Source organism: Phascolarctos cinereus, unplaced genomic scaffold (assembly GCF_003287225.1).
Source record: "Phascolarctos cinereus isolate Bilbo 61053 unplaced genomic scaffold, phaCin_HiC Scaffold_4;HRSCAF=312, whole genome shotgun sequence".
NCBI lineage: Eukaryota > Metazoa > Chordata > Mammalia > Diprotodontia > Phascolarctidae > Phascolarctos > Phascolarctos cinereus.
In genome coordinates, this window is record NW_027555847.1 from 665,192,632 (window position 1) to 665,250,183 (window position 57,552).

General features: G+C 46.0%; 2 protein-coding genes across 4 annotated transcripts; one reads left to right on the top strand and one right to left on the bottom strand.

Annotated features, from left to right (window-relative positions):
* The first annotated feature begins 2,326 nt into the window (after nucleotides 1-2,326).
* On the top strand, nucleotides 2,327-16,355 carry PLIN4 (perilipin 4). The gene is given in 12 exon segments (XM_020971311.2): nucleotides 2,327-2,507; nucleotides 3,165-3,243; nucleotides 3,800-3,917; nucleotides 6,295-6,359; nucleotides 7,217-9,225; nucleotides 9,227-9,267; nucleotides 9,270-9,296; nucleotides 9,299-9,388; nucleotides 9,391-11,427; nucleotides 12,035-12,222; nucleotides 13,467-13,580; nucleotides 13,675-16,355. Coding segments are annotated over 11 exon segments (5,073 nt in total). The 5' UTR covers nucleotides 2,327-2,507; nucleotides 3,165-3,180; the 3' UTR covers nucleotides 13,996-16,355.
* Nucleotides 16,356-17,087: 732 nt separating this feature from the next.
* HDGFL2 (HDGF like 2) lies at nucleotides 17,088-42,397 on the bottom strand. Of its 3 annotated transcripts, none has more exons than XM_020971314.2 (16): nucleotides 42,187-42,397; nucleotides 39,215-39,291; nucleotides 38,966-39,104; nucleotides 34,349-34,525; nucleotides 27,886-28,002; nucleotides 27,288-27,359; nucleotides 25,398-25,548; nucleotides 25,113-25,188; nucleotides 24,562-24,859; nucleotides 24,280-24,383; nucleotides 23,672-23,742; nucleotides 22,761-22,831; nucleotides 21,559-21,660; nucleotides 19,225-19,438; nucleotides 18,466-18,595; nucleotides 17,088-17,748 (listed from the first exon to the last, which is right to left on the bottom strand). In XM_020971314.2, the coding sequence occupies exons 1-16, from the start codon at nucleotides 42,256-42,258 to the stop codon at nucleotides 17,649-17,651; spliced, it is 1,971 nt and encodes a 656-aa protein (XP_020826973.1). In that variant the 5' UTR covers nucleotides 42,259-42,397; the 3' UTR covers nucleotides 17,088-17,648. The 3 variants fall into 3 exon arrangements, with proteins under 3 accessions (XP_020826973.1, XP_020826974.1, XP_020826972.1); XM_020971315.2 differs by having other exon boundaries at nucleotides 17,088-17,356; nucleotides 27,285-27,359; XM_020971313.2 differs by having other exon boundaries at nucleotides 27,285-27,359.
* Nucleotides 42,398-57,552: the final 15,155 nt, after the last annotated feature.

Sequence of the window (57,552 nt, forward strand, 5' to 3'; positions counted from 1 at the left end):
GCTCTTAGACTCCAATTTCTTTGTTTTACAGACAGGGAAAGTGAGGCCCAGAGAGGGGGAGTGACTTGCCCAGCCAGGGCTCTTTCTAATATACTAGGTTGTTCTCTAATCCTGAAAGGGAAAGAACCCCATTTGGGGGAGGGAAGGCAGATGGGTGCTCTGTAATTGAAGAGGCAGCTGTGGCAGCGAGGCAAGGTAATGTATGCTGTGGGAAGAGTACTGGGTTGGGAGTCAGAGGGCCTGGATTCAAATCCTGGCTCTGATACTATGGGTATGACATTGAGCAAGTCATTTCAATTCTCTGGGCCTCAGTTTCTTTACCTGCAAAATGAGGGGGTGGACTAGATGATCTCTAAGGTCCCTTCTAACTCAGAATCTGTGACTCATGACCTTCCCCCCATAAGAAATCGCCTTTCTGGGGCAGCTGGGTGGCGCAGTGGATAGCGCTCCAGCCTTGGAGTCAGGAGGGCCTGAGTTCAAATCTGGTCTCAGACACTTGACACTAGATGTGTGGACCCTGGGCAAGTCACTTAACCCCGATTGTCTCACAAAAAAAAAAATCGCCTTTCTGAGTCCTTGCTTTCCACAGACTTAGTGTCCATACCCACAAATCCAGGGAGGAGGTGATGCCTGAGTGGATCAAGCTGGACACCCCCTTCCCGTCACCCTTGGCAAGCCTTGGCCTTGCTGGGATGAGAGGAGAGGTTTGGCCTGGAATGGAGGGCAGGAGGGAAGGGGTGTGGAGAGATGGGGAATAATGACACTGAGCCTTAGACTGTTTAGCAAACAAGCTTGGAGGCAAGGAAACCAGGGCCTTTGAGGGTAGCTGCCCTCACCCCCAAGTCTGGGCACAATAGTGGACAGCCCCATCCCACCTCCCCACCCCCTGCCACCCAGACTCAGTATAAATCAGGCTCTGGAAACCACATGCCGTCTCACCCCAAAGATGGGACACTTGACATCTACCAGGGAGTCCCAGGGTGATTCACCCTCATTGTCCAGATGGAGGAGCCAAGACTGAAAACAAGTTGCCTGAAGTCACACCAGAAGTCAGTGGGTGAAGGTTCCCCTTTGGCCTCTCACATGCCCCAATTCTGTCCGTCCTATACCTCCCTGAAATGCCCCTCCCTGCCTCCTTCATGTCATACCTCTCCTTCAATGCGCAGGAAGTTCCTGACACTCCTCTGGTCCCAACTCTTTGTCTCTTCAGGGTAGCCTGGGATCATGAACTCTCTCTGCTTACCTGTGCAGCCTGGCTCCCTGGCTACACATGGGGAACTCGACTTAGTCTTCTGTTTCCAGCCACAGGGCAGCCAAGTGTAGGGCTGGACCCCCAAATATGTGAACTCTGTAATATTTGTTGACTGGCGCCTCTTTAATTGGTCACCAGGGCAACTCCCTCAGGCCAAAGCCTGCTGCTTCCTCAGTCTGGCACTCCCCCCACATACACATACATGTATATACACACCAGGGCCTCAGTAAGCCATAAGCCATTTTTGCAGGGGAGGGAACAGGAGGGTCTGGGCAGCCTCCGCTGGACTTCTCCTTTTCCCCACTTTTCCTTTGTGTTCTCCTCCACCAATATTCTCCATCCGATATTCTAAGATCTCTCCCAGCTCTGAAAGGCTGGGTCCTCTGTTCCAAGAGCCTCTCCAGCTGTTATTCCATATTTCAAAGTCCCTTGGGGCTCTGACATTTTTGTTCCATGTCCTAAGGGCCTATCCACCAAGCCAGGGGACCAGCTCCTTGGGGTCAGAGGGAGCAGCTGGAGAGAGTTCCAGGTCTCATTACTTGGACTAAGGGTCTCCTATATGTGACCCCCATAAAGTATCCCTATTAGCCAGCCCCACATTACACTATCCAGGAGCTTGCTAATTGCCTCCTCCACTCCAACTTGTTCTACCTTGGGTATGAATCTCACCTTGCCTGGTCCAGTTTATGGACCAGAAAAGGAAGGGACAGAATGAAGCCATCCAGGGCTTCTGGAGCAGATGGGGACCCCAAATCCCTGAGTTGTCCCACTGGGCTCCCCCTTGCCCTGGACACTGTTTCCCCTACCAATATGGTGAGTCACCTAGTGTTCTCACACAGTGTTCTCTCTGTCCCAGATGGCAAGGGAGGGATTGTGGAGGGTGGGAGTTGATAGTACCCTTCCCCCCATTCCTCCCTTCCTCCAAGGCCTCTGGGAATGGAACAAAGTGTCATCAGCTGGCCCTCCAGCTTGGGCGGGGCACAGAGCCCAGGATGGATGGGGGTGGGGAGGGGAAGAGGCAACATGTGACTGTCCCACTAGGCTTTGGGTACCTCCCCAGCCCAGATTTGCTCCTCCCTCCCACCTCAGCCTGTCAGGTGGCCTGCCTGCCCTCCCCCTTGCTATAAGGGTCAGGGTAGCTGCTAGAGGGTAGGTACACAGAGACTTTGGTCCAAGCTGGGAGACCACAGCTCCCACCCAGCAGATACCCTCTCTTTTGGGAGCAAAGAACCAACAACTTCCCAACTCAGTCCAGGTCAGTGAGCAGGGGCTCTGATTCCCTAAAGGCAGCATAGATATCTGTAACAGAAGGACTAGTATTGTGGGAACCTGCCCTATTAGCCTTTTCCACAGAAGAAGGGCTCAACAAGCCTGGGGCCTGACCGCCTGGCTGCTGGAATTATTCTGACTTCTTTGGTCTTACTCCCAGACATGGCAAAGGAAGATAAGGAAGGCTGGGAGGGAGGGGGTGGCAAGAAATGGTAGTGGTAAAGGAAGGAAGTCTTGGGGAGATAGGGCAGCCAGTTGGGGGGCACTGAGAGAGATGGGGCAGCAAGCTGTGGGAGGGCAGGTCTGAGGCAGATAACTGTGGGAGGGCAGGTCTGAAGGAGATGGGGCTGTGGGAAGGAAGAGAGGGCTCTGAAGGCTCACAGGCTTAATGTTGGAAGGAACTTTTGAGATCAACCAGTTCAAGCCCCTCATTTTAGGCTTGGGTTAGTAAGATGCCCCCAGAATACAGCCAGTGACAGACAAAGTAATAATTAAGATAAGATCCTGACCACAGAGTCTGATGCCCTTTCCATGGCACCACGGCCATTCTCTGTAAGGTGTTGAGGGGAAGTGGCAAAAGGATGTGTGTGACGGTGGGAGGCTCTCACTGCCCGGGTTCTGATCACTTTGTCTCCTCCCTCAGCTTCCCCAATATTACTATGTCGACTAGAGAGGAAGGAGCAGCAGCAGCCCCAAACCGGGGCCAAGAGACCAAGTCCAAGGTAGGCTGGGGAAGGAGGGTGTCCCTACCCCTCAGTGGCTGTTCCTCTACCCCACTGCATTCTGCTTATGGCATGATCTACACTAGCCCAAGGGAAGCCAGGGAATAAACTGGGATGGGGGAGGTGGGGAGAGGAACCAAGGGCCTACTTTGGGACTACTAGGGATGAGGATGAGATACCTAGAGGGAAAAGAGGGGGGAGGTGCTGGCTGATGATGTTAATATGTCATATCTGTTCAAAGCATGGCTTTTCTGGGGTTTTTTTTCACCCAATCCTAACAGCCCTGAGAGTCTGGAAGATCACCAGGGCAGGGGTTATTATCCCTGTATGATATACAAGGAAACTGAGGCCCAGGAAGAAACAATAACCCGCCCCACGGACACACACAGCAAGTTAGTGGTGCAGCCCAGAAGCAGACTAGAAGCCTGATCTCTTCCCTCTACCCAAGCTTTGTAGTCAGCCACCCAGTGGCCACAAAAAGGAGTGGGGCCAAGGGTAGTCCCAACCACCTTTCCCTGACTCGCCCCTTCTCTAAACCTATCTCCTCTCTTTGCAGACTCTGGGCAGTTTTCTAGGAAGCTTGCCCCTCTTTGGCTCGGCCCGAAACCTGTTTTCTTCTAGTTCATCAAAAGAGGCTCGTGGGGACATCAAGTCAGGGCCTAATGCCCAACACAGTGAGTGTGTGTTGGAAGGAAGGGGACCTATGGGACAGGGTAGGGCCTGGTAGCCCTCTGCTATAACAACAGCAACAATAATAATAATAGGCATATATAGCACTTCAAGATTTTCAAAATACTACACACATATTATTACATCATAAAAATTCTAGGAGGTAGGTGCTATTATTATTCCATTTTACAGATGAGGAAACTGAGGCAAAGAGGTCAAGTGATTTGTCACACAGCAAATAAGTGTCTAGGGCAGAATTTGAACTCAAGTCTGTCTGACTCCAAGGCCAACATTCTATTCACTGCCCCACCTAGCTACCTAGCATCCCATTGAGACTGAGGGCTTGATGCCAATCAAGCTTGTCTTAGGGAGTGATTCTCCCAATTTCCATCTCTAGAAGAGATTCATAGAATTACAGGAATTAGAGCTCATAGGAGTCTTAGGGGTTATCCAATCCAACTCTTGAATTTTACTGATGGGAAAACCGAAGCTCAGAGAGGCTGCTACTCTCCCAAAGCCACATGGGTAAGAAATAGCAGAGCAGACTAGAATCTTCTCCAAACCCTAAGGCTGCCCCTGGAAGCTGGTTTACTGCCAGCTTCCTCCCTCACCACACCAGCCCCTGAGGTCAACCTTTAGTATTCTATACAGATGTCATGTGGAATATGTGTGTGAGAGAAAGAGAGAGACAAAGATCAGAAGAGGCTGGTAGAGAGCCTCGTTTTATCACTTAAGGAAGAAGGGGAAACTGAGGAATCTCTATCTGGACTGGGCCCCACTACTGAGTCCACCTTCCCCACCCCCCAGTCCTGGGGTTTTCCCTAGGTCAGCCTGAACTTCCTATGGTGCTTCTGGGAATGGTATCCTCATGTAAGAGAAGAGGGTGTTGGGGGGTGTGAGTAATTGGGTCAGATAGTGGGAGTTGAGGAAGATGTCAAAGGGGAGGAACCATAGTGGGAAGCTTCAGGAGGGTAGATTTGTGCTTAACATAAAGGCGGGGAGCTTCCTAACAGTTAGTGCTGTCCAAAATTGGAATGGGCTGCCCCAGGATAGTGAGCCCTCCATCATGGAGATCTTCAAGCAGAGGCTGGGTGACAATCCAAGTGGATATAGGAATTACTGATCAGGCACAGATTGAACGAAATTATTTCTAAGGTCACTTGTAACTCTAAGATTCTGTGAAATAATCCTAGTGCCAGGCCAGAGACATCCCCTCCCCCCCTTTGTTCCCCTACCACCCCCCCACCACAACCATCTGAGGACTGGCCCCTGAGCCTCGGCTATCTGACTCCTGTTCCACATACCTCAGCTAGGGATGTCGCAGCTGCCAATTCAGAGCACAGGGTGAGCTGGCAGCAGGGAGAGGAGCCGCCCACTGGCTCCCTGCCCCTGGAGGTTCAGTACCAAAGGGGGATTCGAGGGGGGCTCTGGGATGCCACCTACTACTCTGAACCTTTGAGCTTCCACCCTGACACAGCTAGAAAGCTGTGACCAGTAAATGGCCGCAAATGTTCAGACAGAACCAGGCCCTCTGAGGGTCAAGGAAACCCCGTAATGGGTCACTAAGGGGAGACGGATGTCGTGCCCTGAGAGGGTAGCCACAATACCACTTCCTGTAAACCCCCTCCCAGGGGCCCCATCAGAGCCCAAAGCCAGGGAGAGTGGAGGGAGAAGGGAACACTCTGATGGGTTAAGTTTCTGTGTCCTTACTTCAAGGACAGCATGTTACACAAAATGAAAAACCTCCTCCACCCCTAAGCCTCATTTTCCAGGCATACTTCACCGTCAGTGCCACTCCAACTCTTCCCACCTAATCCCTCAGCCCCCACCCATTCTTGTGGTCTCCTGTCCTTTTAGGATTTATTGGAAGTTGGTGAGGGGGCAAAAAGGGTAAGAGGGAAGGACTGGACTTTCAGAGAGGTTCCTGGCATAGCCAAAGCCCTTGGTGATTGTTGGGGACTCCTTATCCCCAACTCAGGTGAAGTGGGGACATGTGGGGTTGGGGTGGGATGCTCCATGGGCCTGGGCAGACACTACCCCTCTGGTCATGGAGACTCAGCCCTAGTTTAACCAGATGTGGGCTGGCAGGTTGGATATGGTCAGAGGAAACAAACAGCATAACATCTTCATTGGGGTCTGGTCTATACCTGTTTGGACTGGAATGGCCACTCAGGTCTCTGATGGCTGAGCACACCTGACTGTGTGCACTGGTCTCTGATCTCCGGAGCTGGATAGTATCCAAGCACTGCCTACTGGATTCACAAGTGGGTGTGCCATGGTGCTTTGTCTGTCCTGCACTCTAGCCCCAATTCCCACGTCTCCTAATTCATCTTCACCTTCTAGATACCCTTCCTCTGGTCTCTAAGCATCTTGTCTCCCCAGGTTCCACTGTAGATGAGCACACCTCTGAAAGCCTGGCCAGGTTGGAGGAGAAACCACCAGGAAAGGTGAGAAGGGTGAAAGACCCAAAGACGTAATACAGTGATCCCTGGATGTGTGCACGGGGAATAAGCTAGTCCCTGGGGACTTTGTGAATGGTAGTGAATAACAGCATACTTGCCACCAGATTAATCTTCCATGAATATTGTTTTCCTCATGTGATTCCCCATTCAAACTCTCCATGGCTCCTCATTCCCTCCAGGTTCATTACCTGAGCTTGGCATAATCTGGACCCTTTCTCCTTGAATGTTCTATAGACATTACTAGTTGGGCCACTTATTGGACCTAGGCAGACGTGGTCTTGAATGATTAGCCATCTTTACCTACACATAAACTTCATGGGCCTAATTTGATATGGAGCTCTCCAAGGTTAGAACCCAGGTCTTCTCCTTCTCTAGTCTTTCCCATAGCGTAGCCAGTCACAGAGCCCAACTTTTAATCAGTACTTGCTAAATACTTACAGGTAGAATAATTGATTGAATGGACATCCTTACCACTTTTCCCTAGGGGGAACTCAAAATAAACATGAAAGTAACAATGTCCCTTACATGGTTAAGCAGTCTCCCAAATCCCCTGACCAGGTGAAGAGATAGGGCTAAAAGTAGGGTGGACTGCATCAGGAAAAAGTGAAATCCCCTTCTCTGGAAGTTTTCAAGTGAAGGCTGGATGACCATTGGTCAGGGTAGTTGGAAAGGGAATTCTTATTCAGGTATGGGTGAGATGATTCGAGGACCACTGATGTCCATTCCAACTCTGAGATGTTATTATTATTCCATAAAAAATAACATAGTAATTGAGGGTAAAGGAAGAAATGAAATGAGACTTTCCAAGCCCTTCCCTGACCTCCAATCTCTCTGTCCACCAGGAAATGTCTGAGGCAAAGGAGGTATGCTCAAAGGTGACTGGGAAAAAGGACACAGTCACTCCTGGGATGGCCAATATGGTGGATATGGCCAAAGGCATGGTTCAAGGGGGTCTGGATTCGACCAAATCAATTGTGAGCAGCACCAAGAACACCATCTGCAAGGGAGTCACTGGTGCTATGGAAACAGCAAAAGGGGCCACCCAGGCTATTGCAACAGGAGCCATTGAGGGAGGTGTGAACACTGCAAAAACAGCTGTGTCTGGAACTAAAGACTTTGTGTGCAGTGGAGTAACAAGTGCAGTGAATGTGGCCAAAGGAACTGTTCAGAGTGGCACAGATACTACAAAAAACATAGCAACTGGCACAAAGGATACTGTTTGTGCTGGAGTCACTACAGCAGTCAATGTGGCCAAAGGAGTTGTTCAGGGAGGTCTAGACAACACAAAGTCAGTTGTGACTGGAACCAAGGACACTGTCGTCAGTGGAGTCACTGGTGCAGTGAATGTGGCCAAAGGAGCAGTTCAGGGAGGTCTAGACATCTCAAAATCAGTGTTAGGTGGAACCAAGGACACTGTCCTAACTGGTGTCACCAGTGCCACAAACATAACCAAGGGAGCCCTCCAAACAGGCTTGGACACCACACAAAAAATAGCAACAAGCACTAAGGATACTGTCTGCACAGGAGTCACAGGTGCAGTGAATGTGGCCAAAGGAGCTGTTCAGGGAGGTCTAGACACTACAAAGTCAGTTGTGACTGGAACTAAGGACAGTGTTCTTGGTGGCATGACTGGTGCCATGAATGTGGCCAAAGGAGCTGTCCAGAGTGGCTTAAATACTACACAAAACATAGCAACTGGCACTAAGGACACTGTTTGCACTGGAGTCACTGGTGCAGTGAATGTGGCCAAAGGAGTTGTCCAAGGAGGTTTGGACACCTCAAAATCAGTGTTAGGTGGAACCAAGGACACTGTCTTGACTGGTGTCACTGGAGCCACAAAAGTAGCCAAGGGAGCCCTCCAGACTGGCTTGGACACCACACAAAAAATTGCAACAGGCACTAAGGACACTGTTTGCACTGGAGTCACTGGTGCCATGAATGTGGCCAAAGGAGCTGTTCAGGGAGGTCTAGACACCACAAAGTCAGTTGTGACTGGAACCAAGGAGACTGTTTGCAGTGGTTTGACTGGAGCCATGAATGTGGCCAAAGGAGCTGTCCAGAGTGGCTTGGATGCTACAAAAAACATAGCAACTGGTACTAAAGACACTGTCTGCAGTGGTATGACTGGCACAGTGAATGTGGCCAAAGGAGCTATCCAGGGAGGTCTGAACACCTCAAAATCAGTCTTAGATGGAACCAAGGACACTGTCTTAACTGGTGTGACTGGTGCCACAAATGTAGCTAAGGGAGCCCTCCAAACAGGCTTGGACACCACACAAAAAATTGCAACAGGCACTAAAGACACTGTTTGCACTGGAGTTACTGGTGCCATGAATGTGGCCAAAGGAGCTGTTCAGGGAGGTTTGGACACCACAAAGTCAGTTCTGACTGGAACCAAGGACACTGTCGTCAGTGGAGTCACTGGTGCAGTGAATGTGGCCAAAGGAGCAGTTCAGGGAGGTCTAGACATCTCAAAATCAGTGTTAGGTGGAACCAAGGACACTGTCCTAACTGGTGTCACCAGTGCCACAAACATAACCAAGGGAGCCCTCCAAACAGGCTTGGACACCACACAAAAAGTAGCAACAAGCACTAAGGATACTGTCTGCACAGGAGTCACAGGTGCAGTGAATGTGGCCAAAGGAGCTGTTCAGGGAGGTCTAGACACTACAAAGTCAGTTGTGACTGGAACTAAGGACAGTGTTCTTGGTGCATGACTGGTGCCAGTGCAATGTGGCCAAGGAGCTGTCCAGAGTGGCTTAAATACTACACAAAACATAGCAACTGGCACTAAGGACACTGTTTGCACTGGAGTCACTGGTGCAGTGAATGTGGCCAAAGGAGTTCAGGAGGTTGGACACCTCAAAATCAGTGTTAGGTGGAACCAAGGACACTGCCTGACTGGTGTCACTGGAGCCACAAAATAGCCAAGGGAGCCCTCCAGACTGGCTTGGACACCACACAAAAAATTGCAACAAGCACTAAGGACACTGTTTGCACTGGAGTCACTGGTGCATGAATGTGGCCAAAGGAGCTGTTCAGGGAGGTCTAGACACCACAAAGTCAGTTGTGACTGGAACCAAGGAGACTGTTTGCAGTGGTTTGACTGGAGCCATGAATGTGGCCAAAGGAGCTGTCCAGAGTGGCTTGGATGCTACAAAAAACATAGCAACTGGTACTAAAGACACTGTCTGCAGTGGTATGACTGGCACAGTGAATGTGGCCAAAGGAGCTATCCAGGGAGGTCTGAACACCTCAAAATCAGTTTTAGGTGGAACCAAGGACACTGTCTTGACTGGTGTGACTGGTGCCACAAATGTAGCCAAGGGAGCCCTCCAGACTGGCTTGGACACCACACAAAAAATTGCAACAGGCACTAAAGACACTGTTTGCACTGGGGTCACTGGTGCCATGAATGTGGCCAAAGGAGCTGTCCAGGGAGGTCTAGACACCACAAAGTCAGTTGTGACTGGAACCAAGGACACTGTTCTCAGCAGCATGACTGGTGCAGCAAAAATGGCCAAAGGAGCTATCCAGAGTGGCTTAGATACTACACAAAACATAGCAACTGGTACTAAAGACACTGTCTGCAGTGGTATGACTGGCACAGTGAATGTAGCCAAAGGAGTTATCCAGGGAGGTCTAGACACCTCAAAATCAGTCTTAGGTGGAACCAAGGACACTGTTTTCACTGGAGTCACTGGTGCCATGAATGTGGCCAAAGGAGCTGTCCAGAGTGGCTTGGATGCTACACAAAACATAGCAGCTGGCACTAAGAACACTGTTTACACTGGAGTCACTGGTGCCATGAATGTGGCCAAAGGAGCTGTCCAAGGAGGTCTGGACACCACAAAGTCAGTTCTGACTGGAACTAAGGACAATGCTCTCAGTGGCATGATTGGTGCAGCAAAAATGGCCAAAGGAGCTGTCCAGAGTGGCTTGGATGCCACACAAAACATAGCAGCTGGCACTAAGGACACTGTTTGCACTGGAGTCACTGGTGCCATGAATGTGGCCAAAGGAGCTGTCCAGGGAGGTCTACACACCTCAAGATCAGTTTTAGGTGGAACCAAGGACACTGTCTTGACTGGTGTGACTGGTGCCACAAATGTAGCCAAGGGAGCCCTCCAGACTGGCTTGGATACCACACAAAAAATAGCAACAGGCACTAAGGCCACTGTTTGCACTGGAGTCACTGGTGCAGTGAATGTGGCCAAAGGAGCTGTTCAGGGAGGTCTAGACACCACAAAGTCAGTTGTGACTGGAACCAAGGAGACTGTTTGCAGTGGTTTGACTGGAGCCATGAATGTGGCCAAAGGAGCTGCCCAGACTGGCTTGGATGCTACACAAAATACAGCAACTGGCACTAAGGACACTGTCTACGGTGGCATGACTGGCACAGTGAATGTAGCCAAAGGAGTTATCTGGGGAGGTCTAGACACCTCAAAATCAGTCTTAGGTGGAACCAAGGACACTGTTTACAGTGGTTTGACTAGTGCCATGAATGTGGCCAAAGGAGCTGTCCAGAGTGGCTTGGATGCTACACAAAATATAGCAACTGGCACTAAGGATGCTTTGCACACTGGAGTCACTGGTGCAGTGAATGTGACTGAAAGAGTTATCCAGGGAGGTCTAGACACCACAAAATCCATTGTGACTGGAACCAAGGACTCCCTCTGCAGTGGGGTGACTGGTGCAGTGCACATGGCCAAAGGGACCATTCAGACTGGTTTGGACAACACTCAATCAGTCACCTCTGTCAACAAAGATGCTCTGTCCAGAGAAGTCTCCAGTGCAGCATACCTGGCAAAAAAAGCTGTCCATGAAAGTCTGGAAAACACCACAGTAGCCAAAACAGGCACTAAGGGCCTGGCGTCCAGCGTGATGGATTTTGCTAAAGGGATCATTCAGGGAGAAGCAAATGCACCTGACAGCCCCAGCCTAGGTGACGAGACTGGTGTCACCCATGTGGTGGTGGGCAACATGGAAACCCCAGTGCACAAAACAAGGGAACAGTTGGCTGGCTTCCTCCCCATGAATGAAGAAGAACAAGGTAAGTCAATGTCTTGAAGAAGACAGACAAGTTAGAGAACAAACAGGGAGATGAGGTAGGTTTCAGTCTTCACCCTCCATTCCACTTGCCCTACTCCAATCTTGGGTTACTCCCCCAGCACTGAATCTAGCTGCCCATCACCTTTCAGTGTTTGACTCCTGATTCCTAGAGAACCTCAGTCCCCTGCTTTGAAGGGTTGCTTCTGGGGCTCTTACCTGATCTCTCAAGATCAACCCTAACCTCTTCCTTCACTCAGCACCTTCAACTTCATTCTAGCTAATAGAAGGAACTTCCATATTTCAATAAAAAAGCATCTCGGAAGGACTCAAGGTGAAAACATGTTTAAAACATAATTCCCAGTTTGTGATGACTTCAGTGTAGAAAGTCTGTTAACAAAAGGCTATTTTGTCATTACTGTTATTTTGGTTACTAATTGTTGCATATTATCCTACAGATACACTGTAAGCTCCCTGAGGGCAGGAATTTTCCTTCCATGCCTAGCACACAGGAAATGCTTACTAAATAATAAAACAAGAAAAGGAAAGGGGGCTTAGAAGACCCAAGGACCTCCCCAGATTTATTCCTCCCCCCATTTTCTTTCCTCCAGCTCAGCTAGCTGCCTCTGATCTTGGGCCAAAGGTGATGTTCACAGACCAGAAGAACTACTTTGTGCAACTGGGAAACCTGTCCACCAGCCTGCGCCAGAGGGCCTACGAGCACACCCTAAATAAACTGCAGCAGAGCAAGGAGCAGGCCTGGGGGACTTTGGCCCAGTTGCAGGAGACCCTCACACTGGTAGGAAAACCCTTCTCCAGCTCCCAAACCTTCTTGTCCCTCCTTCAGCTGCACTTACATCGCTAGATCAGCTCACCCTAAGGTCAAGCTACTTTAGCCAGGATTAGTAGACCTTTACCTTCACCACATCACCTTTTTCCTCTACAGATCTCAAAGAGCTTCACATATAAGCCTATGTATCACCTCCACTCACCCCCTCCATCCACAGGCAAAGATGGTAGAACCGAGGACACTGTCTTAACTGATGTGACTGGTGCCACAAATGTAGCCAAGGGAGCCCTCCAGACTGGCTTGGATACCACACAAAAAATAACAACAGGCACTAAGGCCACTGTTTGCACTGGAGTCACTGGTGCCATGAATGTGGCCAAAAGAGTTGTCCAAGGAGGTTTGGACACCTCAAAACCAGTCTTAGGTGGAATCAAGGGATGAAATGCCTTTGCTGTCCTTCCATCTCCCTTTCTGTGCTCCTCTCAACCTGTCGCCCCCTCTCCAACCTCTACCTATCCAAAGAGCCCTCCAGCCTCACTCCAACCTCAATGCCATACCTCTTCCAGCCCCCATCAAGTGCCCTGAGCTCCAAAACTTTTCTTCATCCTTTCCCTAACTTCTCATTTCCTCGGTCCTGGGATTTCAACTAGGTAGTAGAATAACAATCTAATCCACATTACTCTGGGGGATGAATGACATCCCTTCAAATGGTACTTGTATTTTTTTTAAGGCTATTGAATCTGAGTGGGATTTTGGACATCCCTGGAAGAAAGGGGACATCCCTGAGTTCTTCAAGTTACACTACATACAGTTCTGGTCCAAAATCTGGCCTATATAAAATCTAGAGTGTGCCTTATTATAACTGTTATTTTTCAAGATATAACTATATTATTGGGTGGTTTTGTTTTGTTTTTTTCTTTCAAATATCTTCAGAGTATGGGAAGCGAACATTTACACTAATACCGTTAGAAACCCCATACCACAAGAGTGACCCTATGGGGTAGCCATTGCTGTGTACACAAATGGAGGATGACCTTTGATGAAGTCAAAAAGTCAGGTCTCCAGACCAGCTCCTCTGCCTAATATAATGAACTCTAGATTTGGACCCAGACTCACAACCCCTGTCTGGCCCTCGGTTTCCTCACCTATAAAATTATTCCAACTGAGCTTTAAAATCCTGTGCCCCTAAGGGTTCTATGAGCTCCTAGCTACCCTGGCTTGAGAAGGACCCCCATTTCATTTTGCTCTTTCAGATTGAAGAGGTCAAACGGGACACAGAGGAGAGCCATGCTTGCGAAGAGGGAAGAATGTTCCAGCAGCAAGGGCTGGGCTGGAGGCAGTGCCAGGAGGAATCTGAACAAACAGAGGTACGGTGGCAGCCACCTCCTGCCCAGGGCGGGTGGAAGGGAGGACTTGAGCGTTAATCTGTCTCCCCTGCTCACTTTTCTCCTCCTTCTGCAGCTACCAGAGTCCAGGCTTCTCCCCAGGGCTCGAAGCCTCGTCCAAGAGCTCCATGCCAGCTACGGGGCCCTGGCCACCAGCCTCCAGGGCCTCCCCACTGAGTTTCAGCAGGGGGTTCGGCGGGCACGCCACAGCGTCGGAGAGCTTCATGGCCTCCTTGCCGTTGCTCGCTCCTTCGGGGACTTGTCTGCCACTGAGCTCGCCCAGAGTCGTGAGAGCCTGAACCAGACATGGCAGGGGCTAGAGGGGCTGATGGTGGGCCTGGAGCATGAGCCCCCACTCACCTGGCTGATGGGGCCCTTCACCCTGAGTATGGAGTAGAATGCCAGGAAGAGCCCCCAAGCGCTGAGCTTGGGAGTAACCCCATGCTGTGCTTGAAGGACTGCCTGACCTTCCCTGAATCTCATTCCTTCCAGAATCCTCCCCACCCCCTCACCCTCAAAGGCCTTCCTTCTTCCTTGGCTAGCTGCCCAGGGCCTGGCTCTGCCCCACTACAGGATGAAGCTGAGGTCTGGGCTCAAGTCAGGGCAACGCTGGCACAAGGGAGCAGCTGCTGGAGAGAATGCCCTCCCAAGCTAAACTTAGCCTGAGCTAAGCTCCCAGCACATGGGCTTGCCTCCATGCTCCTTCCCATCCTTCTCCTCACAAATATCTCACAGGCTCCTTTTAGGCACCAGGGCACTCCCCTGCAGCCCTGGCCTTTTCCATGCAGCCCCTTCCCTAGGAGCTGGGGGTGAAAAGAACAAGTCAGAAAATTCTGGTCTGATGTCTCAGAAACACACACTTTGAGGGGGCTTCATCTAGCTCAGCCTCTACCCTTTCACACTGCCCCTGACAAGGAGTCCTTCTGCCTCTATTGACGCCCCCAAGGACAGGAAGTCCTACGTCCCTAGGCAACCCATTCCACTTCTGGATGTCTCCTATTGCTAGGAACTTTGCATGAGATCTCCTAACAAGAAGCCTTTGGGATCAAGAAGTCAGCTGGGTGCAAGGTGAGGGAGAGAGGGCCCCTTAGGCTCTGGTATCTATGCAGAGATGAAGCCACCTCCCAGGTTCCAGTTAGCTTGGGCTTCCAGGTGATGAAAAATAGTGATAGTGCACATTTGTACAGCATCTTCCACTTTACAAAGCACTTTACATACATTATCTCCTTATGACAACCCTGTGAGGCAGACTATAATTACCACCCCCATTTTAAAGAAACTAGGGGTCACAGAAGGTATCATACCCAAGATTAGACAAGGAGTTATATAGCAGGGCTGAGATTAGAAGCCAGGTTCTGACTCTAAATCCAGTGCTTTCCTCTATGCCATGTTCTCTCTCACGTGTCCCTCCACTTCCCATGGCTAGGCCCAGGTAAGAACTCAGGCTCCAAACTGCAGCTCCAAGGGCAGGGTGAGAATCACAGAACTGTGCAGTTGGAAGGGAACTTGGTGTCCATCTAGTCCAACTCATGCCTGAGAAACAATCCTCATTAGGGGTCGCTCAACCTCTGCTTAAAGACCTCCAGTGTAGGTCTCTTCCAAAACATTCAAAATAATCCCTGAACTTCAACCACTTACAAGAGCATGGCTTTGACGACACCCTTCCTGAGGGGCTGGAGAATCATCACAGAGGGTCCCTAACCTCCTTGGTCCTGGCTGGCATGAATTCCACTCTTCCCATCTCCTCCAGGCTGCCTAGTCAGATTTCTCAGTCTCTGTCCTGTGAACTTGTGCCCTAGGGCTACAAAATGAGTGGTGAGGCCATCCACATTCACAGTCACTTAAACAGATTTTGCCTACCAGGTAAGGGATGTGCTTTAGGTACTAGGTTAGAAAAGAACCTGTTCCCTTCCATACCCCTCACCCTATTTATTCTGCTTACTGCTTAGCATCTCAAGCTCACACCCCCCACCATCCCTAACCTGGTATGTAACCCTGGAGGTGAAATCCTGCCCAGGAAGCTCCCTCTTCTGATTGGCCCCATTCTTCTACATATCAATGGCATAAACCAGACCTCTGCAACAGGGACTCCAAGAGCTGAATGAACTGAATCCCAGAGTGGGATCCAGAACCGACAAGCGACAGATATGTTTAACCTTCCCTTAGGGGAAGGGTCCTCCTGGAGAAAGAAGAGCCATCCCAGCTTTGTGCTAATAACTTGCATTTTCCCAATTCCAACATCCCCTCTGGGGGACCCTACTGGACTAGCTGCAATGTCTATAGACAGAGAAGCTCCATCGACTTTCTCTGCTAAATCTTCAAACATTGCTCAGGCCACAGGCAGCTACCAGAGTAGAATGCTGCTGCCCTGGGCCCCATTAAGTTGTCCCATTAACAAGAACAGAAGCACCTTTTAACAAATCAGTTCTGTTGAGCCTAACCTCAGTGTCCCCTTCAGGGAGATGGATTTTAGGCAACTCGTCTTCCTGCTTCCAGGGCTACTGAGGAGATAAAAAGGATCTGGTTAAATCCTCTGAGCTCCTGAGAGATGGACAGGAGAATCTGCCATCTAAAGCCATGTTTACCTACTAGGTATCTGGAGCCAGATGGGATGTAAGAAAATTGGCACAACACAGTTAGGGAAATTTGCACCTTGCACAAATGAAGTTACATCAACCAGCAGGTGGTGCTGCTTGGGTAGGGTTGATTCTTCATCTGTGCCCTTCAAATAAAAGGCAGTGGATAGCCTCACACACATCTTCTATGTGGCAGGGCTTAATATTTTTCTTTTTCTGCCCCAACATACCCACTCTCCAACTTCAAGCCTGGCAAAATGGCCCTAAGTTAGGGCCTGTCATTAGCAGACCCCTCTGCCCCCATAGATCCCATGGCAATCAAACCTCCAACCCAGCTAAATCCTCATTATGGATCTGGCTCCCAGAAAATGACTTCCTGCAGTAGTATGGAATTCCTTCACTGAGCCCCAGGCCCCCTCACCCACCACGGGCAGGAGGAAGAACAGCTGAAAGGAACTACCTGCCACAAGCCTTCCGGGCCTAGGTTACAAACCCAAGCTGGCGTCCAGGGCTGCGAAGAGGAGCCCCTGGCTCGGGCCGTGCGTCCTGCCAAGTGTCGTGACCCCAGATCTCTGCAGTACAGGCACCTCCACCTCCACCTGGTGGACAGGAAACAGCTCCAGTCTTTACATCGAGGGGCCCAATGTCCCCTCAGCATCTGGCTCCAAGAGCCTCAGGGCTCACAACAGCAGCCCTCCCAGGCCTAATCTCCCCCTTTAATACTAAAGCACGATGGCCTGGGACTCCACCTGTCCAGCCAACCTCCACCTGAAAAGCAAGGCTGAGTCCAAGATCAATGGTTCGTGCTCTGCATGTCCCATGCAGCCTGGTCCCTGAGATCTCCCCAAAGGCTGACATTGGCTGGCCCGGCCACAGGGCTGTTCAGTGGGAGAAGATTCAAACCACAGCCTCATTTGAGCCATAAAGTTTAGATTTTTATTTTCTTTCTTCTTTTGTGTAAAGATGAACTTCTCCAGCTGTGAGCAGGGCCAGGGAATCCAAGCCCAATAGTCTCAGGCCACCAGATCACAGGCTCTTGTCCCCATTCTTCCTTCAGTCATCTCTGCCTGGTTCTAGGCCGGAAGCACTGCTGGTTCAAAGCTGCCGTTCACTGCGAATGGGGGGCTGTGCCGCTTCTCCTGTCCTGCACCAAACTGGCCATGCTCTCAGCTTCAGTCTCCACTGCAGCCAACAACATTAGAAAACCAAGCCAATAAAAATGAATTTTTTTTCATTAAAAAAACCCTTTATATTCATTTCATGTTGTTTTGAAATCACAGAAATTAGGTGAGGGAAAAAAAACCCAAGGGAACAAACACAACTGAAGAGCACAGCGTCCCCCAAAAGTTCTCGGCTTTCACAGGAGTCTGGGGACGGGAGGGGAACAAGACCTATACATCATCTACTGTGTAACTTAGTGAAGGGGCTCAAACCCAGGGCCAGGCAGAGGCCGGGAGCAGCACACCCCAGGCCCTCAGCTCTCCTCATCAAGGGACTCCGAGTCCATCCGAACCCTCTCTCTTTCCTGCCGGTCGTTCCCTGGCCTGTCCAGCTCTGGATCCTCTTGAATGTTGCTGGGGGGGAGCAAGATGGGAGAAGAGGGGTCAGATGTCAGTGGCCAAATCTAGACTCCAAAGACAATGCTGGAAGAGTAACTGCAGGTGATCAATGGGGCAGTGGTGGTAGGGAACATCCCTCCTTGTGCAGGGTCATTTACTCCTAGAAAGCAGATAAGCTACAGCAATAGTCAACAGCAGTCAGAAAGGCTACAGGCGAGCCAACTAAGTTTAAGTGACCTTCCCAAATAAATGAGGAGATGTCCAACCTTGAGTAACAGCAAAAAACTAGATCAACGGTTGTCCTGGGATCCACTCTTAACAAAGGCCCACCTAAGCAGCTTCTCTCTCCCCAGCAGGATCTTTTGACTCCCATCCCAGAGAAACAAATATGCTGAAAGCCTACCTAGAAGCTCACATTAAAGGAACTGGGTTCTAATTCTGGCTCTCTCTACTACTTGTGTGACCTTGGGCAAGTCATTTCCGTTCTCCAGATCTCAGGATCCCCCTCCTCATCTGTAAAGTGAGGGGATCCCTGAGGTCCCTCCTCTTAGAAGAAAACAATGACTTCACAATTCTTTTAAGCCATCTGACCGGGAGCAAGTTCACAGCAGTCCTAGACTCCAGGGCCCAAGATGGGGCCCAGTGAGAGCCTGGGTATACCACCACCTCCTTCCTTCTCTCCAGAGAAATCCATTTCCCTCTCTGACACCAGCAACCAATGACAATGCTCACTCGTTGTGCAGGTCTTCAGATGAGCCGCATCTTTGCCCCTCTCCCATATTCTGTCCTTCCTCTCGCTCTTTGTCCTCACCACTCTCCCCCTTCTGGGTTGTGGACTCACCATTCACCGGAGCGGCGAGATCTGAGCCGGAAGAGAGAGCCAAGAGAAACTTACTCCACACTGGACTGTTGGCGTGGTGCCTGCCCGCTCACCACAAAAACCAACGTCCGTCTGGTCACGCAAATGAGAACAAATCCCTTCATGGGTCTTTCTTGTACCTACCACAGAGAACTTGACAAATACATTTCAAACAGCTGGAAAACTAAACCATGGGGAAAAAAAACCGCTAAGGAACATGAATAGATCATTGACTAGCAAGAGAACTCGAATCATTCCACGCCACTGGACAGAAATTGCGAGTTTGTCCTGTTTGCAAGGTCCCCTTTACACTTTCTGTGCCCTGACCCAGTCCTACTGACTGACTTCTCTGCTCCTCAGGGTGAACACCATCTTCATCAGGCCACACTAAGAGCTTACTCAGTTTGGTGTAGGACAACAGAAGTGACACTGCCCCTACAAGTCTCCTTAGGAACATTCCTCAGATGCCCAGAGACCCCTAGACAGGAGCTTTCTCTGGTCTGTTTGGAGAAGTCACATTTCAAGTCATATTTTTTTCCTAAGAACATCAATGGTATAAAAGGATTTAGGAGTTCTAACTTCCCACATGCCTTAAAGGGAATGGGGGTCAAATCAGGCCATTGTCCCCTTACCAGCATTAGGCTCCTCCTCTATCTTCTCCTTGGGGGCCTCCCCTCCTGCCAACTGATCTTCACTCTTCTCCACCTCTGCTTGGACCTTCTCCAAGGCAGGTTTGTTAGTTTTCTGGTTTGCTTCAACCTTTGGTCCCAAGACCCTTGATTTGAGCCGAGTGTAGACTTCTGCTGCTTTCTCCATCACTTCCTGGTTGGCTTTATAACGGCGAATCTGGGTGCAAAATATCTCTCCTCAGGATGAGAAAAAAAACTCCAGTTCACCACACTCCCTTCCCTCAATCTGATTAATGCCTGCCATAGCCATTTCCACACTAAAATACAGTCACCTGGCTATGTGAAGGGACCTCATAATTTTGATTACATAAATTAAAAAGTTTTTGCATAAACAAAACCAATGTAGCCAAAATTAAAAGAAAAACAGGAAAATGGGAGGTAGGGTGGGATTTTACATTAAGTTTCTTTGATAAAGGCCTTATTTCTCAAATATATGGAGAACTAAGGCAAATTTCTAAGAATAAGAGCTATTCTCCAATTGATAAATGGTCAAAGGATATGAACAGACAGTTTTCAGAGGAAGAAATCAAAGCTACCAAACCATATGGAAAAAATGCCCTAACTCACTAATAATTAGAGAAATGCAAATTAAAACAACCCTGAGGTACTACCTCATATCCATCAGATTGGCTAAGATAACTGAAAAAGAAAATGACAAATGCTGAAAGGGATGTGGGAAAACAGGTACACTAATGCACTGCTGGTGAACTGGTCCAACCATTCTAGAGAACAATTTGGAACTATGCCCAAAGAGCTATAAAACTGAGCATACTCTTTGACCCAGAAATACTACTACTAGGTACGTACCCCAAAAGAAATCAAAGAAAAAGGAAAAGCAGCTCTTTTTGTGGTAGCAAAGAATTGAAAACTGAGGGGATACCTATCAACTGGGTAATGACTAAACAAATTATGGTATATGAATGTGATGGAATACCATTGTGCTATAAGAAATCATAAAGAGGATGATTTCAGAAAGATCTGGGAAAATTTATATGAACTGATGCAAAGGGAAGTCAGCACATCCAGAAGAACAATTTACACACTAACAGCAATACTGTAAAGATAATCAACTGTGAAAGACTTAATAACTCTGATCAGTACAATGACTCGCCACAATTCCAAACGATAAAAAATGCTATCTACCTCCAGATAGAGAACTAATGGACTCACAGAACAGATTAAAGCATATTTTTCTTTTCTTTTTCTTGTTTTTTTTAAACATGGTTAATGCATAAATATATTTTGCATGACTTCACATGGATAATGGGTATTGTATTTCTTGCCTTCTCAATGGGTGGGGAAGGCTTGCATAAAGAGGGAAAGAATTTGGAACTAAAAGTAAAATATAATTGAATTTTTAAAAAAAAGGACCTCAAAAGTCAGTCGTTCCCCCCCCCACTACAACAGACCCAAGTGGTCATCCAGCCTCCAAATAAGGACTTCCAAGCAGCTCACTATTGCCTGAGACAGCCCATGCTACTTCTGGACAACTCTGTTCAGAAGTTTTTCCTCCATGTTCAGTTGACATTTGCTTCCCCATCATTTCTCCCCTCACTGCTTTTAGTTCTGCCCTCTGAATCAATCAGAACAAATATACTCTTTCACATGACAATCCTCCAGATATTTAACAATAATGATCACATCCCTCCCTAAGTTTTCTCCTCTACAGATTAAATACCTACAGTTCCTGCACCTGACCCTCAAATGGCACAAGTCCTCTGATTTGGGCAGAGGAAGGCACTAACCCTAAAGCCCTCTTCCTAAACACTCCATCTCTATGAGTGCCACCTGAAAAAAGGTAGCATTTTCAGCTGCTGCATAACATTGCTGATTTGTATCAAGCTTGCAGTCAATCCATGAAATTCCCCCAGGTATTTTCCACATTACTTGTTGCTACCCTAGCCATGTCTCTCCCACATACAACCGGTGCCACCCCACCCCTCTATTCTATACTTGACTTTTTAAACACAAGTGAAAGCCTTCAGTTTCTTTGTAGTTCCCTTCTACTAGAGCAATCACCCCCATAAAGTTGTGCTTCAGTCTTCACAGTAACTAAATCTGTCCTCGATCAGCCTCCTCTACTAAACTTCAAAGCCCCCAACAACTGTCCCAGCCCACCATCCTCAAATATCTTGCCAGAAGATACTGACATTATGGACCTACTGCCCCGTCCTCAGACCAGGTCAGACCAGACCTATTTTGCCGCATGTCCTGCCTTCATCCCATCCCCACTCCCCCTTACCCTCCCCACCCCCACCTCAGCAGCACCTATTGTACCTTTTTTAATGTGGCTACCACATCTGTGTTCTTCTGGAGAATCTGAGAGGTCACCTGCAGGCTCCCCAGCTCCTCCAGGGCATTGAGGCATCTTTTTACATCCTATAGGTTGGAAAAGAAAAAGCTTTGTGATCATCAAAGTACAAAGCCTAGGACCTACTACTGTAGAAGTCATAGTAAGGGGACTGCAAGAGGGTTGGACATTACAGGACCCAACAATTTAAATGTGGGGTGCCTGGTAGAGCACTGGCAGACTTTAAACAGCCCAGCCCTACCACCACTTTGTACACATAGAGGGTCGTTTTAATAAACATGTGTTGACTGATTGAGTAAGAAGACCAAGACAGCCATAAACAAAGAACTGGTAGGATGGTGGAGAAAGACTTCCATGGGTTGGAGAGAACCTTGGGAAAATGCCCTAAACTTGCTGTTTGGGCGCCACCATGTGGTGAGACTTGGCACTACTATTTCAAGACTTGACTGCCTCTGTAACACTATTTGACCTACCAAACGGGCCCTGATACTAACAATCTTCTCAGTAGTATGCCCCAAGTTTGTACAAGATATGGCATATGGATGGCAGCCAAGCACAAAAGAAATCAGGAAAAAAAAAGGGAAATATGCAGCAGGCAGAGGCCTGGGCTCCATCCTGAATGGTACAGTAGAAAACTCTAAAATCCAAACCAGCTCTGGCCTGATTCATTCTCTGACCTAAGACAAGATCGTGGACCTCTCTTTGCCACTATCTGCTCATTAAATAGCCCTAGCTGCCACACAGGTTTGTTGCAAAAACAAGAGAAAAGCACTGAATTTAATAATTTAAAAGATCTGTTATTTCACTGATCCAGGCTCTCTGCCTACAACTATGCAGACTGTAACCTCTCTTCAACACACCCTAAGATGATCTTATGTGTTGTCAAAAAAAGTGATTCTCTGGTGGCCGACTTGTAAGTGAAGAACCTCTCCACATGTGGCTAGACTGGTCCTTGGAAAACAGGCCAGCCAGAGCATAGGCTTCACTGGCATATAGCCCTCAAGAACTCAAGGCCACCTCCATACCCCCAGGAGGCATCTGAGGAATTCTAGAGATGGGATCTCATGGGGAAAAGAACATCACCATGAGCTCTCGAGTGGAAAAGGCAGGAGTGGAGAGTGTCTCTGGAGCAGAGGTGAACAGCGAGGACCTAGGACACAGCTCTTACCGGATTGTCAACCTTCAGCGCAAACTTGATCTCGCTGTGCAACTTCTGCAGCCTCTCCTCCACGGACGGCTCTGTTAAGCAGGAGGAAACATTCCCACCCCAAAGTAAGACAAAGACTCCAGCCAATGAGAGCAGGCAAAGTCTTCTAAACTATCTTGTACATAACCTAATGAATGACTGCTGAATGAATAACAAGCTGATGCTCACATAGTATTTTGCATAACTTTGCATAGTTTGCAAAGTAGTTTACATGTATTGTCTTATCTGATCCTCACAATAATCCAGAGAGGTGAGTCAAAGATACTGTCATACCTATTTTTCAGATGAGGAAACTAAGGGTCAGGAAAGTTAAGGTGATTTGCCTAGCATAGTATAGCTAACAAGCATCAGAGAAAGAATTTCCCTCTTTTGAACTGAATACTACCCCAAAAGGCTCTTATGCACAATTATCCTCTGCATCCAGATTCTGAGCACTCTCCCCTTCCCCAAAGAAGCAATTATACATGTAGAGAACTTTATAAACCTTAGATATAAAGGTTATACTATGATTACTATTATTATTTTCATTATCATCATGCTATAGTTACTCTGTAACTGTATCTCATCCATCTCATCAGGACTAAAGGAAACTGGACTCTATGTTCCTCCACAACAAAAGCCCACCTAAAATAAAGGGCATCCAGAAAAAAAGTCACAGAGGGTATAGCCTGGAAGGGTGAGGGACAATTTCACCTCCTTTATCTTGGTGATGATGAAAGAGGCAAAGACATCTGTCATGGAGCATCATCATTATGTGCTCACGGGGTTTTTCAGAATCAGGAGGCATCACCATCGCCTTCTCCCCCACCCAACCACAAGCACTGAGGGCCCCACAATTTGCTGTCCCCTAGTTGAGAAGCCCTACTTCTCACCTTTCTTCTTTTCAACCCTCCTCTCTGGAAGCACCTCCGACTTCTTCCTGGCTCGCTCCACTTTCACAGGCCTGGAGGGAGTTGGGCACCATTACCCTCACAACTAGGGCCCTTGCTGGGCTAGTGCCCTATATAGCTACTGCAATCCTCTAAATATTCATGTTGTCACAGTAACTGGGGGGAGGGAGACTTCATCCAGGACTACACCAGAATGTCATATCTTCAAAATGGAAACTACCCAATGGCCCTAGCAGACAAGTTTATGAAAAAAAGCACCAGGATCTCCAAACCCATAGGATGCAACAGAATCCATCTACCTCTGAAAGGTAACTCCCCCCACCCCAGGATCTGGGGGAACAGATTTCTTAGCTGTTCCCCTTGGATAGCAGCTCTCACACACCCTGATGGGCACCCAGGAAAAGGGAAACTCAATTCAACCAGGGTCCAGGACAGAGTTCAAGAGCTGTTATGAAGAGACACCCAGGAGGGACAAGAGGTCTAAACCCAGAAACCACGATGGGGCACCAAAGAGCTCATTCTCCAGAGGGAAGGGACACAGAGAGAGGAAGAGATTTGGGGCAAAAGAAGGACTATGGATTGGTGCTGACTTGGCTCGAGACTTCTCCTCTGGGCGGCTTCTTTTCTCCTTCTGGTTTGGTTTCTTCGATGGCTCTAACGACTGAGATTGTGACTTCTTCACTGGCTTCTTCACCTAGGACAAGCACACAGGAACGGCAGTCAGAAAGACAGGAAGCCACAGATCTCCAGGTCTGCTTAGGACTGGGGAGAGAGAGCTCTGCCCCTCTTTACCATACGCTCCTTGGAAACCACGCACAATGCCTGACACCCAGCAGACAAGAACCATGTCTAGGGAGTCCTAGGCCATTCACCTCCTTCTCTAGCTCTGGCTCTGAATCAGAGGATGAAGGGGCTCGGCCTCGCCCTTTCTTGCCCCTCTTCTTGATGGGCTCATCGTCTTTGACCTCAGCCTCGCTGCTGTCACTGTTGGGGTGTGTCTCCTCCCTCTCAGACTTTTCTTTCTTCTTCTCCTTTTCCTCCTTCTCTTGTTCCCGCAGTCGGCGCAGCTCCTCCTCCTGCTCTCGCTTCCGTTTCTCCTCCAGCTCCCGACGCCGCTCCTCGTCCCTCCGCTTCCACTCACTGATGCGGTCCACTTCGCTGTCACTGTCACTATGGAGTGAGAGGACCAACAGGAAAAAAAAAATCATCGAGACAGCAAAAGAGCAAAAGGAACATGCACCAGTTGTCTGCTCCCACCCCAGGTGTGTCTGTTGCTCAAGAATTCCTCCTCCTCAACAGAAGGGCACAAAGAGAACTGGTGAGGGAGCGTTCACATTTCCTCCCTCCCTGGCTGGTATAAAAGGGACCAGAGTTAGCCCGACAGTGTCTGGGAGTCTGGCATCAGGCCCTGTCCCACACTCACCTGTCACTGCTGGAGCTGCTGGGAACGCGCTCTACCTTTGGTTTTCTTCCCCGAGCTTTGGGGGGTGGCTTCTCAGCTAGAGGACAGAGACGACGGAGTGTCCACCTGCTGCCTCTCCCAGCCCTCCGGAGATGCTCCAAAGGACAGAGGGAGCCTCCGGAGAAGAGGCAGGACCCTCCTGCCTCAGGAAACAGGCTCCTGGCAGAGCAGGGTGAGTGACCAACAGTAGTTTCAGCAGGGATAACAGTGGAACAAGGGGGGCTGGTCCTCCCACTGCTGCCCTACCTGGTTTTCTGCCCCGAGGAGGCTTCTTGACAGAGATGTCTGAGTCCGAGTCCGAGTCCGAATCTGAGTCTGATTTTGTCACGACCATCGATTTGTTCTGAGCTTCCTCTGAATCAGCCTTCGAGTCTGAATCAGAACCAGAATCCACCTTCTAGGGATATAACAGAAGAAGCAGCATTATGGAAGGCATGTGAAGAGTACAGATACAGAAAACCAAAAGGCCAAGAGGCCTCTCAAAATGACCAACCTTTCACTCTTCCCTCTACTGCACCCCCAGTCCAAATCGCCCCCCTCAGCTAAACATCTCTGATCGTGGCCTCCTCCCACCTCTCAGCTTACCCAAACCCCATTTATCCTTCAAGGTCCTGGAAAAGAACCATTCTCCTCCACCGAGCCTCCTCCAACCATTTCAGTAATACTAACTTATCCCCTTCAGGAATTCTGTGCAATTCAACTGGCATTTAATCACATTAATAAAGCAGGCAATTAAGAAATGCATGTTGCTTTTGTTATATAGTACCCTGTGTGTTTTTTCATTCATCTACTTCTGTCTTCTTTCCCCATCTACAGAGAATAAGCTCCTTCAAGGACTGAACTCCAACAATTTCATGATTATTGAGCACTCATTCTGTGCTGAGCACAGCCAGCAACATAAAGATAGACATACTCTGTATGTCAGGGAGCTGACAATCTACCAGATGACTTAAGATGTGAACACAAATGACTATTACACAAAATAGGATTAGGTAAGCGTATAAGAGAGCAAAAGTGCTAGGGGAGCTCAGAGGAGTGTGAGAATACCTGTGGTACTGGGGAGAAGGGGGAGAGGAATCAGGGAGAGCTTTACACAGCAGCCGGGCCTTCTGGTTTTAATATACAGAGATAGAGGCCCAGGTAATTAAAAAAGTAGGAAGGATGCTGCAGGCCTAAGGAACGGTGTGGACAAAAGCAGAGAGGCAGGAAAGCCCAGGACCTGGTCACAGTTCAGCTGGACAACAGAAAGCATGCTGGGGGGCAATCAACCAAGGACATATTAAGTGACTACTATATAAGCCAGGGACTTCATAAAGCACTGAGGTCACAGAGGAAATAATGGAACAGTCCCTGTCTTCAGAAGTTCATATTCTATTGGGGGCTGGGGGGAGGGGAGGGGGAGTGTGCAACAGTGCACGCACGCGCGCGCGCACACACACACACACACACACACACACGAAAATAAATAAATAAGCACAAGGTAATGGAGAATGTTATTAACTGGGGGATCCAAAAAGGCCTTACATAGTGAGCTGGAGAGCTAGAAATACAGGCTGGAGAGAGGTCAGAAAGGCCTTCAATGCCAGGCTGAGAAACACGAACTTTATGCAGGGGGATGGTAGAACTCTGCTTCAGGACGTTTAACCTGGCAGCAGTATGTAGGAGATGGCCAGGGGAAAACTGCTGCCTCTCTGGCACTCCTAGTCAGTCTCCCCTGGCTCATTATCCACATCCCCCACCCAACCCTGTGCCGAGGCTCTGTCCTGGGCACTCTTCTCTTTGCTTTCCTCACTCTCCTTCAGCAAGCCCCATAGGTTCGGTTACCATTTGTATGGAAGATCACCCCCAGATCTCTAAGGCTGGCCTAAGTCTCTCTCCTGGGCTCTCACTGTGCATCTCCACCTGCCTAGTACGTGGCCTAGCTACTACAGCAATCCAAACAAAAGGTAATGAGACTGAACTGCCATTCTCTACCAAATGCCAGTGCCCAGGGATATCAGTTGTGTAAATGAAACACCCTGGAAGGGACCCTGAAGTTCTGTTCTTCATCCCAATCCATGTCATAAGGCTAGAGTCAGTGACCAAGAAGCCCCTAAAGTTTCTCCAGGAGAAAAAATAGGTAGGAGGGCTCACCACCTTTTTCTTCCTTCCTCCAACTGGGCCTCTCCGCGCGGTCCGGGCAACAGTTTTCTTCTCTGGAGTGAAATCCTGAGTGGAACAGGAGAAAGTTGGCAATCATTGAGTATCATGCCAGGCCAGGCACCCCACCCATTCTGCCCTCAGTCACCTCACAAAATCCCTTTGTCTCAGATTTAATGGAACCTGTAGGGAATCCAAGGGAATCCAAAACCTCTGAAGTGCAGAAGCCAACAACATTATCAGCAAAGCACCCAGACCCAGTGTTCAGTTACAGACCAACGGGCAGGCAGGAGACAGTGAGTGAAGAGATTGGGCTTTAAGTCCCAGGTCCACCACCCACTTGTTATAGGACCCTGGGAAATTCCATTTTCCTCTGGGATTTACTAATCTCCTGTCAGAAGAGGCTATACCGGAAGATCTCTAAGCTCCCTTCCAACTATGCTTTGTGATATCCCGAATCCAGGGAAAATTGAACAAGATGGAATTGGAAGAGATTCTGCTCTCTCCAGAAGACATCTCGTGTCTTTTCCTAACCAACTTCCCCTAACCTGATTAATTTCTCTCCTCCCCTGCAAAGACCCAAACCCACACTCACCTGATCACTGTTTTTTTCTGATTCTGAGGAGCTTTCTGAGTTTTCATCTTCAGATGGGGAAGCACTGGCCAGGTCTAGGTCACTGGAGGCTTTCCGTGCCCGTTTAGACACTGGCATCTGGAAAAAGAGAAGGTACATGTATGCATACCAGTGAATGAAAAGGATACTGCTCCCTTCGTGATTCTCCCACTACTCTTCACCACCCCTCCCAGGAGGCTCTGCCTACTACCTCCTCAGGGTAGAGGAGGGCCCCGAGTACACGCTAAACCTAACTAAGAGGTATCAAGTGTGGGGAGCTAGGGCAAGGGTCCTTGGCGTCGAACAGCACAGAATGAAATGGAAGAGGTTAAAAAAAAAAGCATCAAGAAAAACTTTTACTGGTTCCCAGCTTTCATTCTCTAAGTCCACATAAAGCAAAAGCTGTTTTGGGTAGGAAAGAGGTCCTGTAATGACCTAAGACGAAAAGCATTAGCTATTTTGGATTGTAGGCCCAGGGATCCTCAATATCAAGCAGCAGCACCCCAAATTCACTTCCCTGCTTTGGAAAGGCTACTATCACGTAGCAGAAAGAAGACTTAAGGAATAGCAAAAAGAAAGAATTTGAAGAAATAGAAAGTCACATAAAGTGATGCAGAGTGAGGAAAGCAAGGCCAAAAGGACAACAGACCAATTCACACAATCACTACAATGAAAATTCTAAAGACAGTAACAAAAAGGCCAAAATATTCAGCTTGGATCCAGGAGACACTGGTGGTATCATAGTATTAACATTAAAGCACATATTTTTTGCTCTACAAAGTTTCCATGGATCTCTTAATTGCCAAATTCAATGGCCATTCCTTATCCTGCATTCTTCCTGGGAACTGATTCCGATGGGAGACATTTGCTTACTTTCTGATTGCCTGTGGAGAGGTGAATCTCTGTGTGGTGGTTCTGTCAAGGTTCAGTTCAAACACTTCTCCATGAGGCCTTTTCTGATCCCCACTCCAACTGACAGTGCCTCCCCCTCCCAAATTCACCTTATCTCTATTTGTATCCACTTATATATGTATGTCTCCTCCAAGAGAATGCAAGCTCTTTGAGTACAGGGACTGTTTCACTATTGTCTTTGCATCCCCATTTGTACTGGCACATGATAATCAATCAGTCATTCAACAAGCATTTTCTTAAGTGCCTACTGTGTGTCAGACACTGTACTAGGTGCTGGGGATATGAGTAGAAAGAAAGAAACCATCTCTATTTGTAAGGAGCTTAATTATAATGAGGGAGACAACAAATATTACATAAATAATTATATTCACCATAAATATAAAACTAATAAATACAAATACATACAAAATCATTAAATACAAGATGCTTCGGGAGTGAAAGCACTAGCAATGGGGGGATCCAGAAACATTTTATGCAAAAGATGGTGCCTGAGCTGTATCTTGAAGAGGCAGTAGGGAAGGAGTCCATTCCTGGCTTGAGGGACAGATGGTCAGTACAAAAGCACAGGGATAAGAGATGGAAGGTGATGGGGAAGGAACTGAGAGAAAGCCAGTTTGCTTGAATCACAGACTGTAAGAAGGGGAAATACAGTTCAATGAGGCTGGAAAGACAGATTGAGCTAGTTATGAAAAGCTTTAAAAGCTAACAGAATTGATATTTTATCCTAGAGGCAAGAGGAAGCCTCTGGAGATGATTAAATATAGGAATCAGATGGTCAGATCTACACTTCAGGAAAATTAGATAGCAACATGTAGGAAGGAACGGAATGATGAGAGACTTAAAATCATCCAGACAACAAGTGATGAGGGGCTGAATTAAGGTGGCAGCTATGTGAATGAAAAGAAAGGGTTGGATGTGAGAGATATTGTGCACGTAAAACTGATATCTGTGCTTGGTACATAGGATGAGTAGAGTGAGGAGTCAAAGATGATACCAAGGTTATGAAGCTGGGAGAATGGAGAGATGGTGAAGCCTTTCAAAGAAGTAGGGAAGTTTTGAAGAGGGGGACTGTTTTGAAAGAAGATAAAGAGTTCAGTTCTGGACATGTTGAGTTTGAGATGTCTCTAGGACATCCGGTTTGAAATATCCCCAAAAGATTCGTTCTGTGAAGTTTGGATTCAGTCAAAGGGCCGTACTTGAGGAGCTCATCTTCTCAAGACTCTCTTCTTTCTAGGTTCTCTTCTGGTTCTCCTCCAACCTGTCTGACCACTCCTTCTCAGTCTCCTTTGCTGGATTCTTCATCCAGGTCATAGCCACTAACCATGGGTATTCCCCAAGGTCTGTCCTTGGCCCTCTTCTTCCCCCCCCTCTATGTTATACCTATGTCGGTGATCACATCAGCTGCCATAGACTCCATTATAATCTCTTTTCAATTATTACGACATCTAGGCATCCACCCCAATTCTCTTCTGACTTCCAGTCTTGGATCACCAATTGCCTGCTGGACATCTCGAATTGGATGTCCTGGAGACAACTCCAACTCAACATGTCCAAAATGGAATTCACTATCTTTTCCACCAAGGCCTCCCCTGCCCCAACTTCCCTATTACTCTTAGGGGCACCACCACCCTTCTAGTCACCCAGGCTCACATCCGACATGTCACTGTCAACTCCTCACTCACCCTATGTGTCCAATCTGTCGCCAGATCTTGTTGCTTCCCAACATCTCTCACATATACCCCCTTCTCTCCACTCTCCACAAGCAGCTACTCTGGGGCAGGTCTTCGTCATCTCATGCCTGGAGGACTACTGCAATAGCCAGCTAGTTGGTTTCCCTACCTCAATTCTCTCCCCATTCCAGTTCAACCTCCACTCAGCTGCCAAAGGGATCTTCCTGAAGCATGGGATCGGAACATGTCACACACACCTATCTCTCCCTGGTAAACTCCAGTGGCTCCCCATGACTTCCAAGATCAAATATAAAATTCTCCGTTTGGCTGTTCCAGTCCTTCGTGATGTGGTTCTTTCCTACCTTTTCAATCTTCTTACGCTTTTCTCCCCTCCACATACTCTCTGATCAAGCAATACTGACTTTCTTCCTCTTCCTCAAATTAGACACCCAACTGGCAGATTCTTGGCCTTTGTGCTGGCTGTCGCCCATGCCTTAAATTCTCTTCCTCCATACATTTTCACATCTCCACTTCCTGGCTTTCCCAGCTTCCTTCAAGACTCAGCTCAAATGAAATCTTCTGCAAGAGGCTTTTCCTGGTCTCCATTCCTCTCTCCACCTCTACCCTCAGTGCCTTCCCTCTGAGATTACCCTCTATTTATTATAATGCACACACATATATATACATATATATTTATACACAGATGTCAATGTTGTTATTGATGTCCAGCTATATCTTATAGTACATAGTTTTTTGCCCATTGAGTCCTCCATTAAAATGGAAGCTCCTTGAGGGCAGGGGCTGGTTTTTGTCTTTCTTGGTATCCCCAGAACTTAGCACAGTGCTGGCACATAGCAAGCACTAAATAAATGTTTGTTGATGATAATATGATGGACCAAGTGCACAAGTAAGTTTGGCCCAGGCAAGAAAAACCCTGGGAAATGATGCCAATAGTCAATAAACATTTATTAAGCACCTACTATGTGCCAGGCACTATGTGAAGGGGTTTTGAGATGAAGAGAACAGAAGATGGAGCTCACAAAGAATTGTCTCAATTTTCTCAGTAAAATAAGAAGCGAAGTCTCAAGGGAAGGGGAAGTGTGAGAAAAGGGGAAAACAAGGGATGAAGGTATAGAAGATTTGAAGAGAGAAGAGAAGGTTCGGCATAGCTTCTATTGGGAGTGAGATGGGGAATCCGGTAGGCATCTAACTGTTTGCTGAGTGATTAATACTTGATCCTTCTGCAGCATGAAATATGATTAAGTACCCTCTCCTTCCTAGCTATCTCCTCTCCTCTTTAGTTTTTCACAATTCCTTCTTGGTGGCCACCATTTCTCCATCTCTGCTAGGTCATCACTCATGTGCAGAGATACCAGCAGGCTCAGGAGGCCCTCTTCTATTCTCTCTCCACAGTCTCTCATGGGGTCTCATTATTTGCAGACCACACCCAAATCCATATAGCCAGCCCTAGTCTCTCTCATAAACTCTAGATGTAAATCTCTACCTGCCTATTGCACGTTTCCAACTGGATGGATGGCCCTGAGGTATATCAAACTCAAGATGACTGATATTTCCCCCCAAATCCATCTCCTTCCTAATTTCCTTGTTTGTGCTAAAGGTATCCCTGTCCTTCCAGTCACTCATGTTAACAATCTCAGCGTCATACAAAACTCTTCACTTTGCCTCACCACACATACATCCAATCAACTGTCGAATCTTATCAGTTCTACTCCCACAACACCACCCTAGTTCCAAGTCCTCATCACCTCTCACCTGGACTATTGCAATGGGGTACTAATTGATTTTTCTGCCTTAAGTTGGTCCCCTCTCCAATCCAACCTCCATAGGTGGTGTTCCAAAAACACAGATCTGATTAGGTCACTCCTCTAGTCAAAAAGCTCCAGCAGCTCTCTGTTGCCTTTAAAGCAGGGGTTCTAAACTTTTTGCGTGTCCTGGACCCCTCTGGCAGTCAGTCTGGTTAAACCTATGGACCCTTTCTCAGGCTAATGCTTTTAAATGCATAAAATACATAGGATTATAAAGGAAACAAATCATACTAAAGTAGTTACCAACATATTAAAAAAGGTAAGTTCACAGACCCCAAATAAAGAATTGTCACTCTAGAATAAATACACCACAAACTCCTCTTTTTGGCATTTAAACCCTTTCACCCACTTCCCTCTACTTCTTTGCAGAGATGAGAGTCTGTAGGCATAAACCAAAGACTTTTTCAATATATTGTCTGATTTCCTTAAACTCTTTTTCTTCCTCTTTTTTATTCTTTGTTATAAGGGCCAGCCCTCGGGGAAGGGGAGAAGGGAGGTATATACTGAGAAATGTAGGTGATATAAAAACAAAATAGAGCAATAATTTTAAGTTCTTAACAATATGAATCCAGTCTGCCTTTGTGGGCTGATGACACATTATTCCCCTCATGAATTTTACATTCCAGCCTGACTGGCCTACCTGCTGTTCCTCATATGTGACACTCCACCTCCCCACTGTGTGGGGACAGCCCAGGCTGTGCCCCATGCCTGGAATGCCCTAGCTCCAGGCCTGGGCCTCTCTGGAGCCCTGGCTGCCTTTTGGGTAGCCTCCCACGTAAGCCCTTTCTTGATCTCCTCAAGCCACTGGGACCTCCCACTCTCACTGTGCTGGATTTACTCTGTAGATAGTTTGTATTTCTTTACACGGCTACATGCTATTTCCAGGCAAAAGAACATAGACTCATTGAGGGCAGGACTCTTCCTTTGTGCTGTTCTCTCCCCAGCCCCTGGCATAATGCCTGGCACATAAGAGGCGTGTTGACACAAGCGGCACACACCATCACGGCAGTCACTGCAACAAGCAGTTTTGCTTAACTCTTTTGGGGGAAAGTACTTGGGATTGCTTGGGTGTTTGCTGGAAGTGTCTGCTGTCTCAAAACAAAATGTATCAATAATAATTAAGCAATTTTTAAAGAGTGCTGGGAGTCCTGAGTTCAAGCCCCAACTCTACCACTTAGAAAATTCAAAAGAAACAGTTAATTTCTCAGATCCTTTTATCTGTAAAACCAGGACAATATTTGCACTGCTCAGCCCACAGGCATATTGTGAGGATCAGATCAGAAAACATAAGCAAAGCACCTTGCCCACCACAAAGCACTATATCCCGGTCATGCAGGAATTCCCCCTCCCATCCCCGGTCTTTTCAGAGAATCTGGCATGAGAGAAAAGGAAGGGATCAGGCAACCCACAGAACTGTAACCTTTCCCAAGAGACTAAAAAACAGGGGCCTCGATTCCTTGGGAAACTGTACACAAAAATAAAATCCTGACCTGGATGCCTTGGCACAGTCGCTCTGGTCTAAAGAAACCTACCCTGAAATAGGAAATACGGCTGGGAGACATTAGAGAGGAGCGGCCTGTCCCTCACAGATGACCTACATTTTTAAAAACTACTGACAGGCAAATTGGACAGAGATTTACAATCCACATGGATTCCTCCCTTTGCCAAAGAATCAATATTGCAGGGGTAGGGAATCTGTAGCCTCAAGGCCACATGTGGTCCTCAAGTGCAGCCCTTTGACTAAGTCCAAGTTTTACAGAACAAATCCTTTTATTAAGGTTAAGTGGCTGACCATGCTCACACAATGAGTGTCAGGGTCAAGATCTGAACTCGGGGCTCACCTGAATCAAAACCCCTCACCTGACAAATAGGAAAATAGATGCAGACAGGGAGAGTGCCTTGCCTACAGCTGACAGCATCACCAGGACTAGGTGGGCCCTGGGTGACCCTCCCTTAGCTCCTCTGCTGCCTCAGTACTAACCCCACTTCTCCATCCACAAGGGCCTGGGGTCCAGGCTCAGCTTACCCCATACCTACTTTCAATGGTGGCGCTTTCCGCTTTATCCCACTGTGTTCACTGCCCTTGTCAGACTCTTCATCACTTTCCATCTTCTCACTGGCACTCGCTGCTGTCACTGATGCAACAGCCATGAGTCCCGCCTCATCTTCTGCATCACTTCCTGCCAGGACTTCACTGTCAGAAGAACTCACAGGCTAAAAGGCAGAAGAAACACAGACCATGAGGCTTGGCAATGCTTGACCCTCGAAGGAAGACTCACCCGCAGCACTCACAGGAAGGTAAGAAGACAAACAAAAACAAGGCACAAGTGCTTGGGATAAAGGAAAATCAAAGTGGGCAGGAAATTTCTAGCTCAACGCTCTCAAAATGTCTAGCAAGCAGTTGGAAATAAATGACTGGGCCTTGGGGGAAAGGTCAGGGCTAGAGGCACAGATTCAGAATTCATCCACCCAGACAGGCTCGTTGCAGTGCTGGCAGGCAGGCCCTGCTTCCTTTCCCTCCCTCCTTTCTCTTCCCTGAATTTTACCTTTCTATAGAACCCTTGGTATTTCTCAAGGGCTCCATCAAAACTGCTCAATGTGTTCTGATGGTAGAAGTAACAAAACAATTCCCATTTATGAAAACCAATGATAGTTTCAGAGATTATCTTCATTTTATAGGGAGTCAAAAGGAACTGAATATATAACACATGTCCCTACTCCTCTGGGTTGTAACGGCCCAGAGCTCTCTTGGCCAATACAACATGATCTTGTCTTTATCACTTCTGACAAGATTCAAGAGGATAATTCTAAGTAGGTCAAGCCCAAAGTCTAACAAGCCAGGAGAGAACAGTACTGCTGGGTTGCTATCACACCTTTCCTCCAGAAAGCTTTGGGAAGCCATTTATTTTCTTCTTTTTACAACACCCTAGTTACACAGGGGGAGCAGTTATTAATGATCCTCGTTTTATGCCTTGTACATAGTAGGCACTAAATAAAATTTTGCTGAATTAAATTTACTTGTACGGAGTAAAACTGAGGACCAGAGAGTCTGTGACCTTCCCAAAGTCACACAAAGAAGCAGGAATGGGACTTGGTTTACATCTGCCTATTATCGCAATAATACCACCTTCTTTTCAGTTCATGGTCCTTTCAGTGAAGTACAATGGAAAGAGCACTGGACTTAAAGAAGGTTGGAGTCTGAGCTCTGACTCTACTACTTACTAGTCATGTGATTCTAAGCAAGTCACTTTACCTCAGTTTCCTCATCTGCAAAATAAAGATAACATTCACAAGGTAATTACTGAACATTTTGTAAACTACAAAGCACCATTAAAATGTGAGTTATTATTTATCTTTGCTACATCCCTGTGATCAAACAGGCAAGGTAGGATTATCCCCCATTTTTCAGAGAGGAAAACTGAGGCATGGAGCCACTAAATGACTGGCCTAAGGTCAGACAAATCACTGCAGGACCTTGGACTAGAACTCAGAGTCCTTGACTCCCAAAGCTGTTTCTGCCAGAATCATATCACCTCCTGTTGATATCATAAATGTTTTCCAGCCTCGATCATCCACATGATAATCGGCACCAAGGAGAACCAGGAAAGAGCGAAGAACTAATCAACCTCAAAGCTTCTGAAATGGCTCCATAAAATAAAACAGGCATCTCACTTCTGGCATTGTCTTAAAGAATTGGAAATACAACATGTAACATGAGAAAAGAAGAGGAAAAGCCAGCTATGGAGGTACAGTCACTTTTATTTTCTTTCTATCATTCACAAAGATGACATATCAACCTATCCTCGGCAAACGGCAGAATGAGAGGGATGGGAGGAGGAAAAGAGCTACTACTTTAACCATGTTACTTACAGTAATTACTACAATCCCACCACATCTCTCTTGAAAGGCTGGGGAGAACAAATCCTGGCAAACAAATACACAGCAGTAATTTACCATTTTCTACAGCATTAAAGGCTTATAAAGTACTTTCCCCACAACAACCCTGGGAGGTCAGAAGTGCAAGTGCTAAACCCATTTTACAGATGAAGTAATCAAGGTACAGGTAGGCCCTAAGTGCAGGATTCTTTCCATACCTCCAAGCTGCTCCTCTGCAGATAGAATCTCTTTGGATCCTTACAACAGCTCTATGAGGTATGTGTTATTATTATCCTATTTTACAAATGAAGAAATTGAGTCTTAGAAAGCTTAAGTGACTTATCTTTGACCACTCAGCTAGTAAGCAGCACCACTCCTTCTCTGCCTATGGATCACCTATAAAAAGAGGCTGAGGGGAGCTACCCCTTTGTACATGATTATTTTACACAGAGTTCTTCATTTTCTTGTTTCCCCCTCTTCAAGGATCCTTGCCTTCCTATGGTTCCTCCCTCACTGTCCTTGGCCTTGGCCTGTTGCTTCTCAATAATACCAAAGCACCAAATAATATAATAGCTCAAATTGCATTTACTAAGTACTTTCCCCACAACGACCATCCTGTAAGTGAAGTAGTACAAGTACTATTATCCCCATTTTACAGATGAGGGCATAGAAGAAAAAGATGAGTGGCTTTCTGAAGGTCACATGAAAAAGTGGCCATGCTGAGACTTCAACTCAGACTTTCTGATTCCAATAATAACAACAATCACAAAGTACTATAGAGCACATAAGGTCTTTCCTCACTCCAATCCTGTATGGCAGGCAATATAAATATCATGTTCCCCCACTTTTCAGATGAGGAAACTAAGGCTCAGAAAAGGGAAACAATTTGCCCAAAGTAATGCAGCTAGTAAATGAGAAAGTCAGCACAGGTCTTTTGCCTCCAAGTCCACTACATGATGCCACCTTTCTAGGGAACAGGGGGAGCTACAACAGCATCCAGGGGAGGTGTCACCAGCCCTCTGTCCTTCACGCTCCCAGCCTCTTCTCCTCCAGCCTATAAGTCAATACCTCCCTCTGTTTATTGGTGGTGAACTGACTTATTTAAACTGGAAATGTGAACCTTATGAGACGTGAAGGTGGCTCAGAGCCAAAACAGTTTGGGCTTGAAAAGCAGGCCGAGGGTTACTGTTTCCCAATTCCAGTTCCTCGAGGACCAGTATTTTGTCTCTGTTTTATGGAGTACCTAGCAAGCTGTGGGTGTCCAATAAATATTAAATGGTGCTGATGATTCACAGAGAAGCATCACAGTAAGGAGGTAACCAGAGAGAAATTAAGCCAGGGCCAGAAGGGGAGCTGGTGAAACTCAACCACATTATGAACCATTTATCCAAATTCCAGAGCAAGCAAAGCGATGGGAAAAGGGGTTGGTTCTATGGCAAAGGAGATGGATACCAGGCCTCTCAAACACCTCAAAAGATGCAGACGATAAAAACTGCCCTCACGACGGATCAAGGCAAATCAAATACATAGTTTTCACACAAAAGAGATACGGAATAAGCAAACATTACCCTCTAGAATCAAAGACCTTGGAAAGGGCTCTATAATTGTAGTCTAACCACCACATTATACAGATGAGGAAACTGAGGCCAAAGAAAGGAACAAATTTCCCAAAGGTTGATGAGGGTAGTAAGTGGCAAAACCAGATTTGCTAACACCAAATCCAGTGCTCAGCCTATGGATACAGAATTTTAAGATGGCACAGACTCATGAGAAAGGCAGAACAGGGTTCTGCTGCCCTCCACCCCAGAGTACTGCCTTGACTAAGAGCATCAAAAACATCCCTGCGCGTTCCCCTCAGACCTTGCCAGTTGCCATCCCCTTCCATGACAGCTTCGCTTCTCCGCAACCAACTGCTAGTCCTCTGGATCCACCCATCCCTTGTGGATGACTCATGTTGGCTCGTTTATCGTGAATGCCTACAAATCTTTCCTGAGCCAGGCTCTTGCCCTCCACTTAGGTCTGTGCCATCTGTGCCATCCTCCTGCACCCCTTTATTTATCTGCATAAACCTCAAGAGCAGTGGTCAAAAGCAAAGCTCACAATGAATCAATGGACAGCTCATCCTCTCCCAGACCTAATCCCCTCCTTCTTTCTTCTGTCTCCACCTTCTCTAACTTCTACACTACTATCCATTTGCCTTCCAGATAACAGATGTACCCACTCACACTTTTATCTGGACTGGAGACCTTTTAACTATAACCAATCACAGACTCTTTCAAAGTCTGACATCTACTGCTCTTACTTCTCTAAGCTCTTGATATGTTAAGAAGCACTTTCCCCACAACAAGTAGTAAAAGTGTTAAAGTAGTAAAAGTAAAAGTGTCATTGTCTCCATTTTATAGATAAGTAAACTTAGGTCCCAGGAAGTGAACTTGCCTTCAGTCACAGAGCTAGCTACCCATTATACCATGCTTTCTCTTCTTGGGAGAAAGAAATGTTTACAAAAGTTATGTGGTTTTCCTTAATTTAGGGTTAAGGATCTATAGATCTCTCTGTCTTTCCTGTCAGTCAACTAAGCAGTCACCTTCTCCAGAACCAAACGCAAAGTGACCCTCAGATTGACTTAAGACAAGCTTGAAATCTCAGGCTATTCAGGTTTCTCGTGGTACAGCTTGGGGAATAATTGGTCATCAAATGAAGACTCTGCTTTGGTGTTATATCTGGGGAAGATCAAGAAAAAGAAAAGAGCTACTCATCAGTTTCTGAGAAAGTACTCACCGGCGGAGCACTGTAACTGGCATGGGGGTTATTCTGGATCTCCCACAGGCCTTCATTAAAACCTTTTCTCTTGTTGGGTTTCCCATACTTGTCCTTGTATTTTTCATAGGGGAACAAATCCTTGGGTCCCAGGAAGGCTCTGGAGAAATAAATCATGGATGGGACAGGTGCAGGTAAGTCCAGAAGCCATGCTTGGTACCAAGGAAAAGCGTGAGTCAAGTGCACCAGATGAAGGAGGGGGACACTTACGTTTCATGAGTGCCAAAGAAGAAGATGGGATATTTGTTGGGGGGTGGTTTTACTGCCCCATCTGCAATGTCATCAATCTGCAAGGTGAAGAAAGTAGAGATGGTCAGAAATGAGAAGCATTATCACTCCACACCCCCCAAAGCGAACACTGTCAGTATGAGACAGATGTTCAAGAAAGACGCTAGGTTATCTTGGCAAGAGAAATACCATGGAGAGGGGTGCTATCGAAAGAGCAAGAGGTTAAATGTTCAAAGTTAAGAGCTGTACTTCCCCCACCCAGGTAAGTTCCTCTCACTCCAAAGACAGGGGCTAGGAACAGTATCCCCAGGACAATGTCTCACCTACAAGAAGTCAAATACCTTCCTTGGAGCCAATGCTTGGGATGGTGATAAGTATGGTTTCAGGGGACTCCTCAAGTCCTTTTACCCTGGCCCCTCCCCTCAAAGGACATTCCATGGAAGGGATCCCTGAAGATATTGTGGCTGGGGACTGGCCCCAGAAGAAACCCACGATGCAGGGGGCAAGCAACAAGGATGGAGAAGGGAGTGGGCTCCAGGAGACAGGACTTCAGCATCCAGGAAGTCCAACCCTCTCTGTGCAGGCCCATGGGCTGAAGCAGCTGTCAATCACCTCCCAACAGGAGGATGGCAAAAACCCCTAGTTTCCAATCAGGTGCCTGGAAATATTTGGGGATGGAAGGAAATTCATAGAGGAGGAGAATGAGAAGGGTTTTTGCCATAGGCAACAGGAATTGAGAAAGTGGAGGAAATTTTCTGTAAACAGTTATTTCTCCAGATCCCCCTTAGCTACCAGCATCAATGCTAGAAGCCTAGATTAACCCAACAACTCCTTTCTTTCTAATCTTTCCTGCTCCACAGATCTATTTCCACCACTCTTATACCACCCCCCTCCGATTTCTTTGGCTCCCCGTCATATTCCATTCATACTGTTACAGGTCCCAAGGAAATCTCATTTAGCTCATTTAGTCATCCATTTAGGTACCAGGGGAACTAGCATGGTACAAACGATTTGGACCTTCTACCTATGTGACCTTGGACAAATCACTTAACTTCTGGGGATTTCTGTCTCCTCATCCGTGAAATGAGGGCTTGAACTATATGCCCTCTAGGTCTCCCATCAGCTCCAGAACCAACAATCCCTCCCATCCATAATTCTTGGCACATTTTGCCAGCCTCCCTGTCAGCACCTCCCTCACCTGCGAACTTTCAAATATACCAACAGGTAGCTCCTTCCTCTTGGAAGTTATAGATACTATTGCTCCTTCTGTAATTTCTCTTCCTTCAAAAAAACATACACAATTAATCCTCTTCCCTCGAAAGCATTCTTCCCTACATAATAACCTTCAAGACACCAGTGAAAAATGTTACTTCCCTAGTCAGATACCTTAACTCTTCAAGGAGTTCAAATACCCATGAAAGATACACTCCTCTATTATCAGACTCATAACCATCTAGCCTCCATAATCACAAGCATTTCAAAGCAAACTTTAATAGTCCCTCCAAAGCACATTATGCCAGAAACTCCACAAACTCTAGAAGCCCCAGATTCCTTCATCATATCCTATCTGTATATGTGAATCCCAATGTCCCTAAACACTTGGTTCCAGACACGATAAATTCAATTTATATTCCAGTATACTTCCTGTCAGGATCCCCATCTCATCATTCCAAGCACTGTGCACTGCCCTTCTGCCTAATTCCATCTTGGGGGTACTGGGGAAGATAGGGTTTCATTATATCCTGAAATCCAACAGAGACCTTGCCTTAGCAACTCTATAGGATTGGCCCTTTTTCACACTAGATTTCCTGACACCAGTTAAGCACTCTAGTATCCTTGTAGAATCCTACTAGCCACTGCAAATGCCACTTTCCTTTACTTCAGAGTGTCATCCTTCATCAGTAGCATTTTCTTTTCTACTCTACCCCCTACAGGCCACAAGGTGACAATCCCATTCTCTTGGTCCTCTCCAGATCCTTCAGTATTCCCAGCAACCCACTCCTCAGAATCTGGGCCCCCTAGCACTTCCATTTTCCTCATTAATTCAATTAACTTCAAATCAACAAACATTTATTAAGCAAGAGCCTACTATGTGCCAGGCACTGTATTAAGCCCTGGGGATATAAAAAAGAGGCAAAAACAGTCCCACCCACAAGCAAGCTTATCCCTCCAGTCCCTCAGTCCCCTATAAACTCCTCAGTACCTCTAATTTCCTTCACAGACCTTAATTCTACAGGCATATTCTTATCTCATCACCCAGCTGTCCCATTCCCCACTCTTTTTCTGTCTTTTAAGACTCAGGTGCTGGATTCCTCAGTCTACTTCATCCCTAGGCTCCCCCAGTTCACAAGGAACACAGACTTTGAGCAGAGAAGGACCTCAAAGGCCAGCTAGTTCAAACCGCTTATTTTAAGGATGAGTAAACTGAGACCCAGAGAGGAAAAAAAAGGGACTTGTCCAAGGTCATACAAGTAACAGAACCTGTGTTTGAACCCATTCAGGGTTGTTCCCAGAGCATCACCCGACTCTGGGGTCTCTCTGAGGTCCCTGTTTGCCAACCCTCCGAGCATCCCCCGCTTCCTCAGCTAAGTCACGGACTTCCCCGAGGCCCCCAGACCCCCCAACCCCAGAATCCCCAGAGGCTCCCCCACAGCCCTCTGGTCCCCAAGGTGCCCCAGTTCCCGGGTTTCTCCATCTTCCCCGAATCTTCGGTGGGGTCCTCCATGCCCTCTGCCCACGCCCGCCCCAGAGCTCCTACAGCCCCAGACCCTCCCCTCCTCCCAGTGGGGTCTCGGCTCCCCACATGCCCCGAGTGACGGGGTCCGGGTCAGTTTCCTAAGTCCCGCCCATCCTGGGGGGGGTTCCCCCTGGACCCTCAAATCCTTCTCTGCCTGTGCAGCCCCCCCAAACCCCCAGGACCCCAAGTCCCCCAGCCCCGGCCCCGCGCCCCTCACCCGGGCCGGCCAGTGCGGGTAGCCCTTCATCTTGGCGAACACCAGGTCCCCGGGCTTGAAGGCGTGCGGCATGGCGGGCGGCGGGCCGGGTCGGGCGGGGCGGGGAGGGAAGGGCCGGGGCGAGAGGGAGGAGAGGCCGCCGAAAGGCCCAGGCCGCGAGCGGTGGAGGCAGCGGGCAGGAGGCTGGAGGTAGGAGGCGAACCCGGAGGGAGGGTGGAGGGAGGGACGGAGGGCTGGGGGAGGAGGAAGGGAGGGAGGGAGGCGTGGGGGCAGGGCGACGGACAGCTCCGCCAAAGCGGCGGCCGGGTCGAGCGGTACGATTGGCCCGCCGCACCCCGGATGTCCGGCCCCCGCACAGCCACGGGCTGCGTTTTCTGTAACTCAGGGCCACGTGCGGGATAGAGGTGCACCGAGGCCAATGGAGACAGAGGCTGGAGCGGAGTGGGCTAACGGGATTGGTTAGAGGAAGGGGATTGAGGGGCGTGATCCAAGGCGTTGTGGGGGCGGGGGAGAGGAGAGGTGGGGGACAGTCTGGGGTGAGGGGGTTATTAAAGGTAAAGGAGGGGGAGAAAGAGAGAGAGAGAGAGAGAGAGAGAGAGAGAGAGAGAGAGAGAGAGAGAGAGAGAGAGAGAGAGAGAGAGAGAGAGAGAGAGAGAGAGAGAGAGAGAGAGAGAGAGAGAGAGAGAGAGAGAGAGAGAGAGAGAGAGAGAGAGAGGAGAGAGAGAGAGAGAAGGAGAAGAGAGAGAGAGAGAGAGAGAGAGAGAGAGAGAGAGAGAGAGAGAGAGAGAGAGAGAGAGAGAGAGAGAGAGAGAGAGAGAGAGAGAGAGAGAGAGAGAGAAGAGAGAGAGAGAGAGAGAGAGAAGAGGAGAGAGGAGAGAGAGAGAGAGAGAGAGAGAGAGAAGGAGAGAAGAGAGAGAGAGAGGAGAGAGAGAGAGAGAGAGAGAGAGAGAGAGAGAGAGAGACATCCAGGAATGAGGAGAATAGGGTTGGGGAGAAGAGAAAGGGGAGGGAAGACCCCAGACCTGGAGCTCTGGAGAAGGGGACCCCAAGACTCTGGAGGAGGGAGACCCCAGGCCTGGAGATCTGAAGAAGGGGACCCCAGGTCTGGGGCTCTAGAGGAGGGGGATTCGAGTCTCAGAGTTCTGGAGAAAAGGGAGTCAGGGCTGCAGTTCTTTTTTTTTAATATTATTTTATTTTTTCCAATTACAAGTAAAGATTGATTTTAACATTCATTTAAAAATTCTGAGTTCCAGATTTTCTCCCTCCCCTCCTCACTTGTAAGCAGTTTGATATAGGTTACACAACATGTGCAATCATGTAAAACATCTCCATTGTTAGTCATGTTGTAAAAGAAGAAACAGACCAAAGAAAATGAAAAAAATAAAAGTAAAAATAGTATGCTTCGATTTGCATTTCAGACTCCATCAGTTCTTTCTCTGGAGGTGGAGAGCATTTTTCTTCAGGAGTCCTTTGGAATTGTCTTGGCTCATCATATTGCTGAGAATAGTTAAGTCATTCACGGCTGATCATCATACAATATTGCTGTTACTGTGTACAAAGTTCTCCTGGTTCTACTCACTTCACTTTGCATCAGTTCATGTAAATCCAGGTTTTTCTGAAATCCTCCTGCTCATCATTTCTTATAGCACAATAGTTTTCCATTACATTCATACACCACAATTTGTTCAGCCATTCCCCAACTGATGGGCATTCCCTCAATTTCCAATTCTTTGCCACCACAAAAAGAGCTGCTATAAATATTTTTGTACAAGTAGGACCTTTCCCTCCCCCCCTTTTTTTGATGAGGCAATTGGGATTAAGTGACTTGCCCAGAGTCACACAGCTAGTGAGGGTTATGTGTCTGAGGCCAGATTTGAACTCAGGTCCTTCTGACTCCAGGGCGAGTGCTTTCTCTCCCTTTTTTTTAAGCTCTTTGGGATACAGACCTAATAGTGGTATTGCTGGATCAAAGAGTTTGATTGCCCTTAGGCCATAGTCCTAAAATTGCTCTCCAGAATGGTTGGATCAGTTCACAACTCCACCAACAATGCATTAGTGTCAGGGCTAGAATTCTTAAGAAGTAGAGGGCACAGGCTATAATTCTGGAGAGGTAGTAAGGGAACAGAAGATATTAGGCAGAGGTCTGCAGCCTCAAGGCCACATGTGGCCCTCTAGGTCCTCAAGTTCGGCCTTTTCAGAGTCCACGTTTTACAGAGCAAATCCTTTTATTAAAGGGATTTGTTCTGTGAAGTCTGAATTAGTCAAAGGGCCGCATTTGAGGGCCTGGAGAGCCACATGTGGCCTCCAAGCTGCAAGTTCCCCACCCCTGATATGGGGTATGAAAGAATACAGAGCTCAAGGTTGGGGTAAAACGAGAGCTATGAAGGTCGTGTGATAGAATTGGAATTAAGAGAACTAGTAAAGTCACTGTACATTTTTATAGCATTACTATAAGTCTACAAATTGCTTTCTTCTCAAGAGCCAGGTAATGAGTCAGGAAATATAACCATTATTTTCCCACAGTGTATGCAGAAGAAGGCAGCTAGGTGGCACAGTGGATAGTGTATTGTTCCTGGAGTCAGGAAGACTCATCTTCCTGAGTTCAAATCTGACCTCAGCACTTTCTAGCTGGATGACCCTGGGCAAGTCACTTAAACCCATTTGCCTCAGTTTCCTCATCTGTAAAATGAGCTAGAGAAGGAAATGGCAAACCACTCCAGTGTCCGTGCCAAGAAAACCCCAAATGGGGTCATGGAGAGTGGAACACAGCTGAAATGACTGAACAATAACAATCTAGAAGGCAATCAGGATGGGGAGAGGTCTAGAAACCCTGCCATAGTTCCTTAGCTGAAGAAACTAAGGATGTTTTGCCTAAAGAGAGGACATGAAAGGTCTCATGATGAAGAGGGCTTAGATTTATTCTGGTTGGTCCCAGAGGGTAGAAGTAGGAGCAACAGGGAAGAAGTTGTGGAGGGGCAGATCTAGGTTCAATGGGAAGGGAAAACTTCCTAAAAATTAAAACTTTCCCAAAGTAAAATAGACTACCTCAGAAAGTAGTTTGGTTATCCATCCCTAGAAGTCTCCATACAGAGGCCAGATCCTCTGGAATATTGTGGGAGGAATCCCTGCTTTAGGTACGTAAAAGATTAGAAGGCTTCTGAAGTCCCTTCTAGCTCTGAGATTCTCTGCATCTGTGAAAGGATGAGCAGCCATCATTATAAACTCCTGTATCTTATATGTAATTTCATCTAAAACTGTAATAACTGGCATCAATAGTTCCTAACCTTTTTTTTTTTTTAGGCAATTGGGGTTAAGTGACTTGCCCAGCCTCACACAGCTAGTAAGTGTCAAGTGTTTGGTCTGAGGCCAGATTTGAACTTAAGTTCTCCTGACTTCAGGGCCGGTGTTCTATCTACTGCGCCACCTAGCTGCCCCAACCTTTTCCTTTTTAAAAGAAAAAAATACATTTTTGATATTTTTTGTCTTCGTGTCATAATCACTTCAACCTGTCCCCTATAATGAACCCTCCCTTATGACAAAAAAAACCCCCAATACCATGACTGCATCTGACAGCTGATGTAACATTCTGTCCCAAGAGTTCTTTGCCTCTCTGCTGTGAAAAGGGAAGTACACTTCATCTGTTCTTGTTGTTAGCCATTGATTTTTCAATTACTCAACATTCAACCTCCTTTTAATGATCTTTTCATTTACATTGTTATAGTCATTGTGCAGTATTGTTCTCTTGGTTCCGCTCAGTTCACCCTGCATCATTTCATATAAATCTCCCATGTTTATTGCGTTTTTCATATTCATCATTTCTTACTGCACAGCAATAATGCATTGCCTTTTCATACTGTTGTTGTTTGTTTTCAGGCATTCCCCAATTGAGAGGTACTCACTTTGTTTCCAGTTTTGTGTTACCACAAAGAAGGTTGTTATGAATACCTTAGTATACACTGGAACGTTTTTTCAGTCTTTGAATTATATTGGAACTTTGTTTCTGTCGTTGACTTCCTTTTAGGGTGTGCCCAGGAGCGAGATCACTGGGTTAAAAGGTTCAATCACTTTTCTTGCATAATTCCAATATGATATGTGGAATGGTTGGTTAGGCTACTTCACAGATCCACCAGGTGTGCATCAAAGTGCTGGTCTTCTTACCTCCCCATTTAAAAAAAATATACCCTTTTCCTAAAAGCTCTTTTGTCATTTCCTGAAGAAAATCTTCTCCATGAGGAGGGGATAATGCCAATGGCGATACTATACAATACTCATTGTAACTCCTATTTATGTATTTTAAAGGTCACAGAGTTCTTTTCTGACTATATCCTACATCTAGTACTTTTTTTCTGTATCAGTACACTATCTTGTGGCAAGAAGAAATGAAGTGCTTATCTGCTGTAAGAAGAAAAAAGCCCACTTATCTCTTCCTTTTCTGACATTTTAATATGCTGTAGCCCTCTCACACACTTAGTACATCAGGGTATATTTATCAGAAGTTTTATTCTTGGGGCAGCTAGGTGGTGCAGTGGATAGAGCACCAGCCCTGGAGTCAGGAGGACCAGAGCTCAAATCTGGTCTCAGACCAGACACTTGACACTTATTAACTGTGTGACCCTGGGCAAGTCACTTAACCACAATTACCTCACAAAAAGGAAAAAAAATAGTTTTATTCTTCCATCTCCATCTTTGCTAGATTGTAAGTTCTCTATGGGTAGTTTCAAAGTTTTATTTATCTTTGTAGCTGGCATAGCAGCCAGTGCAATACATTGTGCATGGTCAGGTATTGTCATGTCATGGAAGTCTTGTTAGGCATGGATGGAGTCAGGAGAACTAGCTTTTAATCCTGCCTTGAACACTTAATATCTGCATGATTGAGAAAATCATATTCCTGACATGACCTTCAGTTTCCCCATCTGTAAAATAAAGAGAGTGTATACTATTCATGGGTTTGTGAGGAAAGTGCTTTACAAACCTTAAAACACTATAAAAATGGTAGCTGCTAGCAAGCATGTGAGAAATGTTTTTGAATGACTTTTGAATAATTCAGATTGATTCAGCAAAAGATTATTGTGTCTAACATGTACCAGACATCCAAAAATTCTACTGGGAGGGTACAACATATGCACAGATATATAAATACAAAGTAATTTCAGGGGGAGAGAGTGCTAACAACTGGAGGAATCAAGAAAAAAATCTAGTGCAGGAGGTCACACCTGAGCCATAATTTGAAGGAAGCTAGATGGAGGTAAGGAATGTGCATTCCAGACATAGAAGACAGTCATGCAAAAGCATGAAGGTAGGAAATGGAATGTCTTGTATAGTGAACAGCAAGTCAGTTTGACTAGAACAAAGAGCATGTAAAGGGGAATATTATTTAAAAAAAAACACCCGGAAAGATTGATGGGAGCCAGTTTGTGGAGGACTTTAAATGCCATGCTGAGGCGTTTGTATTTTATCCTAGCAATAGTAGATCTTATTTGAGGATTTTTGAGTAAGGGATGACATGCACTCACTGCAGCAATTGGAATGAGAGCTCTTGAATCAAAGGCTCCTTTAAAAAAAAAATGAGACTTGATCAGTTTCTCCAACTCCTTCATCTTGTAGTGAATGCTTCTCCAAATGAGTGATTCTTTGGTAACCCAGCCACTGCACTAGGGAAGGAAAAAGGAAGCCAACACGAGAATTACATGTCCAAAAGAGATCTATTAAAGGATTTTCTTTATACTTGGCAGAAGACAGGAGTGGGGTGCTCAATCTTCCAAATCTTTGTTTAGATTGGGGTAATACGATAGTACAGTAAAACTCCTCTCAGAGATGGCTTCCTACCTTTCCCTTTCATATAGGAAAAGTTCCATCTCCACCATGTCTAAGAAATACTTGTTTTTCAGGAGTTCCAAGACTGTAACTGGTGGGGAGCAGGGTGCTGTCTGCTGCCTCTCCTTTCAAATCAATGCCTTAGGATCTTTGAGCTCAGTCAATGAAAATGAGAGTATAAGACTGTAGTGTTTCCCTATTTAGCAAGGTTAGATAACAACAGGGATGTAAAGGATCTTATCTATAATGCCACTCGCTACTGGGCTGCTCAAGTTTCAGATGGATACTTACCTATGAAGTTATAATTGAGGTAAGAGTGAGAGACAGCTGATTTTAGGGATGAAGGCAAAAGAAAGCAAGAAGCAATTAATTCTTAAATAATGCTAACCAATTGATTAATAGGCATGAATCTTCCAAGGGAATTCTGCCTCTTAAAGTGTCTGCCAAATGCCAGTAGAATGAGTATGGGTTATTTTCACAAGTAAAATGTCAAAGACCTTATGGAGGTACTTATGGTCCTTCCCCCCTCCCCACAACCCAGTCACCAGGATTCTACAAAAGGAGTGCTAACTAGGAGACTATGGGAGAGAGAAACACTTTTCAAAGTACACAAATATCCTAATGGGGGAAAAGGTCTTAATCATTAATATGGTTATGTGTATGTGTATGTGTATGTACATGCATGTATATGCATGACTTACATTGAAGGAACCACTCCCGGGCCTACAGGAGCTAGAGAAGACCCAGTCCCTTATCCTAAGGGACCTCCTCTAATCTGAACCCAGGAATATGTTCTGACCAGGTTCAGTCTTGGGGGACCCTGGCCTCTAATGAGAAGGTAGATTAGGCTCTTTTTTCTCACTTATTGGTTTATCAAACCCAGGTGCCCTGGGGACATGTTCTTTAAAGCTTAAGTTATGGCTGATGTCTAGGTCTCCCCAAAGGAGGGGGGTGGTAAACATACTCAGTGTACAATGTGAATTAAGTATAGGGCAGGTATGGTATTTCCAAAAGAAATACTAAGGGACACAAAAGACTCACAGCCTCCATTGACAGAACAACTTTAAACAAGATTCAGTAATTTATAGCTTCCATCTTACTCTCTTGGGAGGCTGATACTTAAATTTTATTAGAACATAAAGCAGTTTACAAGACTGCTCATTAGCCATTTTACAATTCAGCTTGGTTCTACACCATCCAAATGACTCCTGGTTCATGTCCTCTGGTAAAAAATGGGCCAGGCTTGGGTCAATTCTCTTCTTGGTTATTTTCTCCAAGAATACTTAAGTAGTTGCCAGACACTCCTCACCTTGACTGTCAGCTGCAACCCAATGAGACCTAGGACCTCCAGATCTCTCAGACTCACAAGGTCACCTCCAAGCCTGGACACCTTGAGAATGACGTTCAATCACCTACTTGGGAAAGGAAATACAAAGCAGAAAAGGCAGCCAGAGGCCTAGGAGAAAGCTTGTCCAATTAAGTCCATACTTCACTCATGACTAGTGGCTGGGCTGGGAGAAAGACCATAGCCCATCCCTCTCATGGGGAGTCTAGAGACAAACTATATGACATGTGGACTGCTGTTTGTCCTTTGTTCTTGAAGAGGACCATGACATCAGGGAGATAAGCCATGACATACAAGTGAATTGGATTTAAGTGAGGGAGGGCTGTGCAAAGTCACCAGCCTCACTTTCTCCTCTGGAGCTATCTGGGTCTAGTGGCCAGATATGGATCAGGAAAACTGGAGATGGCCCAGGATGCAGTGGGGGACCTTGGCTTTTTCAAGCTAAGGTCTTTAACGGGTCTTAGTCTGAATAAGGCAGAACCCATTCAGTGATTAAGGATCAATAAAATGAGGCAAAGAATGTCCTCTTAAAAAAATAATAAATCTGGGAGGGGAAGACCTTCAGGGTTTCTGGCCAAAATAGAAACAATTGTTACTAATATTCATCGTGAGCCAATCAGGGCCCAAACAATGACCAAGTAGGGCTTGGTCTGGAACCAGTGATTTGGGGGTTAAGGCTGGTCTTTAAGATAAAAAACCAAAACCAAAAAAAGTTTCAGAGATTAAAATTTATATTTCCTTTGGGCAGAACACTGGCAGGTAAGGGTGTGATATCCTATGTGGAAACTGAAGGAAGAAAGAAAGAGGAGAGGAGAGGAGAGGAGAGGAGAGGAGAGGAGAGAGAGAGAGAGAGAGAGAGAGAGAGAGAGAGAGAGAGAGAGAGAGAGAGAGAGAGAAAGAGAGAGAGAAAGAAAGAGAGAGAGAAAGAGAGAAAGAGAGAAAGAAAGAAAGAGAAAGAGAGAGAGAGAGAGAGAAAGAGAGAAAGAGAGAGAGAAGAGAGAAAGAGAGAAAGAAAAAAGAGAAAGAAAGAAAGAAAGAAAGAAAGAAAGAAAGAAAGAAAGAAAGAAAGAAAGAAAGAAAGAAAGAAAGAAAGAAAGAAGCAATGTTGCCCAACTCGAAGTTCTCTACTCACAGGGGTTGCTTGATTGGCCTTTGTTCTGGAAGAGGATCATGACATCAGGGAGGTGATGCCATGACATGCAAATGAGTTGGATTTAAGTGAGAAAGGGCTCACAGTCTGGAAGCCATCTCTCCTTTTCAAAGTTTATAGAGTCTTCAGCTCCTTCAGATCAGCAGCCAATAAGGCAGTCACATCATCATTTCAAAACACCGATGTTCTTCAGTACTGATATTGAGGTTTAGGAGTGCTGGAAACACAAAATCAGAACACACAGGTCCTGCCTAAAAGAATTTGACCTAAGCCTTCTTTCAGCCAAAGGCAAGGTTTATTAGAACATCTGTCATATTGGGCAGACTCGTAAGGAGTCTGAACATTAGTAAGCTATTGGCTAGATTATAAGAATCTAAGCAGTGGCTAGATATAAGAATTCGAGCAGTGGCTAGATTTTAAGAATCTAAACCTTTGGCTAGATTATAAGAATCTCAGCAGGGGCTAGATTATAAGAATCTAAGCTTTTGGCTAGATTGTAAGAATCTGAGCACCTTAATGGAGACAAGATGGGACCTTATATACAGAAAGACTATGGGAGGGATCTAGGAGTGGCCAAGTAGTCTATGAGGTAATAGAACTCCAGGGACCTGGACCTGTGGCCAAGGGAGAATGCAGCCTAGATAGGAGTAAGGGTGGGAAGTGGCCTGGGGCCATAGGGAGATAACAGAATTGGGAGATTAGGTGTAACCTCAATGAAAGGCCAGTTGATGGGATTATAGCCTCAGGCAAACACCAGAGATTTGGCCATATGGGAAAGTCCAGGGTTATTTTCTTTTTGGGGTCTAGATCCCATCCTCATCACTGAGACAATTCATGGCCAAGTTCATCCCTATCAGACCTAAAGGCTGAGTCACCATATCCATAAAGTCTCCAGGGAAACTCCAGGCACATACTCCTTGGGATGGCCCTGATAGGCCAATTCAACCTCTCCCACACATAGGTCTGTCTTCTATAGCAAACAATATCAATTAATTTATGTTGCCCAGAATGAGGAAAGATACCACTTGTAGTTAGAAAATTCTAAAACACAAATATATCCCTATAAATATTAAAACAAAGGTTACTGAAAGCACATACTAGATACCATTGCACTTACAATTTAACAGGCTCTGCAACACAAATGTGAATGAATAAATGAATGCGTACTAAGTACTAAGGGCTTACTACATTATGAGGCCCTGGGCTAAAACCCAGAGATACAAGTACAAGCAAGCAAGATAGTCACTGTCCTCAAAGAACTTAAATTCTGTTTGGGGGAGACGGTCATACAGGTGGGAGAGGGGTGGTCAGGGAGGAGTTTTTGATTAGGGATGCCAGAAGAAATGGTGACTGAAAGCACAGAACAACTGAATAATAGTCCTTTCCAAGAATGATAGTGTCGACTACTGTTCTTGGGTGGGTAAGAGGGGAACTGAGAGGAAAAAAGGGAAAGTACACATACAGCAGCATGGAATGGAAAAATCCTAGAAGTGGCATGGTGGTCCTGGAGGTGGGCAATTGGGAGCATCAATTTGACATATCTGGGTGAGAGAGATTAGTAGAAGGGACACCGAATAGCAGACATTTCAATAATCCAGGATAGAAGATAAGCAACTGAGGGTAGACTCTGTGTGAGTGGAAAGGAGGGGATAGATCCAATAATGCTGCACAAATGACTAGATACGGGGATTTGGGGAAAAGGAAAAGTCAAGGATGAATCCAAAGTTGGGTGATTAGAAGGACCTCAATGAACCAGTGATGACATCAATGAATGGGTGTTGAACATAAATATTAATTCAGTTTGGATATATTAACTCTGAAATGACTAGAGGATCACTAAGTGGAACTGTTACAGCAAGCACTTGGTAATGAATTCAGGAGAAATATTATGACTGGATACTTAGATTTGGGTGTGACCCTGAGAAAGCCAATGAAATCAAAGGATTTTATTGATAAAATTTATAAAAAAGGATATTATATTTAGTTAGAGGTACTGAAGCCCAACCCCATTCATTTTATGGACACAGAAGCTAAATCCTAGAATGGTGAAATGACCTGTCCAGGGTCAAACGACTAATAAATGTCTGAAGGAGGATTCAAAGTCAAGGCTTCCTGACTAAGTCTAGCTTTCTTCTGACTACCCCCTCACCCAATTTCCCCTGTCTTCTATCATCCCCCATCCTTCTCTTATCCCTTCCTCTCCTACTTTTCTCTGTAGGGTAAGTAAGAGAGATTTCTATACCCAGTTGATGATGCATGTTATTCCCTCTTTGAGCCAGTTCTGATGAAGGTAAGGTTCACTCACTCCCCTTCACCTCCCCCCTCTTCCCCTCCACTGCAAGTTCTTTCTTGCCTCTTTTATGTGAGATAATTTACCCCATTCTATCTCTCCCTTTCTCTTTCTCCTAGTACATTCCTCTCTCACCCCTTAATTTTATTTTTTAGATGTCATCCTTTCATATTCAACTCACACCTATGCCCTCTGTCCATATATACTTCTTCTTCTAACTACCCTAATAATGAGAAAGGTCTTATGAGTTACAAATATCATCTTCCCATGTAGGAATATAAACAGTTTAATCTTATTAAGTCCCTTATGATTTCCCTTTCCTGTTTACCTTTTTATGCTTCTCTTGAGTCTTGTATTTGAAAGTCAAATTTTCTATTCAGCTCTGGTCTTTTCATCAAGAATGCTTGAAAGTCCTCTATCTCATTGAATATCCATTTTTTCACCTAAAGGATAATACTCAGTTTTGCTGGGTAGGTGATTCTTGCATGTAATCCTACTCATTTGCCCTCCAGAATTTGATATTCCAAGCCCTCCAATTCTTTAATTTAGAAGCTGCTAAATCTTGTGTTATCCTGACTGTGACTCCACCATACTTGAAATGTTTTTTTTTTCTAGCTGCTTGCAATATTTTCTCCTTGACCTGGGAGCTCTAGAATTTGGCTATAATATTCCTGGAAGTTTTCATTTTGGCATCTCTTTCAGGAGGTGATCAGTGGATTCTTTCGATTTCTATTTTACCCTCTAGTTCTAGACTATCAAGGAAGTTTTCCTTGATAATTTCTTGAAAGATGGTGTCTAGACTCTTTTTTTGATCATGGCTTTCAGGTAGTCCAGTAATTTTTAAATTATCTCTCCTGGATCTATTTTCTAGGTCATTTGTTTTTCCAATGAGATATTTCACATTGTTTTCTATTTTTTCATTCTTTTGGTTTTGTTTTATTGTTTCTTGATTTCTCATAAAGTCATTAGCTTCCATTTGCTCCATTCTATTTTTTTGGGGGGGGATTTCTTTTTTGTTATTGTTTTTTAAAACAATTTTTAAAAAAAATTTTAACATGTGTTTTTAAAACTTTGGGTTACAAATTTTCTCCCTTCCTCCCTCCCCACCCACCCTCATTGAAAAGGCAAGCAACTCAATACAGTCTACAGATATGTAATCATGCAAAACACTTCCATAGTAGTCATGTTGTGAAAAAGTAAGTATATTTCCCTTCATCCTATCCTACCCCCCATTTATTCTATTCTCTCTTTTGACCCTGTCCCTCCTCAGAAGTGTTTGCTTCTGATTATCCCTCCCCCAATCTGCCCTCCCCTCTATCATCCCCCTGCTCTCTTGTCCCCTTCCCCCCTTATTTTCCTGTAGGGTAAGATAGATTTCCATACCCAATTGTGTATGTTATTCCCTCCTTAAGCCAAATCCTATGAGAATAAGATTCACTCATTCCCTCTCACCTTCCCCATTTCCCCTCCACTGTAAAAGCCTTTTCTTGTCTGTTTCATGTGAGATAATTTACCCCATTCTACCTCTCCCTTTCTCCTTCTCCCAGTATAATCCTCTCTCACCCCTTAATTTTATTTTCCAGATATCATCCCTTCATCTTCAGCTCACCCTGTCCCTTCTATCTATCTATCTATCTATACATACATACATATAATTTTTCCCTCCCACTACCCTAATACTGACAAAGGACTCATGAGTTACAAATATCATCTTTCCATGCAGGAATGTAAACAGTTCAACCTTAATAAGTCTCTTATGATTTCTCTTTCCTGTTTACCTCTTCACATTTCACTTGAGTCTTGTATTTGAAAGTCAAATTTTCTATTCAGCTCTGGTCTTTTCATCAAGAATGCTTGAAAGTCCTCTATTTCACTGAATGACCATTTTTTACCCTGAAGGATTATACTCAGTTTTGCTGGGTAGGTGATTCTTGGTTGTAATCCTATCTCCTTTGCCCTCCAATATTATATTCCATGCCCTCAGTCCTTAATGTAGAAGCTGCTAAATCTTGTGTTATCCTGATTGTGTTTCCACAATACTTGAATTGTTTCTTTCTGGCTGCTTGCAATATTTTCTCCTTGACCTGGGAATTCTGGAATTTGACTACAATATTCCTAGGAGTTTTCCTTTGGGGATCTCTTTCAGCAGAAGATCGGTAGATTCTTTCAGTTACTTTTTTGCCCTCTGGTTCTAAAATATCAGGGCAGTTTTCCTTGATAATTTCTTGAAAGATGATGTCTAGGCTCTTTTTTTGATCATGGCTTTCAGATAGTCCAATAATTTTTAAATTCTCTCTCCTGGATCTATTTTCCAGGTCAGTTGTTTTTCCAATGAGATATTTCACATTCTCTTCTATTTTGTCATTCTTTTGGATTAGTTTTACAATGCCTCAATTTCTCATAAAGTCACTAGCTTTCAATTGCTCCATTCTAATTTTTAAGGAAGTATTTTCTTCAGTAAGCTTTTGGACTTCCTTTTCCATTTGGCCAATTTTGCTTTTTAGGTCATCCTCCTCCTCATTAGTTTTTCGGACTTCTTTTGCCATTTAGGTAAGGCTATTTTTTTAATATAAATTTATTTATTTTTAGTTTTCAATATTCACTTCCACAAGTTTTTAAGTTCCAAATTTCTCACCTCTCCCCCCACCCCAAGATGGCATGCATTCTGAATACCCCTTCCCCTGGTCTGCCTTCTCTTCTATCTCTCCCCCCTCCCTTCTCTTATCCCGTTCCCCTTCTATTTTCCTGTAAAGCAGGATAGACTTCTGTTAGGTAAGGCTATTTTTTAAGATGTTATTTTCTTTAGCATTTTTTTGGGTCTCCTTTAGCAAGCTGTTGACTTGTTTTTCATGATTTTCTTGCATCACTCTCAGTTTTTCCTCTACTTCTCTTACTTGCTTCTCAAAATCCTTTTGAGCTCTTCCATGGCCTGTAACAAATTCATATTTTTCTTGGAGGCTTGAGATGTAGGAGCTTTGGCTTTGTTGTCTTCTTCTGGTTGTATGTTTTGATCTTCTTTGTCACCAAAGTAAGATAATATAGTCTGACTCTTTTTGAGCTGCTTGCTTATGATCTCAGCCAATTACTTGAGTTATAAACTCTTTGTTAAGGTAGGAGTCTGTTTCCAATGTGGAGAATGTACTGTCCCAAGCTTCAGGGGTTTTGTGTAGCTGTTTTCAAAGATACTTCTAGGGACCTGTAAATTTTCAGTTCTTCCAAGGTGCTATGCTCAAGGGTGAGGTGTTTACTCCTTTCCTGCCCTATGCTCTGGTCTATGAGTGATCACAAGCACTCTTTTCTGTCTTGGAACTGTGAGGAAGATTTTCTCTTCACTTCCACTAGAAGCTCCACCACGCCAGTGCTTGTCCTCTCCCCAGGACAGCCACTCAGAACTGTGACTCAGATCCAAGTATGGGCAAAGCAAGAGAATCCTGCACCAGCAGAGATATCCCTGCAATCCCCCTCTGATCAACCACTCGATTTCCCCTCAGTCTGTGGGCCACAAGCTCAGGAGGCAGCCGCCACCCTGGGGCCAAGCTTGGGGAATGGGGCTGGGACCCTGCTCTTCTCTCTCACCACCACAGAAACAGACTTTTCCCACTGACCTTCTAAGTTGTCTTTGGCGTTTGTGGGTTGAGAGTTCTGGAAACTGCCACAGCTGCCTGCAATTCAGTCCTCTGAGGCCTGCTCCAGGTCTGATGTGGCCCGCGTGCCCATGCCAAACTGCGTTCCTCTTCCAGCCTGGCATGATATACCTTTCTGATCAACCATCCATGTTGTCCTGGGCTGGAAATTTGTTTCACTTTGTCTTTTTGTGGGTTCTGCAGCTTTAGAATTTGTTTAGAGCCATTTTTTATAGGTATTTGGAGGGGTTTGGGGGAGAGCTCAAGCAAGTCACTGCTTTTACTCCTCCATCTTCGCTCTTCCCCCTCTCTCTCCATTCTAAGTTTTAAGGAACTATTTTCTTCAGTGAGCTTTTGGACCTCTTTTTCCATTTGGCCAATTCTGCTTTTTAAGGCATTCTTCTCCCCATTGGCTTTTGGACCTCTTTTACCATTTGGCCTACTTTGATTTTTAAAGTTTTATTTTTTTCCAGTATTTTTTGGTGTCTCCTTTACCAAGCTGTTGACTCATTTTTCATGATTTTCTTGTATGATTCTCATTTCTCTTCCCAGCTTTTCCTCTACCTCTCTCACTTGATTTTCAAAATCCTTTTTTAGCTCTTCCATGACCTGAGACCAAATTATATTTTTCTTGAATGCTTTGGATGTAGGAGCTTTGATTTTGTTCTCTCCTTCTGAGTGTGTTTTGATCTTCCTTGTCACCATAATAACTTTCAATAGTCAGAGTTTTTTCTATTGTTTGCTTATTTTCCCAGCCTATTAGTTGACTTTTAACTCTTTGTTAAAGTAGGGCTCTGCTTTCAAGGTGGAGGGTGCATTGTCCCAAGCTTCAGGGGTTTTGTGTAGCTGTTTTCAGAGATATTTCTAGGGACCTGTAAGTTTTTAGTTCTTCAAAGGTGGTATGATCTAAGGAGAGGTGTGTTTACCACTCTCCTGGCCTGTGCTCTGGTCTGTGAGGGACCACAAGCACTCTTTTCTGCCCTGGAACTGTGAGGGGGTTGACCCCTCTGCTACAGCTGCACGATCTGCTATGCTAATGCTCCTCCTTGCCCTGGGACTGCCACCCAGGACTGCAACCTGGATCTGAGTATAAGCAAAGCAATAGAATCTTGTCCCAGTGTTAGCAAAAAGACCTCCGTAATAA

Coding starts and splice junctions, on each gene's coding strand:
- HDGFL2 (XM_020971313.2), bottom strand. CDS start 42,258: ATGCCGCACGCCTTCAAGCCCGGGGACCTGGTGTTCGCCAAGATGAAG. Junction 25,549..27,284: donor GAGGAAGGAAGAAAAAGGTG/GTGAGCCCTCCT, acceptor TTATATCCCTAG/AAGGTGGATTCTGGTTCTGA. Junction 18,596..19,224: donor AGAGGAGGAGCCTAATGCTG/GTAAGGGGACAA, acceptor CTTCCGGCTCAG/ATCTCGCCGCTCCGGTGAAT.